The sequence below is a fragment of the Ambystoma mexicanum genome, chromosome 10 (genome assembly GCF_040938575.1).
Source record: "Ambystoma mexicanum isolate Mex_15411 chromosome 10, UKY_AmexF1_1, whole genome shotgun sequence".
NCBI classification, from domain to species: Eukaryota; Metazoa; Chordata; class Amphibia; order Caudata; family Ambystomatidae; genus Ambystoma; species Ambystoma mexicanum.
The window spans coordinates 875,705,809-875,777,897 of NC_090932.1; positions in this window are offsets into that span (position 1 = coordinate 875,705,809).

Genomic DNA, 72,089 nt, shown 5'->3' on the forward strand with positions numbered 1-72,089 from the left:
TAAGGCAGTCTCTCCAGGATAACCTGCTCATTTCTAAATGTCTTCTGATTGCTCACCCAGTTTAGCAGAGAACACGCTGTTTGTCACCTACTGCTAAAGTCAACCTAGCTGTCATTCTCTCCAATTCATGAATCCACTTTCCCGCTCCTGCTGTGAGTGATGGTAGGTTATTAACCAGGTTATTTTTATCTTTCTGTGGCCATGGTATGTATTGTACTACTCCTCCCCTTCTCAATCAGAGGAAATTGGCTCAACCTTGTGTCTCGTTCCAGTGCAGCTTCGCCTCTTGTCTTTGTCACCACATCTGTCATACTAATTCTCTTCTGTCCAGGTAAGATTCTCAATCTATTTAAATACAGCTTACCTTCGTCTGGACTGCCTGAATGCACATTGGGATGCTGTGGATACCCAGCCAGTTCTGGCCTTATTGCTGGCTCTTTCATTTCTACCCACACTACCCCTCTCCCTATCTGGGTACATGTGGATGGGTCGGCTCATGCTACCTCACCCTCACTGTCTTTGTTTCTTTTGTCTTCAAATCTCATATCATCACATTCTGCATCTTCCCTGTCCTCAATGGGATGGTCCTTTACCTTCCACATATCACCACCTCTCTGGTATTCCTGCCTTCCTCTGATTGTCCTGATCTCCATCTTTCTATTCGCCCTATACCCCCCTTTCTGTTCCTGTCTAAACTGTAACTCTTCCTTCCCATAAAGCCGTCTTCCTCCTAGTCCGACCCTGTATTCTTGTGCATGATTGCATCAACTTTTTTGCAGCATTTCTCTAAGCTCCTTTCACGTTCCCTGTCTTTCTCTTGTCGCTTCTCTCTTTCCTTTTTCATCCCGTCTCCTTTCCCTTTCTCTCTCTGGGGTGGCGTGCCTTGTGATAATCTCTTCCTCTGCCTTTTTGCGCCTCTCCCTGCTTCATTCTGCATCTCGCTTTTTCTCCCTTTCTTCCTCTGTTTCTCTTTCTCTTCGCTGTTCTTCCTCAAGTCTCCTCTCCCTCTCTCTCTTCATCATTCAAGTTTTCCTTCTCTCTATGTTCTCTTCTTTGATCCTTTTCTCTTACCTCCTCCATTCTTTTCTCTTCTTCCTACCCCTGCCTGTCTCTAACTTCTTTTGCCTTCTCTTTAGAGTCATCAATGCCCTTGCCATCCAGCTTGACCATGATTTGTCCTCCCACCCATGTGTTTGATACTATTACTAATACTACTATGTGTTGCAGTATTGTCTTCGAATTAGGGCCGTCTTGTGGCCAGGGCATAAACATTTTGCCCATTGTGTCCTGAAACCATTCAGTGTGTAATTTAAGTAATTTGTCCTTATACCCGGGTAATGCCTTACATTGATGAATTATTGTGTTATCCCTTATTTTAATACTTTTACACATAATTTACCAATAATCACCAAACCTTATTTTAATTCTCGTTCGCTATTTTTCTCCTTCTCATGACCTCTCTCCCTGCAATGCTTTTCCACAAATGTAATACTTCCTGCGTCTTTCTCCGAGACCATGCCTCCTGCATCACCCAATCCTGTTGAGCAGTTCCACCTTGCTGCCCTTCAAGCCTTTTAAGTGGCCCCACAATACCACTCAAGCTCCGAGCAGCCCCACCTTGCTGCTTCCACACCGGGCCACAACCTTCTGTCCACACCCCCACTTTAAATCCTCCACAAATACACAAAAATCAGTTTCTACAAAACCTTAGCAATCTTACAACATGGAGCTGGCACCAGCAATCAGTACACAACAAAATACAATGCAAATTGTTGCTGTCTTCTCAACTCCCGGTGAAGTTACATGTCTCTTTTCATTTTTACCCTGTAACGAGGTTTACTAAGTAGTCTTTCCCAGCCCTTGTCAGAAGTTCTCTTTTATCTCTTTCTCAGTTTCTTTATCTCATCACAGTCCCCCCAATATACAAAAATCCCCTCCCCCATTTTGCTGTGCCAATGTTATACTCCCATTGACAGATCTGCTGAAGGTCTTCGGTGTCGGGTCTCACCTATCAGCCTGTGACTCTCCACGCCCTACGGGGCAGCCGTGGGGGAACAGACAGGATTTTCTCCAAGGGGCCTCCTGTCAAACCTTCTCTTTTGTGCATTGTTCTCATTCTCCACAAGTAGACTCCGCAGCCTTGGGAGGATACAGCAGGGACGTTCCCAACACTCCGACATCAATTAGACAAGCCTTTCATCTGCTAACATGCGTTGAGTGGGACCCAGAGTCCCAAGTATGCCACAGGTACTGAAAGTACTCCAAGCCAAACTTAATAATGAAGTAGACAATGTACAAGGCAAAGCTCAGCTTTATTATCATCTAAACAAAGCAGGGACAGCAAACAAGCATTACAATCTTGAATATCGCAGCTCTCTGGATACAAACAATGGATTAAATACTCAAAACGCATCATTAATGACATCGTAATATAATCATAATTACATAAACCTAAGGGGAATGGAGATAGGTTACTGGGGGTGACTGCATATAGATCTTACATGGGTTCAAGATTTGATTGGGTCAACTTTATCTGATGGCTCCATCTGAGACCATCCCAATATTGATACAAGTAAAAGTACATCACTTCTAAGAAAAACAATTGGTTGGCATGCTACATGGTAGGCAGCATGACACTAAGGGATTCGATTGGTGGGCTTCTTACTAACCAACCTTGGACATTTCACAGGTCATCAAGATATGCGCCAGACAGGTAGTAGTGGGAGAGAGGCCCAGGAATTGTCTTCTATTCATTAAAGAAATTGCCATCCCTCCTTCCTTAGGCCATGAGCTAAGCAATCCCTATGGTATTGGCCTTGGGTCCGTCTGTGCTTCTAGGGAGTATCACAGGTGTCCTATCTTCTGCTGGCACCTAATGAATAGCCAGTGTCTTCCGAAGTGGAATGACCTCTTATTTATTGGGATTTTAGTTATTATTAATGTGTGTGCCACATTTTCATCTGCCTCTGGGGACTCTCTTGAGTTATTCGCCATGGGGTCCATTTGGCTCACTGTGCCGTATCCTTCAACTAACAAGGGTCGGTTGTGCTCTTCTATGCTAGAATTATTTGGGGAGTATCCTGCCTATGTCCTAGGAATCACAATCTCATGTCTTTGATCTGCCTTTTCCATTCAACCTATCTCCTTCTGGCCTTGGCAGTAACTGCTAAATGCTTTCTGAGCTCTGCAGAGCTGTGTATTTCTGCGATTCAGTCTTTTAAGTTCTCCGAAGGTCTCAAAGCTTTTTGTCTATTTAAAATCATGCTGCGGTGTCCATTTTCGAGAAGATGGCTGCCCTATTACACTCTGGTTTTGTTTGTTAGTGAGCTATACTCACGTGTCGTCCATTCAGCTTATACATTGGTTCTGTTATGTTCTTCATGTCTTGTAGTTGCTATGTTAATGTTTTCATGTCTAAATGCACATTTGACTTAATATATGTTCTTCATGGAGAGTGTTTATCTACTACGTATCTAGTGTGTACGCCTATTGATGTTACAATGTCAGCTTGCCCGCTTTTGCCATCTTCATCTCAGATTGTCTCTATATGCCTAATTACAAGTTTGGCGGTCCGGTAATAACAATATCAGTAAGGCATTACCGGCATTGTTTACCGGACCGGCCCATCACAACCTGCAATGCCAGTCCTACCGGCATCAATAGGGACCCGCTGTGGCCGTGCACCACTATACCGTCATGCGTGCTGGTGCTGTGCCAGTAACACCGGCATGCCGCAAGGAAGAATTACCAGTCGCACGGACATGCACATACCTGCATCCAGATGCCGGTAAGAAGGGCCGGCAATACCGGCATCGCGAATCACCCGTTAATAGTAAACTGCTGTGTTCCCAACAGCCACAGGTGCACACAATCAGCACAGGTAGAGGCAATGGAGCTTGGCCCTGCACAAAAGGAGCACACCCACACACCACACCCCTGCCAAGACCAAAATGATTCCACTTGCAGTTGCGATACTGGAGCTGGAGGACATGGCTGCACTGCTACTCCTTGAGCAGGCAGTACACTAGGGATTACAGAGGAGCTGCAGGAGGAGAAGGAGGGTGAGACTGCCCCAGCAAATTCCACCAGTGCAGACAGTGGTTCCCCGCAGGCAGCCACCAATCCCTCGCATAAGGGCCAGGCACAGATCCACACCCTGCCCCGACTGGACAAGGACACCATCACCACCATAGTGGTCAACCTGATCAACATCGGCACCGCCATCTCCCCTCTGCTGAAGGTGGCGTCTGTGCTCCACTTCCTGGCCACAGGCACCTACCAGCACACAGTGGGCCAGCTGCAAGGCATCTCGCAACCATGTTTCTCCGGTGTGCTAAACCAAGTGCTGGATGCACTCCTAAAGTACGCAAGGGCCTATATATCCCTATCACGGACAGTACAGGAGGTGAATGACATCAAAATAGCATTTCATGCACTGGCAGGCATGCCCAATGTCATTGGTGCCCTCGACTGCACCGACATGGATTTGGTAGTCCTGCATGCCGTGGAGGAGGTGTATGGCAATCGGAAGCTATACCACTCCATCAATGTGCAGATGGTGTGTGATGCCAGCAAGATGATAAACACATTGCTGTGCCAGATTCCCAGGATCCAGGCTTGATGCAAAGGTGCTGTGGAACTCCTCGCTACCCCGCTACATGGAACGAGATGCTGCCCGACGTGCCTGGCTGCTGGGTGAGTCTGCCCTGTGGGCCATGGGAATGTATTATGGGAGGGGCGGTACATGCATATGCAACCTGTCTGCCCTCTGGGCCATGAGAGTGTATTTTAGGGGGGAGGTACATGCATATGCAACATGTCTGCCCTCTGAGCCATGGGAGTGTATTTTGGGGGTGGGGGGAGTACCTGCATATGCAACCTGTCTGCCCTCTGGGCCATGGGAGTGTCCTCAATGGGGTGTCTGGGCACTGTCCATGCTGGCAAACACTGTGCCCATAATCATTCAAATAATATGCATGACACAGACAATGGAGGCCGCCATACTCTGGCCGCACACCAATGTGTAAATGTCAAACTCACAATCAGCGCACACCCCTGAACTTGTCCACTGGATATCACCTGACCATACCCACAGCACCACAATGCACCATCATGCAGTCACAAAGCTTAATACACATGACCACATTGAAGCACATCCATGAGTGCATAGTATGAATTCCCACTCAGGGAAATTCCCTGTCACTGCCCCTCCCCGACAGTAACACTGCATAACACCATGGCAACATGTGCAGATGAATACAATTGGGAAAGCACATGTGACAAGGATGCCTCAAATTTGACCCATCAAGTAGTGAACAACACCTACATGGGTGCGATTAGTGCGGGAATCACCCACAGCACATGAGTACCAGCATGCAAGTCAACACCCTGCATCATCCAAGGAACACATCCCTAGACTGGCGGACCCTACCAACAATCACATTGTGCCATTGTGAAGACATCGAGGGACACGTGCATGGCGTCAACAATTATCCAAAAGCATGATAGACTAAACAAGCTGTATCATGTTGGGCATCAGCTTAATGCATCAAATAGTGCCCAACATGCATGTGGTCTCATCCCCTGCCACACAACCCTCACATGTGAGTACATCATGGACCTTGTCACTGCATCTGGGTGGTTGGTGATTCCAATGTCAAGGCTCCTAAATTGTGTTCGTCACCCAAGACCAGCACCATGGATTGCCAAGTTGTGTACAGGGCAGATAGTTGCACAGATGTGAAGTCATAGCTGCCATTGACAATATACTGCATATGAACATGAATGATGTACAGGGTGAGCACAAATAGAATTGCAGAAATACCCTTAGACATACCTTATTGTGCTCCCATGGAGGTGATCCTGGCTATCCCCTGAAGCCGTTGCTCCTCAGCCCTGTCAGGAATCCACAGAACAGGCACGAAGAGGACTTCAATCGTGCCCATACATGCACTTTTGTGGTCATAGAGCAGACATTTGGCCTGTTGAAGGCACGGTTTCGCTGCATCACCAGGTCGGGTGGTGCACTCTTTTATGGGCCTGAGAAGGTGGGCAAGATCATCATGGTATGTGCCATGCTGCACAACATGTGCATCCGGCGGAACGTACATCTGCCACCTGACAAGGACCAGCCACCACCAGGTGAACATGAAGATGAGGACGGAGAAGATGTTGCACATCTGCCAGGTCGTGATGCACATGAGGGAGCTGCTGTGCACCAATCAGTGATAGACCATAGTTTCTGATGCACTGGGATGCAGAGAGTGCTATGGATGTGGGACCCTGGGCACTGTGATTCGGGAAATATGGGCACTGGTCTTGGGGAAAAATGGGTACTGTACACTGTCATGCAATAAATTGACACACGCTGAAGAAGCAATGTCCAGTCATGTGAATTTTTTTACACAATCGGTGTATTAAATAGATAGTATTTTCAACATGAATGAACCCTTCACCCCCACACACCCCTCCCCCCAACAGGCCCACACAGCCCCTTTCCCCTCCTCCCACCCCCCAAATACCCCACACAATGCCCCCGACCCCCACACAGTCCCTTACCCTACCCTACACCCCCCTACATCAAGAGCAGAACATGTGTCCAGATGCACCGACAGTCAACACGTGCAGGGTACCCCTGCTACTGCTGCCCCCTTTTTGATGGAGGGGGTTGCATGTCTGTGCGCTGCATGCTGCATGCTGCGCAGGGACCTGTACACAGGGCTTGTCTGTGTTGAGTTGGCAGGCATGGTAGTCAAGGAAGTGGAGGGATGTGGCTCGGATGCCACAAGGCGCCGCTGCTCCATGGTGTCGGCCATTCTATCCAGTATCTGGGTCACAGTTGCAAAGCCCTCATGGACCCGCTTATAATTTTGATTTACAGCCTTGATGATGGCCACAGTGTTCTCTCTCATCACCCGGCGTGTTGCCTCCCCATATGCAACATATTGCTTCACAAGTGCATGCATGGACTCTTGGGGGCCCTCCATCCTTGACAAACGTCCCTCGAGGTCCCGTATTGCGGTGGAAGTGGATGTTTGCATGGCTGGTGTGGACGTGCGCAAGGCGGGCTGCCTCTGGTGGAGACCACTCCTCCAGGCTGCCCTTTCCTTCTGGCTCATGCTGAGGGGTGCCCTGTGGTGTGTCCTGCGGCCTGGACGTATGTCCACCATCCCCCAGCATGCTGCCTCCTTCATTGGTGTCCTCCTCATGCCCCTCGTCCTCATCAGCACTATGTTGGGTGGATGCAGCAACCTCCCTATCTGAACTTGTGACTGCCAACTGCGTGCCGTCATGGTTGCTTGCCACAGATGTGGGCACATCCTGTGAAATGTGTGTCTTCATGGGGGCGGGGCAGGTGTTTGATGGACCTGTTTTGGGGGCTGTGCAGCCGGTTAGGCACTGTGTGTGCCTTGTGAGCCCCTTGGCTCATCCTTGTGCCCCTGGACGTGGATGGCCTGGTGCCATCGTTCTGACCCCTGGACCTCTTGGCAGGTGTCCTGGGCTGTGCCGCTGCATCATCCTTGTCGCTGTCTGCATCCGTGCCTGTGGTGGACAGAGAGGCAGGGCATGAGTAATGGAAGTACTTGCATCATGCATGCATTGGTGTTTGTGCAGTTTGGGCCTTGTGGTTCGTTGCATGCTTGTTGGCATGGAGGACAGGGTGCTTGCAAGATGGGGTGGGGTAGTATTGGCATCCCTCAAGTGTAGACATGTTTTCCATGGTGTCTTCTGCGAGGGCAACAGGTGTGTTGTGGCTTGCGCACTGTGTGACATGTGATTTTTGCTTGTGTATCGGGTGTGTATTGGGTATAGGACCCGCATGCAGCATGCGTTCTGATGTGACAGTGGTGGGACCAGCATCTCAATAGAGATGTGTGTATGTGTGCATGATGGGCCATGTATTTGCTCTCATCAAAATCACATTTGTTGGCCTACATTGTACTTTGGGTGTCAGGTGTTTGTGGTGACTTGTGTGGTGCGCAAAGGGTGATTCACCTTCATCAGCCTATGATGGGACTCCATACTCTGCTCCACCAACTCCTTCAATGGCCTCCATGTCGATGATGGAGCTACAGGTTTCCTCCCACCTCTACAGCTTTATGGGGGAGTTTGGACCACCGCCTGTTATCTGCCCCTGGCTGCGGTTGGCCGATAAGATGTTACAGACTCGCAGACGCAGGTCGTCCCACTGCTTCCTGCAGTCCTTTACGGAGAGTGCAGTGGTTCCAACCGCACTCACCTTTCTGGCAACCTCCTGCCATATTTATTTTTTCTGTAGCTCTGCTGGATGGCACAGGTCTGCACAAAAAACTACATCTGCTCCACTAGCGTATCAGCAAGCATATTCAGCTCATCATCGCATAAACACGGTTTTCGCAAACATACTGCGCCTTTCTTGGTGACTTTTTACATTGTCCACCAGTAGGGATTGGGAAGTTGGGTGCTCTTGTCCCGTCCACGGAGGATCGCAATGGATTGTGTTTTTTAAGATGGCCGCGGTGCATTTCCTGTTCCGGCAAGATGAGGTTACTTCCAGTGCCAGTATTGACGGTACCGGTAATGACAGTACCCTTATTAGCGGGACCATTATTTAGGGTGCCAACAGTGGCGGGGGAGGTTTCAATGCATTCTTTGATGCCGCTATCAGGGGTGTGGGGGACTTCACCGGCAAGACGGTGCATCCGTTACCGGCATGCAGGGACGCGTGTGCATGCAGACTCGTAATCGTACGTTGTTTGTGGAGTGGGTACTGCATGAACAAGTTCATACCGGCATGCTGGTAATGACAGATTTTTACCCCCTACCTCGTAATGAGGCCCTATGTCTTGTTGTACCAGCCTGGGATACGGGTGGCATGGTTGTCTGAGTAAGTTACGTTTCTCACCTTTGCGGTATTGGATTTGGGGCAGGGCAGAAGCTATATATGACATAAAAATATGCCTCCCAACAACTATCATTGTTTAGTCCCTATCCTTAAGATTGCCTCCACAGAACAACTAGTCGGAAATAAAGGACTACACATAAATGAGGAGTTAAATTATGGAAAATGTTGCCAAAAACAAACCAGACGTCAATTGTGCCTCTAAGACACACTCAGGTATTTTAGTAGCTTAGCTTAGTTTCTCATTGCTCGTTTTCTACACACTGCATGCTATATTTTTACATAGATACACTTTAAATGCACACCCCGACACACACACATATGCACAAAAACACCACCAGCAAACGAGTCTCGCACGAGCCATGTCTGAAAATGTTCTATCCAGTCTCTTGAAAATAAGTTTAATGAAACAAAATGTCTACCATCACCAAATTAATTACTCATCTTGAATTTCTTCAAAAAGACCCTTGATCAAAACATATAGAGGTAGCACTCTGCTGGACTGGTTAATACCAGCTGTAACTATGGAAATAATTGTACACAATCCAATCCCTTGTGAACTCAAGGCTCGAGGAGGAAAGAAAGAATTGACCTCCTACCCTGTTTTTGGTGAAAGGGATAGGGAGCTGCTCTATGAGCAACAATTGGGGGAAGGAGCTTGAACGAAGAAAGAAATGAAGATGTGGTAGAAAGTTAAAAATCACTCACAATAGCAATAAGGTACTTGTTACATAAATTAATGAAGCAGCAAATACTGTATGCCACACACAGGGTCGCATTACGAGTTAGGCACATTTCCAGAGTGAAACCTTGGGTGCAGCAATTACTAGAAATCCGCCTAATCATGAGAAACCCACCACGATGGGGGTAACAGATAAGGATGATCCACATTCCTTATTTTTGTATTTATTTCAAATCCATTTCCCCCGATTTTGAGGACAGAAAAGGAATGCATGCAGTAGCAGTTGAAACTGCTAATAAAGTGCATGCACAGAAGGGTCATTCATGAGCGTTTTGCGCATTTCATAACTGGGGTGTCGAGTAGAGGTTCATCAGAGATGCCCCGTTCTCACCGAGACTGCATGTCCCCAATCAGGGTATCTCTTGAAGGGAGGCACATATTCTTCCCTTCACTGCAGGAACAAAACCTAGGAAACTGTCTGTAGAGTTTTTAAAATGTTTACCTCCATTTCTTGGGTGGTGGTAAAAATTGCAGGCATCTTTAGCGGGCATTGAGACCCATAGCAAGGTAATATATATTTAGCATGAGATATTGCAAGGAGTAACATATGGCAAAAATATTCAGTGGTAAATTGTCCAGGGAATATTTAAAAATATTTGCCTTCATTACGAGTTTGGCGGTATTCCAGCAGTAAATCCACAAGAATACGACCAAACTGATTTACCGTTACCACCACTTGGTATCATGGATTTACCACGGGATTACAAGTGGTGGTCAGAGGTGTTACTCCCAATGTGTTGGCGTCCATAAGAATCCCTGGGGTTTTCTGTTTGTTCGTGCCTTGAAACACTTGTGTATAGGTGTGCTATAAATGCCATATCATATATAATACCACTGACAATAATTCTGCCAGCAGTAATTCTTCAGATTTTGATGATTTTTGGGCAGTAAGGTGGCAGATTTCCTTCCACCTTTTTTGCTGTAGGAAAATCCTCCACTTCACAGTCAAACCTGTAGGACGGTGGTGCGGTAATGCAGCGGTACTCAAATTACCGCCCCATTATCAAACTGTTTTACCACACTTGTAATGAGGCTGTCTGTTTTACAATTACTGGCTAAACTGTAATTACCCTCATAGTGCTTACTGTTGGAACCTCAGACTGAAACAGGATATGCATACTCAAGGGCGGCCAATACAATTTGAAATGGCTGCGCATCAAGGATTCCAGGGGACTTGCAATGTAATACTCCAGAAGGTCTCCATTAGCATCCTGCTGCCATGAAGGGAAAAAACACAAAGATGTAGATCATGTTTCAAGTGCCAGAAGGATATCTTCTTTGGCAGCATTTACGACACAACAATCAAATCAATCTATTTGAAGTATTCTGTTCCCATGTGATCATAGTAAGAAAAATGGAAGGCCTTTAAAACCACTGGACTCGGGTTTACTAATATAGCAACTGCAATGAATCGCTGTGCTCTTGGCAATGCCACTGCTTTAAATCTAAAGAAAGATGTCTAATATGGAATTTGCTAGAAATTGCTTTATGAAAAGGAGGCTAGCTGCTGTTCCGACATTGCAAAGCAAAACGCACAATGCACTGGTAGCTGTGCAATAAAGCTTTCAAATGCATCCACGTCGCGTGAGCGGAGAGCTTGCGTCAAGAACATTTTGTTTGTTGTTCGATGTTCTTGGAGTACATGTATCCAAAACATTTAAGACCTTCCGTACACTGCACTGATCAAAACAAACAAGCCTCAAGTGTTGTCATAAAAAGGTGAGTGATTTCTGAGTGCCTTCTTAAAGAGATACAAGCTCAAACATGGGTACTTGGAGAACCCGGAAGTGTTGATCTTCAGGGTGAGCTGGAGAGCTTCCATCTAGAGCAAAGGTCTACAGTGCACAGCATACTCGTGGGTCACATCATGTCAGGGATTCAGTGTAAACAATGTATTTGATTACACACACTCAAATTTACATGCAAATTATCTTATAAATATAAATGTTATGGAACTCCTGAATGCCTGACTAGATCCCAACCCCAACAAGGAAACAAATCATGCACAATCTCACCTGAACACCATATGATGCCTGCCAACCAAAAACACACCTATGCTCAGTGGCCGGTTTCTCCGAACTGAGGCTGCCAACACCATATTTCAGCTCTATGCTCTTCTCTGGCTCAGTCCTACTAACAAATCCCACCACCCTCCTTGCATTGCAGATCTGCCAGACCGCCAAAAGACCACGCAGGTGGCAACAGAGAGCAGTACAAGAACCTTTAACATAACATAGATTACATTTCGGAGGCACCGCCATGCCCTTATATAAGTAGGGGCTGCCTCATGGGCCACGGCGGGCCCTGTTTGATTAGGGAACTTCCAGGGGGACAGTCAGAATGGGCACGGCAAATGAAGTTTAAGGGAGGACCTTACCTGCATCCAGTGGGTCGCCGCCCCACATTAAAGTGGGCAGAGCGGCGGTTCATCCTCATTACCCATCACCCACAACCTGAGGAAGATCATTGTGGATGTTACATAGTCACATGGTGATACGCATGCATGCCGGCAAAGTTAACGGTGCAGTGCTGTCGGGAACCCGTAACAAGCAAACGTGTGTCGGCGTCCTTATTAAGGTACTGGGGGCTGGGCCTGCTTGCCGTGGGGGTCCCGGGGCATATTACGAGTTACAACACTGGCGACGAGGAAGCCGGTGAGTGGGGGACGAAGTGCTCAACAACCATGAAGGGATTTGGGAACATTTCTTTCAGCGCCCACTAGACGCGTCACCCGTGCGGTGCACATGTGACCACCATTTTGTCCATCTAACGGTTGCGGCCTCACAGGGTGCTTGTGCACCGTTTGGAGAAATGTTTGGAGCCTTTCACAGGCTATTTTTTAGAATGAACACAACTGAGGTTATTTTCTCACAGAACATCGTGTTCTGACAATGTCGTGTACACTTAACAGTGTGCAACTCAAAGGGACTGTTTGGGAGACCTGCACCTGTCCTCCATGGCGCATCTGTCCTGTCGGAGGATACATGTGGAGTGTTCCATATCGTGAAACAATCTTTCTGGAACAATGGTACGTGGGACCATTTTTCTTGGGCCTCTCACCCTCATCACGCCGGCGAGCAACATTGTTCATCCTGTTCTGTCTGTAAGCCTGCTGTGGCCCCCCATCTTCTGCTGAGCTACGAGTTTTACACCACAGTGGACTTGCAGCCTCCACACAGTGCGAGGTGCTTGTGCGGTCCGCAGCAATGAGTAGCCCTGGAGATGGCACCCAAGCTGTCGTGCAGCCTCCTGCGCATCCTCCCGTCAGGATGATGCCACGGCGACAAGGTACTCTGCCTCCCATGCTGGAATTCAACATGTCAGGACCCCCATCAAAACTAGGCCCAAAGTGGCTACTGTGGATCAAAAAACTTGAGATGTACTTCAGAGCCACAGGAGAAATGGACGATGACGCGAAAGTGGCAACGCTCCTATATGCTGCTGGCTCCGAGGTTCATCGTATCTTGGAGTCACTAAACTCGACTGCTGTCATGTATCAGGCCTTGAAAGACACCCTGAAAGAACATTTCTGACCCCTAGTCAATCTGGATTTTGACCGCTTTGTGATGACCAGTGAAAAGCAGCAGCAGGATGAGTCACTGGATCATTTCTGTGGGCGGCTGCGTCACTTGGCCAGTACCAGCAAATGGGAGAATGAGGAGGGGATGGTCCGAAACCAACTCATCGAAGGCTGCAGCTCGGGAAAACTGCAGCATCAAGTGCTCCGTGAACCGGGGCTCACGCTGACGCAGATTCGCGATGGGGGCCGGTTATACGAACTGGCTGACAGCCGGGCTGCTCGAATGGAAGCAGTGGCCAAGTCAGGCAAGGATGAGGAAGCCTATGCCATCGGACGGACAGTGAACAGTGGATCCCAATGCCCGAGATGGACCCAAAAGAAGAACGACGTACCACAGCAATGCCAGAAATGCAGGTACGACTTTCCGCACTCCAGTGAGTGTCCTGCAAAAGGGAGGGTGTGAGGGCGCTGTGGGACCGGCCAGCCACTTTGCGAGGATGTGCAGAGTAGCAAGTCCAGTGGTCATACAGCGAGGCCCAAGCAGGCCCAACAGTGGTGGACTACGCAGGCAGAAAAGTGTGGCCGCCATGGAACAAGAGCTACAGGAACTAGACATCGCTGAGGAAGAAGAAGAAGATGAAGTATTCTTCCTATCGAACATTGATTCCATCTCCAAGAGGCACAGGCAACCCACATGTGTGGTAGATATCTGCGAGACACCTAGCCCAGTATTGATTGATACTGGTGCATCCTTATGCATGATGGCATCACAGCACTACGAAGCTCTAGCTGGACTGCCAGCTCTGGAAACTAAACTAAAGTGAAGATATATTTGTTGGGAGGTGACCATCCTCTCCCGCTCCAAGGGGTGTTCACTACATCAATTCCACACGCTGGCCGCCCAATAAAAGTGAAGTTCTTTGTAACCAGTGTCAGCCCACACTCTCTCCTGAGCTGTGCCGCATCCAAAGCGCTGGACATAGTACACCTTGCGCTTTCGGTGTACAAAGTGGACATCCAGGACATTACCATCCGTTTTGCAGATCTTTTCAAAGGAGTGGGGAAACTGAAGGGAGAGCCGATCTAGCTGCACATTGACAAATTGGTGCGACCAACCGCACTGAAGCACAGACGCATACCCTTTCACATCCAAGAGCAGGTTGACCAAGAGCTTCAAAACATTGTAGATCTAGACATTATCGAGACGGTTGAAGGCTCCACATCATGGGTGTCTCCCATTGTTGTCGCGACAAAACCAAATCAACCTGAGTCAGCATGCATTTGTGTAGACATGAGGCTACCCAGCCTAGAGATTAAGAAGGAACGCCATCTCACGCCAACGCTGGATGATGTGGTCGTGAGTTGCAGGGTGCCAAGTTATTCTCGAAACTTGACTTATGCTCGGGATACCACCAGCTGGAATTACATCAAGATTCCAGGTACATCACCACGTTCACCACCCATAACGGCCTATATCAGTACAAAAGGCTAAGCTTTGGAATTTCCTCCACCGCGGAAGTTTTTCAGAATGTCATTAGGGGTGCTCTCGCTGGACTGAAGGATGTAATTAACCTCAGCGACGACATCCTGGTGCATGCCACTTCAGATACAGAGCACATGATCCTGCTTGAGATGGCATTGGAGCTGATCCATGATCTATGTTTGACCCTGCATCCTGATAAATGTGAGTTTCTAAAGGAGAGCATCGAGTTTTTCAGATTTATTTGTCACGCTGGAGGAATCTCACCCAACCCCCAAAAGGTGAAGGACATTCAGGAGACCAGGCCACCTGAGACTCCCTCCGATGTGCGTAGCTTCCTAGGGATGGTGAACTATTGTGGGATATTAGCATGAACCTTTCCTCCCTCTCGGAACACCTTAGAGCCCTCACAAAAAAGGACGCAGCGTGGACATGGTCCACAAAGGCACAGACTGCCTTTGACACCATCAAGGCTGCACTTACAGGGGACGAGACAATCGCTTTTTTTGACCCGAAAAAAGAGTCAGAGTTAGTTGTGGACGCTAACCCTGTTGGACTAGTGGCAGTATTGCTCCAACCAGATCATCAGGGACAATTGCGGCCCATTGCATACGCCAGTAAGGCCCTCACAGACATTGAGAAAAGGTATTCTCAAATTGAATCTACATCCTCGGAAAACCTGTCTCAATTATTACGGACCACAAACCCCTGATCCCCATCTGACAGGGGCATCCTCCAAACCACCACCGAGGATAGAGAGGTGGATGCTCACCCTCATGGAGTACGGCGTGAAGCTGCAGTATAGGCCAGGGATGCACAACCCAGCGGATTATCTATCCCGCCATCCTAGGGGTAGCGATGCACACACAAAAAGTTTGGAAGGGGAGTGCAAGGAAGTAATTCAGTCTGTGGTATAAGCATCCATGCCAATAGCCCTAACACTGGACGAATTGGCCGAAGCATCCAAAGCTGACGGTGCTTTCAGATTATCCAGAAGGCGATGCGAAGTGGAGACTGGAAATCAGCGCTGGCAGACCTGTCCATGAAATGAAATGATACACAGCAGGACATGCAATCACTGTGGCGTGCATGTTACGAACTGTCCACATCCAATCAGGGCCTGTTATTAAGGGGAAGACAGATCGTAATCCTGAAAGCACTAGTGACAGAGTGTTAGAACTTGCACACAGTGGCCATCAAGTCATTGCCAAGACGAAGGCACGGCTTAGAGCAAAAGTCTGGTTCCCAGACCTCAAGGGGAGGATCGAGGACTATATACACTGATGTGTCTGGTGTCAAGCTGCGGCGCCCGTGAGCAAAGAACCATGCATTGAAAGTATGGAACGGAGCGACCAGCCCTGGAGTACCGTACATGCAGACTTTGGATCCACCGGAAGGAGCATGTACTTTCTAGTCCTCATTGATCAATGGTCCCTCTACCCAGAAGTGGAGCTAGTGGAGTCAAGCTCGAGCGACCAGACCATCCAAGTGCTGGCCAAAATGTTTACGACTCATGGTTTTCCCCAAGTACTGTGTTCCGACAACGGACCCCCATTTCAGGGCTGCCAGTTTGCCGCCTTCATGGATGAATGCAGGGTCACGCACAGGAAGGTGACTCCTGGCTGGATGAGAGCCAACGGGGAGGTCGAGCGCTTCATGCGCACCCTCAAAAAGATTTTTCGGATCACTCAGGGCCAACAGGGGACATTAAAAGAAATTTGTAGCAATTCCTCCGCGAATATCGATCCACACCTCACCAGTTCACAGGGTTGGCCCCAGCAGAGGCCCTGTTCAACCAGTGCCCGAGAGCTTTGATACCCGAGGCTGAGGGACGGCCTGCCGGAATCATTGAGGACCAAAAGACCTTAGAAGATTGGAGAGTGCGGAATGAGCGCGTAAACGCCCGAAGACATCTGAAGCCGGCAAGCATTGAAGTAGGAGACACTGTCCTGGTGTGGAACCGGCACAGAGAGAGGAAGCTGTCCCTAAACTCCGAACCCACCCCCATGGATGTGACTCATGTAAATGGGTCTATGGTCACGGCAGGCAACAGCAGGGGGACGATCACGAGGAACACCTGTTTCTTTAAAAACATCGAAGCCCGTGAACCACAAGAAGAACCTATCGAGTGTGGGTCCCCTACTCACCCATGAGGGCGCACCAGAGCGCAAAGAAGACACCAGGGATCCGATGTTAGACGAAATTCCCAAAGATGTGGGCCAGGAGGAGGGACGCTACCCCCGCCGTGAAGAACAACGATATCCGACCAGGTTCAAAGACTATATTTTGGAATCGAGTCCCTGAGCACCAGATTGGACGGTAATGGCCATGTTGGGCCCTGTATTCGTATGGTATAAGATGTACCCTATTATGTGTCACATTGACAACTTAGGTATGTTAATTGATGTCCTTGTTTTGTCTGTTATGAAAAAAGAGGTATGTTACATAGTCACATGGTGTTACGCGTGCGTGGTGGCAAGATTAACGCTGTGCATGCGCATTTAATAAAGGGGCTGCCCGAGGACAGCAGTTGCCGCCGGGAACCCGTAACAAGCGCAGATGTCTGTTGGAATCCTTATTAAGATACTGGGGGCTGGGCCTGCTTGCCGTGGGTGTCCCGGGGCATATTACGAGTTACAACAGTGTCTGTTGTTCTCCGACCCCATGTAGGGCAGGCATACAGTAATACATTGCTTTCTGTGTTACCCGACCCGAGTGCATGTTGTGACAGACTGATTCTTCGCCGTTTTGTAGCGGAGATTATTGGTAAACAACTGCGGGTGAATGTTGAGTGGAGTTCGCTCTGCTTCAAGCGCTGTCACATTTAGGGGTCGGGGGTAATGTCGTGCCCGAGTGTGCAACACATGTGTTTTCACACTACATGCACTTGCGCGAGGGGAAGTGAATTGTTCGACGGTCCCCAGGTTAGGGACCGTCAGTGGCCCTAGGTTCGGCATGTGCACTGATAGTGTTAGGTGCTCTGCAACATCCTGTGTGATGGACTTTTAACATGGACCCCGGAATTGCTTCCTGATCTCGAGAGGGAGGAAGGCTGCATGGGTCACTAAAGAAAGCTTTCAGGAAGTTGCTGGGTGGCGTGACAGAGTAGTCCCCGTACTACGGATCCGGGGGACATGTGTCCGGGTCCCGGTGGTGGAATTAGGTCCCAAAAATATTTCTGTTTTAATAATTTTGTGGTGCCGCCTAAATCATGGTCCATTGTATTTGAGGGCTTGTTCAATTTACATGCATCTTCAATGAACAAGGGCTAAGGCAACATACCTTTAGCATTTTACATTTTACAAGCAAGTTTTTTCCATTAGGGCGGGTACAGGACCCAGGAATATTTTCACCTGCTTTTAATATGTAAGTTCGGCCGTGAAAAGCACAGTCTGTGTGAGGGCTGTTTTACTTTAAAAGCATAATAAGTGAGCACAGTCTGTACATTCGACCGGGCATGGGGCCCAGGAATAATTCCCTGCGCCTCTTAGTATATAATTGGTGCCTCAGAAAAGCACGGTCTGTAGTGTGTGAGGACTGCCTTTATTTTACATTCACGATCAGTGAGTACAGGTTATGCAAGGGCCGACGACAAAAGCCCTGCAAAATGGAGGAGGCACCTGGGCAGTGTCTCCTTGGTGGGTCCCTCGCCCCCCCTTCCCTTCAGCGGAATGGGGGAGGCACGGGGACAAGGCGGCAAAACGGGCAGAAGCCCACGAAAAGGAGAGCGCCAAAAGCGGGAAAGGCCTGCGAATCCAGTAAGCGCGGCAGCTACTCGGGAAAGCCCGCAAAAGGGGAAACAAAAGAAAGGGGAGGGGTTTCCCCCTTTATAGGGAGCGGGGGCTCTCACAGAAGGCAGCATCCAGCTGCAATTGTGGACCCCGCTCGTGGACTACGGAAGATTTCGTTTTGGTTCGAGGACTTCGTTGCTGCCAGGAGAACTGCGTTGGGAAGGTCTACGTTACGCGTGCTACACGAGCGGCTGCAGCTTTCGCAAACCGTCGCGGCGCCAGCAGGAGAGGATTACTGGCTCACTTACCTTAACTTCTTAGTGAGTGCCGGGATCAGCTGCTGGAGCCTTCGCTCGGTCGGTCTGGGATCAGCTGCAGGAAGGCGGTGCTTCATCGCAGAACGGCAGAGGTGACCGGAGCAGCTGTGCCCACTGGAAGCATCAACGTCGGTGAGCGGCTGCTGGAAGGCGGTGCTTCAGCGCAGCGCTGACCCGGAGGTGACCGGATCAGCTGTTTCCACCCGGAAGCATCGTCGGCGGCGAGCGGCTGCAGGAAGGCGGTGCGTCGGCGCAGCGCGGACTCGGAGGTGATCGGATCAGCTGTTTACAACCAGAGGCATCGACGGCGGTGAGCGCGGCCCCCTGGAGGTGACCTGCATACCCGGGGGCATCGACGACGGTGAGCTGCTGCAGGAGGGTCGGCTCCGCCTGAAGGCTGTCCTACGGCGCGCTCTCAGCAAAAACTGCCCAAAAGAAAAACGGAACAAAGATCCTGAGAGCGGAACTATAAACTTGGGGAGACTTCAGGGGGGGTATAGGAATTGAAGAAGCTACACGTGTCCCAGCCAAGTCTTGTGAGCGGGTAACCAGGGCAAGCATGGACATGGAGGCGTTCCTGGCTATGGCCAAGGTGGTCGTGGCTAAGCATGGCAGTGACTGGATGCACTCCCTGGTGAGCCAGCCAAGGGGAAATCACCGTAGCGCCAGCAGCAGGCCGGAATCGCCATTGATGTTCGCGGAGGATGAAGAATTACAGGAGCAGGAGGTGGAAAGTTTGCTGGAGGAAGAGGAAGAACCTACAAGGAAGAGAAAGAGGGTGATGACTCAGAGGGCGAAGGCAAGCAGGGAGCAAGCAGCGGGCAGCAGAAAGGGAAGGCGGCGCCCGCTAGAAGCAAGGTGCAGGTACAAGAGGTTGAAGCCGTACCAGCACCTACATTTATGCCAGCCTCCACGTCCCAGGTAGCACCCAGCACGCTTGAAGCCAGAACGGCGGCAGTGATGGAGAATGGAGCACCTTGCATGGAGGTGGTGAAAGGTATGGTGCTACAGTGTATGCAAGCATGGGGGAAGGGGGGCAATGGCACAATGCTAAGTGGGAATGTTAATGCTTTTAATCAAGTGGGCAATGGGGCAAATGTAATTCAACAGAAGGAAGTGACACCTGTCCCGGCGACGGGGGCCACGGGGACTGGTCAAATAGGGGGTGGCTTCCCGGCGGGTGTGCTGCCAGGTCCAGGGGTACAATGGCCAGGAGGTTGGCCGAATGCCCCTACTTTTGGAGTGGGAAGTCAACAAGTCATGGGCCAAAGTGTGGGTACTGGGGTCATGGCTAATCTAGCCGCAATTCAGGCTCCTCTTGAACAGCCTCCTTTACCTACAAGTGCTGGGACCCTAGTAGGAGGGAACAGCACAGGGAATCAATGGGATGCAGCAGCCGGCGGCGCAACACAGCCAGCCGCTTGGTGGGGCCAGGGTGTAGCTAACCTGGGGCTACCTCAAACTGGCGTCATTGGTCAGGGGGGAACAGGGGGCATTATGACACAGTATGGGAGAACTATGCCTGGGTTTGCACCAGCCAGGGTGTCAGTGAACTCTTTGTCATGGCATATTCCAATGTCAATAAAGGAGCGGGTATGGAGGAAAGAAATCCTGGAGTTAGTGGAGATGGATCCTCTGGGTAACGGGTTAAAAGAATTATCCGAGAAAGAGAAGGAGAAGAGGGAGAAGGAGACACCCAAAACTGAGGCGTCCATTCATAATTGGATTAGAGCATTTTTGATTTATACCTCTATAATGATTGAAAAGCACCCCCAGGATGCTTCAGCTATGTTAGCCTACTGTCATTACATTCAGAATATTTATTTAAAGAAGGGAGGTGAAGGCTGGCTTAAGTATGATAGGGCCTTTCGGTTAAAAATGCAAATGTGGCCTGCCTTGGCTTGGGATGAAATGGATGTTGGGGGTGTGGTGGACAAACTGGTACTCTCAAGCGAAGGGGGGGAGAAGCCAGCAGTTGAAAAAACTCAGGTATGGAGGGGCAGAGGTGGCTATTCTAGGCGTGGAAGGGCATCCTTTCGCGGGCACTCCTCCTAGAACAATAGGACCAGCTACCAGGGGGAGCAGGCTGAGTGCTGGAGGGTCAACTCAGAGGAAGGTTGTCCATTTGGCAAAACTTGCAGATTGAAACACCCAAGAGGAAATAGCAACAAGGAGCATGGTTCCTCTAGTGGAGAAGGCAGACGCAAGGGCACCCCCAAGGGCAAAAGCAAGGCCAAGAGTGAATAAAGTCAATGTCATACTGTCAAGAGCAGCCCCTCGCAAAATATGTAATGAATTGATTAAAGGCGGGCTACCCACCCCGGTTAAATTACAAGCGATGACTCCGTCGTTGAATGCATATCATAATATTGAAGATGAAAAGTTGTTATGGGAGGGCTTCAGGTGGGGGTTCAAGATCCCATGTGCAGACAGGTTGGAGGGGGGCGAGGTAAGGAACCTGAAGGCAGCTTTAGCAATGCCAGAGGTTGTATTACGGAAAGTATCCAAGGAGGTGGACTTGGGCCGGGTGACGGGCCCCTTCAAACATCCCCCCCTAGCTAATTTGGTAATATCACTGCTGGGGCTGGTACCGAAAAAGGAGAAGGGTCAGTACCGCTTAATACATCACTTGTCATTTCCAGAGGGTGGTTCAGTGAATGACGGGATTGTGGAAAAGAAATGCAGGGTGCACTACGCCTCCCTGGATGATGCCGTTGAATTGGTCAGGACAGCGGGGAAAGGTGCCCTCATGGGGAAATCAGACATTGAATCAGCATTCAGGTTGTTAGCCATACATGAAGAAAGCCAGCACTTGTTGGGTTTTAAGGTTAAGGATATGTACTATTTTGATAAATGTCTGCCTGTGGGGTGCGCCATTTCATGTGCTTACTTTGAAGCATTTGGCTCATTCCTTGAGTTCACGGTAAAACAGGAATGCGATTCGGGGACATTCCTGCACTACTTAGATGACTTCTTATTCATTGAGAAAAAAGGTACGGTAGGATGTCAGGAGATCATGCAAGTGTTTCAAAATCTGATGGGAGTGATGGGGGTTCCTCTAGCTGAAGGGAAAACTGTGGGCCCGGTGACGTGCTTAACCTTTCCGGGGATTGAAATTGACTCTGTGGAGGGGGTGTGTAGGCTACCTCAGGACAAAGTCACCAAACTGAAGGCATGCATCAAGGAGTTAAGGTCAAAGAAGAAGGCTACTCTAAAGGAGCTGCAAGTCATGGCGGGTAATCTTAATTTTGCAGCCAAGGTTATCCCAGTAGGTAAAACCTTCGCGAGGAGTATTGAACTGAAAATGGTGGGCCTAAAGCATTCAGGGCAACATGCCAGGTTGGGGGCTGAAGTGAAGGAGGACTTGGCTTTGTGGGATGAATTTTTGGACGGTTTTAACGGGGTCCGGGTGTGGAGAACCTTGACCAACAGCGATGAGAGGCGCAAGTTGTTTACAGATGCATCTGGGGCTCTAGGGTTTGGGGCAATCCTGGATAGCCAGTGGTGCGGAGCAGCCTTGCCCGAAGAGTAGCATGCTGGGGGGGTTCACCAAGGATATTACACTGTTAGAGCTCTTCCCCATTGTGGTGGCATTTAAGCTATGGGGGAGCAGTTGAAGGACAGGAAAGTCATGTTGTGGTCAGATAACCTAGCAGTGGTCCAGATAATTAACCAGGGATCCGCCGGAACCTCTAGGGTACTGCGGTTACTGGGAGAGCTCTACAAATGCATGCTGAAATGGAACATTGAAGTAAGAGCGAGGCATATCCCAGGGGTGCAAAACACAGCAGCTGATGCTCTCTCTCGTTTACAGTGGGGGAAATTTTGAGAGAGTTGCCCGGGAGCAGAAAAAGGGATGACGCCATTCAATCCAAAGTGGTGGGACATGATTGGGGCAATCTGAGTTCCCTGATTCAGACGGCGCTGTCACCAGACACAAACAGAAGGTATCTGGCTTGCTGGGAACGGTACCAAAAATTCAAGCAGGAACTGGTGGTAAACAGCCAGGATAGGCCAATAAGGGCCTTTGTGGGATGGGGATGGCAAGGTGGAAAATCCAGGTCATGGATGGCACACCACTTGGCTGCCATCACCCATTTCTCTAAATTACAAGGGTTGCCTGACCCCACAAAAGAACACTATTTTGTATGGCCATGAGAGGTTGGGCCAGGCAGGCAAAACCACAAGCAGATGCTAGGCGACCCATTGATTATGTCAAGTTACAGAAGGTTGTGGCCTGTTTGAATGAAATCTGTCATGGGGAGTTTGAAGTTGCACTGTTTAAGACGGCGTTTTCATTAGCATTTTTTGGGGCATTCAGGGTAAGCGAACTGATCCCAGAGAATAAAAAAGCGAAAGGCACAGGGTATCTGCAGATTCAGGACGTACAATATTCAGAAGGACAGGTAACGCTATGGTTAAAAAGGTCAAAAACAGATCAGAAGGGGAAAGGATGTACAGTCTCCCTGCAACACATTGCGGGGAGTACAGTCTGCCCCGTCGCGGCGGTAGCAGGGTTCCTCAGGGTGAGACCTGTATCAGGGACCAAGGCGCTGTTTCTTATTCACGAAGACGGCTCCTCGCTAAGTCGCTTTCAATTCAGGAGGGTGATGGAACTGGCTCTAGAAAGAATTGGGGAAACTGAGGGGGTTTTTGGGACGCATTCATTCCGGATCAGGGCAGCGACATCCGCAGCAGCCATGGGTATGGGGGATGTTGCAATCAAGCAGATTAGCAGATGGAAATCTGGTTGCTTTAAGAGATACATTAGGCCAGAAAAAATGTAAGGGTGACATGCCTTCTTCTTTTCCTCCCTTAGCACCAGCCCGGAAGAAGAAGATATCGGTTTGGGTAGTAGGGCACTCCTTTGTGTCTAGGGCGGGGCGTGCTGGACAGCGGAGCAAGAAAAGCAGACGGCAGGCAATTTCAGTATCAGGTGGCATGGGGTGCCGGGCATGAAATGGGCACAACTGCAGGGCCAGGTGCGCAAGCTCCTAGCCAGCAGAGGTAAGCCTGAAATACTGATCATTCACCTGGGGGGTAATGACTTAACTAGCCTAGGGAGAGGGGCTCTCATGCGCGAGATGATGTATTCATTACAGGAGCTTGCGGGACAGTTAGGGGAAACAGAGGTAGTTTGGTCGGAAATCATCCCTAGATTGGAATGGAGGGTTGCAGATAACCACCCGGCAGTGGAGAAATCCAGGCGCAAGCTTAATTGTGCAATGGCGAAATTCTGTAGGGGCAGGGGTTTTGGTCAGGTCAGGCATGGCCTAATCAATTTGAAATCGCCAGAATATTTTTTGAAGGATGGGGTACACCTATCGCCGGTAGGGATGGACTTGTTTTTGTGGAATATCTGTACAAAAATCTTGGAAATGTAAGGAGAGGAGCAAACGGGGGAGCCACGGTGGGCGGAAAACCCACTCGTGGCGTGGCGGTGTTTGGCCAGACAAACACAGGAGACAGACTCCAGAGGAGCCAGGAGAAAGCAGGAAGGGTCTTCGCCCTTCTTGGACCCAGCGCCCCTTGGGAGCCTAAGCGGCAGGGGCGTCGGGGAGGAACAATTACGGCTCAGCTTCCTCCAAAGGAAACGGCACTCTCCCCGCCCAGGGGCACCTGCATGGGCAGGTGAGGCTCGGACAGCAAGGTGGGGAGAGTTGGGCCTACTTACGGACTCTCAGGAAAGAAAGGGGGAAGCATGTTCTGGGAACACGGAGCAGTCGCCGCATCTTGCGAACAATTTTTCCACAAATGTGTGCAGTGTGGTTTTTTGTTATTGTGGAATAAATTCTGCGGCCTTTTATGCCAACAAACTACCAGGTCTCATTCTACACTTTTCTGGGGGAAAAGGGGAATGAGTTATGGGTATATATTGGCTACAGTTATGAATGGACAGATGCCGGGGTTATAGTGTGAACTGCCTTGTGCGTTTATAGTCATTAAACTTAAAACAGTCTGAATTAGCTCGAGCAGCTGGTGGTGACAATGAAGTGGCCTGACAATGGCGGCTTGCTACAAAGGTGAGCCTGGTCCATGCGTGAGAATAAATTTGATGTTGACACATAGCACTCTGCGTCAATGCAAGGAATTGGTTTTAGATGCTCGTGTAATGGATTGCAAGATAGTTAGCTCAGCGTCAATGCGTTGCTGTGTAAGCACCGCAATGCAGAGCATCTCATGTCCAAATCCTGTTTATAGGCTGGTCTCTGATATTAAGGACCTGATTTATGGAAGGAGGTAGGAGTGTCTGGAGTTTGGAGGAACGATGGGGCCCGCGCTATCAATTTGTTTGGTCAGTTGTCTCCTGCAGCCTGATACATGATTTGCTTGGGAAACAAAGCTCCAAATTCTCCTATGCTATTATACATTAATAGGTTTGCCTATTGAACCAATGCCTGATTTATAGAATTATTTGCATGGGAAATCCAGACTTTGCAGGCCATTGTGCATGCAAAACCCATTCGTCTATGCATGGAATCGACTTTGCAGGACTTTTCCGGGACTTGCGGGGGACTTCACAGAGGTCTGGCCCGCCTCTGCAAGCAATCAAGGCATTGCGGGTTGGGCCTATGCAGAGTCCGAAATAGTGGGCGGAATATGCAAAATGAGGAAGAAGAAGGGAAAATGTGGACATGTCGAGGGATGACCTGCCTCAAGCAGATTGCATGTCTCCACCTGCACACAATCAAGTGTATTCACAGAACAGACCGTGCAACACCAAGTCAGGGGATTCAGCACGCAAAACCCTGGATCAATCCGCAACGTGAAAGCAGATGTAAGGTCAGAATCGCATAGGAATGACTGCGCAAAGGTAAGGTCCGATTGGGAATATAGGGTTGGGTACATGCAGTTGGGGTGCCGATTGCTGGTAGGGGTGCACGTATGCAGAGTGGTGGGGTGCAGGCATGGTTTACAGGGGTTCGCACACAGCTTGACAGTGAAATTACTCAAGTTACGGAACATGGTGCGCATGTTGTTGGGGTGCTGTTGGCCAAGTCGCTGGATCCATTTAAGGCTAACATAGTAGGGCAGTGATCTTTTAGGAGTCGGTGGATTTTCTGCACATCCTAGCGTGCCTTCCCTATTAGGACTGATGCTGTGATCTCCTGGTGCGCCCCTTTTGATAGTGCATCTTGACGAAGAATTGTTCATATTTCATTACAGGCATGCCTCTTGAAGAACGGTTAGGATGTGCTGCATTGGTATAGGTCCAGTCTTAGTGAGACCCAGTGTTGCGCAAGAAGGGTCACCATGCGCAGTGCACGAAAAAGGATTGTGTATTAGAAAGCACCTTGGACAGTCTAACAGGCCAAGCCCGCGGGGACGGTGTCCCCTCGGGTGCCCATTGGGTAAAACCAGGCTCGGGCATAGGACTTTCCGGCTGGACATTTGGATTCTGCAATTACCCAGGAGCAGCTCAGACAGCTAGTAGGTCAAACTGGCAGCTGGTGGGTAGGCTGCGCTGCTAGGATATAATGGTTAATTGAGAGGCTACCCTCAACACAGGGAGTTCCTTCGTTCCCCAACCTACGTTTCACACAATAAACTGTTAATGTTAGTTCTTTTATTCAGCCCTATCTCCAATTCATCTAATACCCCTTGGATCCCTCGCCCTGAGCTACCAATGAGCCAAGAACCAGGCTGGTGTACAGGAAATATATTTATATTTATTTAAATTAGAAGTAATAGAAATCTCAATAACCTACAAACGCCACCTTCTTTGTGGCTCAGAATTAACTTCTTGTCAAACAAATAAATCACAGAAATTACAATACCTTTCTTTTTTTACAGATTACACTTCAAGAAATAATCAAACTGGTCAATGAACAAAAGTCATTTACATGTGTAATGCTGTTCAATTTCGATTTTTGTGCTTGCTTAAAAGGCGAGCAGTTGGGATTATAGGTTGGTACAAATGCATATGGCAATAATGATTTCATCCACACTTTTGGTTTAAATCCCCCCGTGGTGTACTGCCAAGGGGAATTAATTAAATTAAATTAATATTTTTTAGTTAAATAGGCTAAGGATCTACACAGTTTTGCCAACCCTCCCCACCACTCTGCCCACTGTAAAGAGAAAGGATTCAAGGTAAGCAGATTCCCCCAACATTTGGTCTCCCTGGGCTCAATTGGAAAACCTCTGTTTAAAGTCAGGTAAGCCAGCTGCATGTCAGGACCTTCTGGAAGGACAGGGCAGGGATCTGGTCACTCCACTCTCAAGGATGGTCCCCAACTTTCCACCATAGGACCCAGTCAGCTTTTAGGCCTTCCCAAAAATAAACAGTCTCCTTTTGGTGTTTCCTGGCAGTTGTCAGATGGTAATTTTCAGCAGCTCTTCCCGGTGGTAAATTTCAGCAGCTCTGGCTGATGGTAATATTTAGCAGCTCTCTCCCTTGCTCATAGTGCATCCACTTAAAATACTAGTGATGACACTGTTAAGTTTACAATCTTGGGGAGTAGCCTGCATGAGTTCTCGCAAATAGGATTGGACAGTAACCTTTCTCCTCCCAAAACCATCCCCTCTATAAGGATTGGATTAGGAGTCTGGAGCAGACATATGGCACTTCCCATTGGAAATCCTCATCTGTTATCATGTCAAATGTATGGCAAAAACTAGTTATGTGTCAAAACTTCATAATTTTTGCTAGCACCTGCCATAACATATATTTTCCGATTCAGCTAATCAGGGGGAATTTTAAAAAATAACAGCTGGGTCCGCCCCATGTTGTACAGCTGTTTTGCAATTTTCTGCCATTGTTACAAAAAGAATAACAGCTAAGGACATGTCATTTATTTCCCATATTCCTAATTTCCCCATCCACCAGCACGCCAACTCTCACATTCGGGACATGTTAAAAGCAGCCAGGAACACATGTTAGCTTGCCCTTACAATTCCCTAAATCGCAGATGGAGGAATTTTATCTCACCAAAATCGCCTTGAAATTATATACAAAATAAAACATACATGTATGTGGTGTGATTTGTATTTTGTGATTAAAAGCCACAATTGTGTCAGTCCATTTAAACAAAGGGAATCTTCATATGTGCAAATATGAGGTTTGCTTCCTTCAGGCCATTTGTCTCTCTGGGCCAGCCTGTTTGATTTGTCTATGTGAGAAACCAAAAGGTGTCTCACCCGCTAGTCCTCGGGCACTTGTCATCCAGGTGGCCAAGACATGGCCATCACTTTTGGATCCAGTTCCTGTGGGTGGACCAGTGCGGGAGGATCACCTGAGTGAGGGGTCTTCTGGGAGTGGGGGTGAGGCAGCTGATGGTGAGACGTGGTATTCCCCCCTTTTTTGTACATCCAACCCCTCCTATTTTTTAGGATCTGAGGTCCCAACTCCCACCTTTTCTGCACAAACACTAGGATGAAGAAGAGGGTGACTGACAGTAACAAGACTAACTCTACTGGACATATCCCGCTAATTGGGTTAGGCAATGTTAGGCACTTGACTTCAAGTGCATACACCTGATACCAATTAGCTCTCCTCACACAAATAAAAGACAGAACCTAGAGACATACTCTGAGCAAGGTGGAACATGAGTATGAACAGAACTCCCCGGGCAATGGCGAACCTACTGGAGCTGAGCGAAGGACCAAGGGACGAGAGCAGCAGGTCGAAAACCCCAATAATTCCCAACATGAGGTTATTGCCTCCACAAGGCTGTGAAAGACATGTGGAGAAGGCCAACTCCCAATATCAAAGACTGCATTATGTTTCAAGGATGCCAAAGACCATCCCGGGTGAACGGCAGAGTTGGGTAGGTGAGGCCAGGCCTGTGGTACTAAACTTGACTCTTGAAAGGAGAATCGAAAAAGAAAGAAAGAACCTCAAACAGACTCTGAGTGGGCAAGCGACCTGAGAGACCGGTGTGTGCTAAGAAAGATTGTGGTTTGCAACAATATATCGCAACTGAAGGCTGCACATGTGTGGCTGAGACACAAGGAAAGACAGACCTGTGAATGAACTTTAAGATAAAGACATCTGTGGAATCAGCGATACTGAGTAACGCAGTGAGTGGTCCGGTGAAAAGGAGTAGCCCATCCTAAAGTCTCAGTGAAAGGTGCATTGTCTGAGGTGATAAAAGTGAATACATTGTAAAAGCAAAAGTGAACAAAGTTATTCCTGAGAGAAGGCAAGAGGAAAAGCTGAACATTGAATTTGCAGTGGTTCTGCGGGGGTCTGTAAAGGAATCCTGAATATCCGAAGGTCTTTGGCATCCTAAAAGCGGTCTGAGCCCGACTGAGGGAGACCCAAAATGTAAAAGGCTTGGGGAAGGGAGCCCTGGCAAGTGTTGTTGAACTGCGAAAGGTCTGAACCCGGAAGAGGGGGACCAACGTTGAACTGTGAAAGGTCTGGGCCCGGCAAAGGGGGACCAACGTTGAAGTGTGAAAGGTCTGAGCCCGGCAGAGGGAAACTGATGTGAACTTTTTGTTTCATTATTTGGGAAAGACTGGAACCAGAGATTTTAATGTGGAAGGCTAGGCGAGCCTCAATCCACGTTCCAAACTGTTTCAGTGTTAAACCCCAAGCCAGAGTGTCTGCCTATAAACACTCGCCTTATTCCATGCTGTCTAAACGTGGGAAGGAGAGCTGATTCTGTCAAATGTTTTTGTTGGTGAACACTGATTTTCCTTTTATATACAGACCTCCTTTGCACACTGTTTTGTACAAGAGATAGGGCAGGCATAAGATGTTATTAGCATAGGCCATTTTGAGTTGACATACATGACTAAGACTATTTTCTTTATTATTTGATGGTTGAGACGATGCCCATCCTAGTTAAAGGGCAAGTAAGAGTTTTTCCAAACCCCAGGAAGTTAGTAAAGGTTTTACAAATTGTATCTTTTGTGTCAGTGTTATACTTGTGATAACCATGCCTCCCCTACATATGGTGTCAGAGTGGCTACTGACTCAATTGATAAAAGTTGAGAACCCATGTGAATGTCATCCCACCGAACGGGAAAACAGAATTATTGAAGGACTTGATTCTGACTGAATGGCTACCATTAATGAGATCTTATTCTCCCAACTTCAAATCCCAGTTAGTCACAGGATCTGCTTTTCAAAACCCAGATGCTAATAGACACCATCCCGATAACACATTATCAAATACAACAATGGGACCGAATCGTCTTAAAAATAAGACCCTCCCATATATTCATTAGACCTAGCGCCTTGAACCCACCTTTTCCCGAACCTTTCTTTTTTTTGGTACCAAACCCCCTTGGTCCAAATCCAGTTTGGAAGGATCAGACGACTTCGAAACCCTCTTTGAAGAGGTTGAAACCCTTTCTTTCTCCGAGTCAGAAAATCCTACAGAGGGAACCCTTTCCCCTCCTGAAAATATGGCAAATATTGAAGAAGTCGTAGCTCAACTGGCTGCCCATCAGATTCAGGTCGAGGCTTGCTTCCAAGAAAACTTTACAAAGCTGATCTAGTTACAAGCAAATTAAGAACACTGTCTCCCCTTTGACTGGTAATAAAACTCCAGAGGAGCTGGTAGAAATTATCATCTTAGAACAGTTTACTAACTCCTACCTCCTTTTCTACAAAAGGCTTTGTTACAATTAAATCGGCCCACCCTTGGCATGGCTATTGAGACTGCCCAAAATCATTCAGATGCAGTAAAACATTTCCATTCCCTACATAAGAATGATGACAGAAAAGATCAAAGCCAAACCTATCACTCTCCAAAGCAGACATTAGAACAAGTAGGACTCTCTAAAACCTGAGAGTGGACCCCGAAAGAGCGGGTAGACATTTAAAAAAAAGGACATTAAGAGTAAGGAAGACTTATGGATAGAAGACCCTGGAGGGATTAAACCATCACCATCCATCTGCTTCTCGTGTAGGGAGACAGGTAGTTTAGCACAGCATCGTCCCAAAAATCAAAAGAAAGAGCCTATGGAAATATGGTGCCTAAAAGGAGAAGAATGGGAAGTACAAGAGTAAGATTTAAAAACCTTTAGCATATGTGAATGCGATCCCCAGCTGATTTTACATATGAAAGTGCTCTGGTCAATGGGAGAATAGTAAAATATTGATTGATTTGGGCAGTAAACAAACAGCCATAAGAGCCAAGTTAGTCATTCCAACAGATCTAGAACATGCAACTATGGTCAGAGTCACCTGTCTACACGGAGATAACAAAATATATCCCTGAGTACCAGTGTACATTAATATCAGAGGGGAAATCTGGCTAGTGTCATCGACCATTATCCATGGACTTCTGGAAGAGGTTATTATAGGAAGAGATTCTTCGGAATGTTCCACCTTTCTTCAAGAACATTCTTTTCTGCCCAAAGAATGTTTGTTTGTTTGTTTGTTTATTTATTTGTATAGCGTTCCAGACCCGGGGGTAGAACGGCGCTTAAAGAAGAAGGTTACATTTTGAGGTATACAATTGCAAAATAAAACAATGTAAGAAATTCAGGATACAGCAGTTACATATTGTGATATATACAATTGTGAAGTAAACAAAACGCAGAGCAAATTTGCGGACATGGTTAGGTAATTACTTTTCAAATGAATCCTGGAAGCATTCCACACAGAATAATAATGTAACACCAACCCCACATATCTTGTCCCGTCTTGGATTTCTCTTGTCTTGTCTACTTGTGAGCGCTCTGATGCCCGCGGGCTTTTAGCGCTATATAAACAAATAAATAAAAAATAAAGGGGATGTGTGCCTTCCTAACTGGGTGTAACTCTTTGTACATGTACACCACAAGATAGGTGGTAGTCTGATTTCTGTTCCAAGACCTCCCTGCTATGGGAATGGATGGGAATAGACCCCCATTGAGATATTATTTGAAAAAAAAATTCAAAGCCAGTTCATGGGCTACTCACAAGGGTCTAATGTCAATATCCAGCCCCTGCCAGCACAACCGAAAGTAAATTACGTGAATATGCGAGAGTCCCTGGATAACCTTTCCACTTGTCCTCTCTGGATCCATCAAACTAGAGACTACAGAAAAGAACAAATGTATCCACCTCGAATAGGGGAAGGATATGTGAGAAATCAAAAGGTGTCTTGCCCGCTATTCCTTGGGGACTTGTCATCCAGGTGGCCAGGACATGGCCATCGCTTTTGGATCCAGTTCCTGTGGGTGGACCAGTGCGGGAGGATCACCTGGGTGAGGGGTCTTCTGGTAGTGGGTGATGCCCCCAATGGTGAGAGGCGGTGTTCCCCCCGTTTTTGTACATCCAACCCCTCTTATTTTTTAGGATCTGAGGTCCCAACTCCGCCCCCCCCCTTTCTGCACAAACACTAGTCTGAGGAAGAGGGAGACTGAGAGTAACAAGACTAACTCTAAAACATCGTGCTGGACATATCCCGCTAATTGGGTTAGACAAAGTCAGGCAATTGATTTCAAGTGCATACACCTGATTCTAATTAGCTCTCCTCACACAAATAAAAGACAGAACCTACAGACACATTCTGAGCAAGGTGGAACACGAGTATGAGCAGAACTCCCCGGGCAACGGTGAACCTACTGGAGCAGAGGGAAGGATCAAGGGACGAGAGCAGCTGGTCAAAAACCCCATAAATTCCCAACAGGAGGTTGTTGCTTCCACAACGCTGTGAAATAAATGTGGAGAAGGCCAGATCCCAATATCAACGACTGCATTGTGTTTCAAGGACGCCAGCCACCGTCCCGGGTGAACGGCAGAGTTGGGGAAGTGAGGCCAGGCCTGTGGTACTAACCTTGACTTGTGAATGGAGAATCAAAAAAGAAAGAAAGAATCGCAAATAGCTGGTGAGTTGGCAAGCGACCTGAGAGACTGGTGTGCTAAGAAAGATTCTGGTTTGCAACAATATATCGCAACTGAAGGCTGCACGTGTGTGGATGAGCCGTGAGGAAAGGCAGTCCTGTGAATGAACATTAAGATAAAGACAGCTGTGGAATCAGCGATACTGAGTAACAAAGTGGTCCGGTGAAAGGGAGTACCCAATTCTAAAGTCTCAGTGAAAGGTGCATTGTCTGAGGTGATAAAAGTGAATGAATTGTAAAAGGAAAAGTGAACAAAGTTAACCCTGAGAGAAGGGGAGAGGAAAAGCTGAACATTGAATTCTGAGTTGCAGTGGTTCTGCAGTGGTCTGTAAAGGAAGACCGCACATCCGAAAGTCTTTGGCATCCGAAAAATGGTCTGAGTCCGACTGAGGGAGACCCAAAGTTTAAAAGGCTTGGGGAAGTGAGCCCTGACAAGTGTTGTTGAACTGTGAAAGGTCTGAGCCCGGCAGAGGTTGACCAACGTTGAACTGTGAAAGGTCTGAGCCCGGCAGAGGGGGACCCACGTTGAAGTAGGAAAGGTCTGAGCCCGGCAGAGGTGCACCAACATTGAACTTTTGGTTTTTTTTTAAGAGATCCGAGCCCGACAGAGGGGAACTGGTGTGAACTTTTTGGTTCATTACTTGGAAAAGACTGGAACCAGAGCCTTTAACGTGGAAGGCCAGGTGGGCCTCAATCCATGTTCTGAACTGTTTCAGTGTTAAAGCCGAAGCCAGAGTGTGTCATCCTACCTATAGAGACTTGCCTTATTCCATGCTGTCTAAACGTGGGGGGGAGAGCTGATTCAGTCAAATTTTTTCTTTGTCTAACACTGATTTTTCTTTTATATACATACCTCCTTTGCACGCTGTTTTGTACAAGAGATAGGGCAGGCATTAGGATTTGTTGGCATAGGCCATTTTAATTTGACAGACATGACTAAGACTATTTTCTTTATTATTTGATGGTTGAGACGACTCCCATCCTATTTATAGGGCAAAGTAGGAGTTTTTGCCAAACCCCGCAAAGTTAATAAAGGTTTTACAAATGGTATCTTTTGTGTCAGTGTCATACTTGTGATACCATGCCTCCCCTAAATCTCTTTGTTGTTTGAGGTGTAGGGCGCAGATCGTAAATGGGGGATACATTTGCTACACAGAGATCTTCCTCTGCAGACATCTGGCATCCTGTCCTCACATCTGAAAAGTTTCTATTTTCTTGTATTTTATTTCTCTAGAGTTCAGCCTTAATTAAACCCCCTGTGTTCACACCTCCCCCCTACTTTGCTCATGCACCAGCCCGAATATTTGGCCTGCTCAGAACTGCCCTCAGAGACAGTAGGTCTAGGGAAAGTCTGTTCTCAACACCTCTTAGCATGACACATTGTATTGCAGCTGCAAACAGTTTGGATGCCAGCCAGGCTTTCAGTGTGGGAGTCCTTTGTGAATTTTGCCCAGAGCTCCACCATTTGTCCTGGGCTGAAATGGACTCACATTTTCTAACATCAGCCATGATTCCTTGACATACAGAGTGTGTATCCAGGGTCCACTCTGCTTTTTCACTGAAAGTCCAGGGCTGTTTCTTTCAGTCATTCATACAATACACTTTTACTTATCTACTGTTCGTTTTCCTGCTGAAAAGTGAGTCTGAATTGTTACAGTGCACCACCTTTGGATGGGTGGCAGTTTCAGTGAAAATGCTGCATTTTATTTCTCAGCCAGTAATGTGATGTGCTTTTCCAATCTTGTTTTAGCCTTCTCTGGATTTCCCTTGCAGCAAGACACCCGCATAACCTGCCTAAATAGGCCCCCAGAAACTTTTCATGCCAACCAAGCAGGCTTTTCTTTTCAAATGTTTTGCCGGTATTTTGCATATAAAGCATAATCTACCTTACCCTTTGTCAACAAACACACTATATCTTTAACAGATCCCTTTATGTGTTCTCCACTCCCAGATCTTCCCACTCCCTCCTCACCTGATTCACTGGAGTCAGAGCTGCTCTGGGTCAGTTGGCATCTTGAGAGATAGTCCTTTTCTTTTTTTTGTAGAGTGGTCCTTCCCAAAGAGGAAGCCACAGTGGCTACCTGTGAGCTGCAGCCCTGTGGCCCTCCTCCCAAGCGAGGCTGTTAAATGGGGAAAAAGCCTTGGCGGCACAAAAAAACCAACAGGATGTAAGGATCCAGAAAAAGTAATGTCCTTCTTGTAGAAGAGCCAGCAAAGCCAAATTCATAGATGTGGAATGGTATGGAATGGGGCAAACAGCGGGAGATCCGATAAAGACCTTACTGCAATGACAGCAGTGATGGCAGCAGTAAATCCGCAGAAGAATAGCAGTGTCAAAGACACGGTAGGGCGGAGAGGGAGAGCTGCCGAGTCTGAACTGAAGAAGAGCCAGGATGAAAAGGTGCAGTGAAAGTCAATCAGTAGAAACAAAAGTATAGAGAGGAGCGAAGGACAGGCTCCGAGAGGAAACAGGAGGGGAACACAGCAACTAGACAGAAGCGGATAAAGAAACACTGCAGTGGCTAGGAGACAGCCCTCCAGAAGCTGGAGGAAGAAGAGAGATAAAAAGAGAGGGCTGCAGATAAGAGCACTTGCAAAGGAGCAAGGAGCCGGACCGAAGCCAGCCAAGAACAAAGGATAACCGTTCCGTGAGAGGAACCACAAAGAGGAAAACTCACGAGCGTGCAGCCGCAACAAAGAAACTGCCAAAAGCGGTTGCAACGTGAAGTCTGCAGGGAGTGTTTATGCTAAGAACCTCCCTGCAGCGGCCATTTGCAAAAAGACTAGAGCGTCACCCTGAACAGCGGAAAGAGCGTGACGGACTAGTCAATGGTGGCCTAACCGCCACTGATTCCATAAGCGCCAGTGATCTGGACGCGGGAGCATTACAGTCTTTGCCTTACATCTTCATATTGGCAGGAGGACATTTTTTTCATGACTTGCTTTAACTTGTGTCAATGTACAAAAATCCAGTTTTTCATGTGAAAGGGACCTTTGAATTTCTTCTTCCTTTGTGAATGAAATTGATGTTTTTCCTTTGGCAATGACAGGTAGGCCTTTTTCAGATGGCCCTTCAGTTCAATTGAATTGGGGGCCTTTGATTACACCCCAAATCGGTCAAGGTCATACTGATTATGGTTGGCGTGAAATCATGTGGGATCCCCGTCATGCTCTATCTCTGAGAATTTCTAATGGTTGCCATACAATTTTGTATAATATAATGTGCGTTACATGAAGACATGGGCATTACGAGTGCACCCCTACATGTGTATCTAACTGGGAGTTCTTTGCATAATCTGGGTTATTCCGAAAACAAGGTTTGGCAGTGGCCCCCGTTAGCCAGAGGTTCCTGAGTCACAGCATTAGTTTTACGTAACATGCATTTATATGGGGTTCCCTTAACCTTATGGTCTTTCGATAGCACGAGGCAGGAGCCCTTTAGTCAGAAATAGTATTTGCTATGCAAAAACAAGAAGCTCTCAACAAAGCACCCAACCAATAAGAGTCCAATATTAATTTATTCCGCACTGGCAAATGCTAACTCTTATCCTCTTACAATAATAGTCCACGTTTGAAAAAAAGAGTCTGCATATGTCACAAATACAACACATTCATCTTCACATTTAACCACAATAACCTATACACCCATTGCTCGCTGACCAACCAATTAGTATTGCTGAATACCATCTCCAATACTCCAACAATTTCGGGAGCCAAAAATGTCCAACAACAGTGTGGCAACCTGCAGCAGTGCATGTGGTACTAAACATTAAACATATATATATGCTCAGACACTGGGGCGCACATGCTGGCATATGGAGACCAGCCTTGAACGTTCGGAACCAAGTGAAGGAATCAGGATGTTTGGTACTCGCTGTAGTCGATCACCTCATTCTCATGTGTATTGAAGGCAATTCTAAACTAACTGTAATTAGGGTAATATTGCAATGTTTCCACATTTAGGTAATGAGCAAAAACATATATTTTCTACGAATACAATTGTTTTGCTGTCACGGCTTATTACACAGCACATATCAGCCAGGGAACTCCTTCCCCTACACTGAACGTGGCGCACAATAAAACGCATTTTAAAATGTTTAATATACTACAGATTCTTTTGAGTAGCTTCCAACCCGTCTCGCACCCAACCTCCACAAACACCCCGTGTCACAATGAACTAGGAACCAGGCCAGTGTGTATCAACAAGATATGTATTCATTCATCGTTTAATGAAAAAGGAAAATCAACCAGCTGCAAAGCCACTAATGTTGTGGCAACACAAAATGCAATAATCTCTACAAAGCCAACAGGTTAAGATATACTATTACAGTCAATTCTGTTTTTTCAATGGCAGAACAGAAAAAGAATAATTTGCCACAAAGTGATAGCACCACCAGTTAAGCACTCCCCCCCTGCAACGATGGACAAATGGGTATTCAATGATTCAATACTACTGCTCACAAGCACAGCGCACAAGGGTATTTTGGGCTGCTTACACTAGAGGACAAATCAAACTTCAAAACAGACTAGCTAGCACAATTGGGAAATCCAATTTTAACACAGAGAAATAAAAGTAAAAAATAAAAGGGAATATAATTCGAATCCGTGATCAAGGTATCATAGAGGAAGAAAGATAGAATAGGAAAAACAATTTTTTCAAAGGTGAGAAGAAATATTTAGAAAAACAAAATTGCAAATCGCACGTATTTTTGCTGGAGCTGGAAATGACGGGCCAACTCAAAACCATGAAAAACGAAGAAAATGTAATACCAAATCCGAGCTCAAAGCATGATAGAGAAAGGGATATACCCTAGGAAAAACACTTTTTGAAGGATGAAATGAAAGTTTTAGAAAAACGAAAAGGAGAATCACCTTAATTTTACTAGAGCTTGAAAATGACACACATGCTTTCAACAATGAGAAAGGCACATAGGAAAATTGTTTTTTGTTAAAAGGATAGGGGCAACTAACTGGTAGTCTTTGGGCAAATCGATTACTCACAATGTGAACAGCGGTTTGGGTTTAATAGGACAGAAGCAAATACGAATGACACTGGCAAATGAAAATTCGCTTAGCAGGGCATATTTTTTATACACAGGGATTAATTCTCTTGGACAAAACTTTAATAACAGTAACAATTAAATAAAAACACTAGACAAGGATGGTTGGTTTCAAATTTCAACCATCCTGATGCGTGAAAGGCAATGGGGGAATTACTTGATTTACTTACAAAAATACTAACAGGCCGATTCATGTAATTCCTCACAAAAGTGTTGCACGTGGCTGGCGCACAGCGTGCCCGTGCGAATGTCTGCGCCAGCCGCGTGCGATAAAATCAATTTCCGCGCACAGCGTATTCATGGATTCTCGCCTCCAAAAGCAGACGTGGCGCAGAGTGGCGCAGCGACCCTGCAGCAGCGCCAGTTACGCCCCCAAGAACGCCCTCGCGCAAGGAAAAGCCATCAAGATCGCAAAACCATCGCAAAGGGCTGCACCAACACTGTACCAGTTTACAAACGCAAAGCGGGGAACGCGTATTACGGGTGTCGGGAACATGCGTGCGTGAGAAGATTCACACGCGATCGGGCCTGGGGGAGCGTGTGCGTGTATTTCAGGGGTGCGCGAGAAGTTCTACACGCGAATGGCCTGGGTGCGTGTATTTCAGGGGTGCGCGAGAAGTTCCACATGCGATTGGCCTTGGCGCGCGTATTTCAGGGGTGCGTGAGAAGTTCCACATGCGATTGGCCTGGGGGAGCGTGTGCGTGTATTTCAGAGGTGCGCGAGAAGTTTCACACGCGATTGGCCTGGGCGCGTGTATCTCAGGGGTGCGTGAGAAGTTCCACACGCGATTGGCCTGGGCGCGTGTATTTCCGAGGTGCACGAGAAGTTCCACACGCGATTGGCCTGGGGGAGCGTGTGCATGTATTTCAGAGGTGCGCGAGAAGTTCCACACGCGATTGGCCTGGGCGCGTGTATTTCAGGGGTGCGCGAGAAGTTCCACACGCGATTGGCCTGGGCGCGTGTATTTCAGGGGTGCGCGAGAAGTTCCACACGCAATTGGCCTGGGCGCGTGTATTTCAGAGGTGCGCGAGAAGTTCCACACGCGATTGGCCTGGGCGCGTGTATTTCAGGGGTGCGCGAGATGTTCCACACGCGATTGCCTGGGCGCGTGTATTTCAGAGGTGCGCGAGAAGTTCCACACTCGATTGGCCTGGGCGCGTGTATTTCAGAGGTGCGCGAGAAGTTCCACACGCGATTGCCCTGGGCGTGTGTATTTCAGGGGTGTGCGGGAAGTTTCACACGCGATTGGCCTGGGCGCGTGTATTTCAGGGGTGCGCGAGAAGTTCCACACGCGATTGCCCTGGGTGCGTGTATTTCAGAGGTGCGCGAGAAGTTCCACACCCGATTGGGCCGGGGGAGCGGGGTACGTGTATTTCAGGGGCTCACGGGTGGTTTTACACGCGATCGGGCCTGGGGGAGTGGGGTACAGAAGTTCCACACGCGATTGGCCTGGGCGCGTGTAGTTCAGAGGTGCGCGAGAAGTTCCACATGCGATCGGGCCTGGGGGAGCATGTGCGTGTATTTCAGGGGTGCGCGAGAAGTTCCACACGCGATTGGCCTGGGCACGTGTAGTTCAGAGGTGCGCGAGAAGTTCCACGCGCGATTGGCCTGGGCGCGTGTAGTTCAGAGGTGCGCGAGAAGTTCCACACGCGATCGGGCCTGGGGGAGCGTGTGCGTGTATTTCAGGGGTGCGCGAGAAGTTCCACACGCGATCGGACCTGGGGGAGCGGGGTACGTGTATTTCAGGGGCTTGCGGGTGGTTCTACACGCGATCGGGCCTGGGGGAGCGGGGTACGTGTATTTCAGGGGTGCGCGAGAAGTTCCACATGCGATCGGGCCTGGGGGAGCGTGTGCGTGTATTTCAGGGGTGCGCGAGAAGTTCCACACGCGATTGGCCTGGGCGCGTGTAGTTCAGAGGTGCGCGAGAAGTTCCACGCGCGATTGGCCTGGGCGCGTGTAGTTCAGAGGTGCGCGAGAAGTTCCACACGCGATCGGGCCTGGGGGAGCGTGTGCGTGTATTTCAGGGGTGCGCGAGAAGTTCCACACGCGATCGGACCTGGGGGAGCGGGGTACGTGTATTTCAGGGGCTTGCGGGTGGTTCTACACGCGATCGGGCCTGGGGGAGCGGGGTACGTGTATTTCAGGGGTGCGCGAGAAGTTCCACATGCGATCGGGCCTGGGGGAGCGTGTGCGTGTATTTCAGGGGTGCGCGAGAAGTTCCACACGCGATTGGCCTGGGCGCGTGTAGTTCAGAGGTGCGTGAGAAGTTCCACACGCGATTGGCCTGGGCGCGTTTAGTTCAGAGGTGCGCGAGAAGTTCCACACACGATCGGGCCTGGGGGAGCGTGTGCGTGTATTTCAGGGGTGCGCAAGAAGTTCCACACGCGATTGGCCTGGGCGCGTGTAGTTCAGATGTGCGCGAGAAGTTCCACACGCGATTGGCCTGGGCGCGTGTAGTTCAGAGGTGCGCGAGAAGTTCCACACGCGATCGGGCCTGGGGGAGCATGTGCGTGTATTTCAGGGGTGCGCGAGAAGTTCCACACGCGATCGGGCCTGGGGGAGCGGGGTATGTGTATTTCAGGGGCTCGCGGGTGGTTTTACACGCGATTGGGCCTGGGGAGCGGGTTATGTGTATTTCAGGGGTGCGCGAGAAGTTCCACACGCGATCGGGCCTGGGGGAGCGTGTGCGTGTATTTCAGGGGTGTGCAAGAAGTTCCACATGCGATCGGGCCTGGGGGAGCGGGGTACGTGTATTTCAGGGGCTTGCGGCTGGTTTTACACGCGATCGGGCCTGGGGGAGCGGGGTACGTGTATTTCAGGGGTGCGTGAGAAGTTCCACACGCGATTGGGCTGGGTGCGGGTATTCCAGGGCTGCGCTGGAAGTTTTACACGCTCGCCTACAACACGTATTCATGGAAACGAACGTGGCCAATCCGGAAACACGTACGCCAGCAGGAAGTAGGCGTACGTCCACCCGCACAGCATAAAAGTGCACGCAAACAACAAACAAGCTCAGACGCCAGGATGAACATACCGTTCCTAGCAGCAGTGGCCGTGGGATACCGCAGGAGGAGGAGGAGGATAGTCCGGGCCAGAATTTTTACACCCAGAACCAGCCTTTTTGGGATGCCTGATGACCATGTGTATGGGAGGTACAGGTTTCCACCTCACATAATACTCGACCTGGTCAGTGAGTGGGAGGATGACCTCACATCAACCACCCTGTGCTCCCAAGCACTCAGCCCCCTGGAGAAGGTCCTCAATGTACTGCACTTCCTGGCCACTGGATCATTTCAGCGGACAAGTGCCATAGTGGGGGGGGTTTCACAGGCCACGCAGTCACGCTGCCTACACCAGGTCTTGGCCATCATCACTGCACGCCCATCAGTCCGCAGGCACATATACCTGCCCAGAACACCTGCAGATAAGGCAGGCTGTTGCCCAGGATTTCTACAGGGTGGCACAATTCCCCAAAGTGCTAGGTGCCATTGATTGCACCCATGTGGCTCTACGTCCCCCCAGGGCAACTGAGCACATCTATAGAAACCGCAAGCACTGGCATTCCATCAACGCCCAGGTAGTATGTGATGCCAAGGGAATCATCACCTCAGTATACGCCAACTATCCAGGCTCCACCCACGACAGTTTCATCTACAGAATGTCTACCCTAAACCGGGACATAGAAGCTGGGCGGCATGGCGATACATGGCTGCTCGGTGAGTATAAATGCCACTGCACATGCATGCATGTCAGATACTGAGTAATGTCACAACCCCACTGATGATACCCATCACCACCTCCCCAGGGGACAGTGCCTACCCTCTCAGCACCCACATGATGACGCCAATTCGGAACCCCACCACGCCACCCCAGGTAAGATACAACACAGCCCACATTGCAACCCGGGGCATCGTGGAGCGCACATTCGGAGTGCTCAAGTCACACTTCCGCTCCCTTGACCGTTCTGGCGGGCAGCTGTTATACGCTCCCCCAGTAGTGTGCAGGATCATAGTGGCAGCATGTGTCCTGCACAACGTTGCAACATTTCGGGGCCTGGCCGTGGACATGGTGGTGCCCCCACATCCCCAACCACATGCATGCCCACTGCGCATGGGAGGGGAAAGGGCATGGGGTGAGGCAGCCCGTACGCAGCTTGTGGCTAATTACTTCACATAAAATCACACCCCTGTGGAGTGCACACAGCCCTGGCACATACCAGCTGACAATCAATGATGATTGTAACTGACAATTATGATGTGTCAATGGACAGTCAACTGTCACAACCATACCAGCCTGAGATTGTACATCTGGAAGTGTTCCATTGTGTGCTTCCCTACCTACACAAACACCACCAATGCTGTGTTCAAAAGACACACTTCTATGCTGCTAAAATCATTACCACTTTGCAAGACACAACATGGCAACAGTGCCATGTCACCCAACCCCTCCCCAGCACCGCCACCCAACACACCATGGCATGACATGCCATGTGAGAGCAAACAAAGTCATCCCCCAAACATGACACGTGTCACAAAGTACAGTGTCCCTAATGGAAACTGGCCACACACAATATGCCGACATAAATGTAGAAACAACAACACACATGACCAAATACTTACCACAATACAATCGACATAGCATAAACATGACAGTACTAAGGCAAAGGATACGTAGTCTTACAACATGAGAATGCCAGCACATCCACCACCTCCAACTGTACAGTGTTGTTGCCACGCACATCTGGAAGTCCACTGCTCACAACATGAGCTCCATCTCCAAAGTGGACGGCCTTGTGAAGACATGAGGAATGAACCTGCAAATTAGGAGGGAGACATGGATGCACAAGCACACATCAATACACCATGCAGTGCACAATACAACAACAATATGCACTAGGAATGTATACACAGTATTGACTACAGACTGCCCACACAGCTCATGGGAGTCCAACGTCACTGTGTAATTCACTGTCACTTGGGCACACCCTTTGCAAGCCCATGGAAACGTGAAGCAGGAGGGGTGTGTGTCTCACGAACCCAAGCATCTAACCCAAACTCAGGACAAGCCTGCATGTGCCCAGCCGGAATACAGTGGATGCCCACGGGAGCCACACAAGGCAACACACTGCAACAAAAAATCAAAAATCAAAAATTAAAAATGGCCATGTGTGGGCCAGGGAGGCTGGGGGAGGCCACCCAGGAGGTCCGAGGACAGGGTGCCCACCAACAGCCACCTGCGTGAATGTTGCGGAAAAAAAACACCTCCATGGGCTCATGGCCTGCACGGCTACTAAATAGTGGGAGATTCACTGCTGGATTCGCTCTCCTCAACCTCTGCTGCTGCTGCCACAGGAGGTGGTGGTGCTATGGGAGGCAGCCCACGCAAAGCCCTAGTTTGGTCCTATATGGCAGCAAGCATGCGGGTCTGGAAGGCCTCGTTCTGGAGGGATATGGTGCGGAGATCCCCATGCAACACCCGACGTGTTGCCCGGACCTCCGCCCGAGTTGCCTGCATCTCTGCTGAGAGCGTACGGGTGACGCGCTCCAGCAGCTGTTCCGTCCTGGTGACAGTGGAAGCCTCAAGGTCCACAAGAGTCTGCCTGAGGTGCCGGACCTCTCCCCTCAGGGCTTCCCTCTGTCCCTGGGCATCTATAGAAATTGATTCCCTCAGATTGTCCAGGACCGCCTGTCTGTCCCTGTTGGACGCCAAGATGTCCTCCCTGACTGATTGGCAAATGGAGTCTGTTGCCTGCTGTAGTAGCTCCATCTGCCTTTCTGGGGGGACAATGGAAGTGGCCACCCTCTCCATGGGTTGAGCAATCATTTCTGATGATGCTGCCTGTTGGTTGGCCAGCTCCATCTGCCTTTCTGGGGGGACAATGGAAGTGGCCACCCTCTCCATGGCTTGAGCAATCATTTCTGATGATGCTGCCTGTTGGTTGGCCATACCGTAAATGGATTGCTCCCATGCGGTATTGCCTGGTGGCGGACGGCCACCGCGTTGGCGGGCACCACACCTGTCTGGGGCAAGGCGAACTGCGCCTTGCTGTGTCGGCACTGCCTGAGGCTGCAGGACTGCATTTCCCCTCTGAACTGCTGGCCCAGGAACAGGATCAGATGTTGCGGAGTCTGGCCCTGCATCCGTAACCACCACAGGCGCACCTACCAACACTGACATCCCCATAGTGGGCTCTACCCCTGGTGCAGGTGGGTCAGACAGAACAGTATCCCTTCCATGAGCACATACCTGCGAATCCACATAGGCCTCATCCGAATCAACACCTGAAAAGAGTTCTGGGGAGGTGCAGCCAGGGACACCCCTGGACAGTATGGCCTGCAGCAAGAGAGGGTTCTCCCCCACCACCAAACCACGTACCCCACTGGTGCCTGGTCGTGCTTCAGATCCCTCCTGGGCCTGCACCATCTCCTCTCCCTCAACAGCATCAGGTGCGTCATCCTCTGCAAAAACATGAAAGACAAAAAATGGAAACAGGCATTAGCACCTTGGCACGCTATTAGGCCAGACAAGCTACAGTACCAGTACTTGATTTACACATGTCCCACATGACTATAACCCTCCCATGCATGCACTGTCCATGAGTTGGAAGGGGAGGAAAATGTCAGACACTGATGACACCAAGATGGGAGAGCAACACATCAGCTGCATGCTGGCTAGCAGTGCCATCACACATTGGCCTGTGAGTGGCATGTCCAATACACATACATGACACATGCCATCACACAGATGGCATGTACCATAGGCATGTCATATATGTGACAATAGGGCAGAGTGATGGCAGTAGAACCAGGTGAATTCCTACAATCAGCCTGAATGAACACAGCTAAATACGGAACAATGTTGTAGCAAGATGCCACTTCAAGGGCAACTGGCGCAATGTAGTGCAAAACGCCTACTGTGGCCAGAAGGTATACTGTAATACCCAAATCCCGGGGCCTCGAATGCATTGGATGAAGCACATGGGTGGGCCAAAACACTCAGGCACACACACCCTGACCTGGCACTCAACCAGAACCCCTCCCACAAACAACATACACATGGATCACACACACATGCATGTGCACTCACCAGACAATGCCTCGTAATCTGGCAGTCCTCCCACACCTTGGATCTGCTCCTCTGTGACGTAGGTCCCAGCAACATGCTCATGTAGAGTGAGTTCTATGTCCTCTTGTGGAGACCTACCTCCAGTAACCAGAGTTGCGGCATGACTTGAGGCCAGCTTTTTCTTTGCCCTACACTTAAGGTCGTTCCAGCGCTTGTAGTACTCAACAGCTGTGCGCCTCATGAACCCAAGGGCAATTATGCTGTCCGCGATGGACTGCCAAAGTGCCTGACGTCGAGCAGGTGTAATCCTACACCCTGAAGTGACCAACATTTCGGCATCATGTTCGGACACATACTGCACAATTGCATCCAGTTCGGCATCATTGAAGCTAGGCTTCCTTGGCGTGCCGGACCGTGTAGCCGTGTCGGGGTCATCAGCCTGTACTGGACGAGCACTCTTCCTCTTTCTTTTTGTGGGTGGTGGGGATCCGGAGTGCCCTACGCCGCTCTGGACACTAGAGGCAGGAGCACCGGTGGACTGTGTAGTAGTAGTGTGCGATGGCACACTGACCACATGACTTTCTGCAGGCATTAGCTGAAGTGTGATTATGGCATGGAGAACCTCAGTCTGATGTACCGGGACCAACACTGTCCTTGCTGGGAGAGTCAGAGCTGGGGTGGACGGAGCTGCAGCTGCCCCTGCAGCCTCCCTACCCCGCCTACTCGGGGCAGCAGATGACATGGCTGCCCCTGTACCACGTGGCCTGGTGACACTGGCTTGCGCCGCCACCCTTGGCCTAGACTTGGCGACCTGGAAGTCAGCCTGGGAGTCACCCTGTGCTAGGTCAGGTGCCACAACGGGCCGGTCCAACAAGGGCTGAGCAGGGATGGTGTCAGCCACGTTTCCCTCAACCATGGGGGGGGGGATGTGTGTCCCTGACTGGTCCTCCACACGTGGGGGGCTAGGAGGAGTCTGCAAATCCTGGCCACGTCCCCTACCGCGCCCACCACGCCCACCTCTTGAGGCTCGGCCACCTTTGCCACCCTTACCACTTGCTCGCCTCCCAGCCATGGTACTGATGGAGTTGTGCGTATGGGAGTTGCAGTGGACAATTGTCCTGGGCAATTGGGGGTCAAAGGGGTAGGGTACTAGATGGAATTCGTACCCAAGTGCTCTAGCAAGGCTGTATGGAACCCCTGGGGAAAGATGACGGGTCACGCAACGCACAGGCACCCCTAAAATAGAAAATGACGTGCACGGGACCCCTCGTAGACCACGTGCGTGGGAAAAGGAACCTGCACTACGCTGTGGCATCCAGAAACACAAAAATGAACGTATGCGTGTCACACGCAGCCTACAATGACCTCTGAAGGGGTACGCTACACACGGGGCTAGCACAGTTGGTAAATACGTGCGCGACTCACCGTCTGCCTGGGAAAAGAGCGTGAAAAATATGCGCGTGTCCGCGTTGGCAACACCCCCGCCAAAAGAAGAATTGTACACTGTCTGAGGAGACAGGACAAAAGGAGAAGTCAACGCTGTTTGAGGAAACAAGTCGAAGAGAAAATCAGAAAAATACTGACAGAGGTAACAGGGAGTACGAACTAGAAACGATGTGAAGTAAATCGCGTGTGAACCGACAAGAAGTACAGATTTCACCCACTCGCTCTCCACGGGAAGCACGTACAAGGAAATGACGTACTACACGCACCTTTTAAACCGCACCACACGTCCAACGTCACTTCCGCGTATACGCACTGAGGCACTATCCTCCAATTACGCGGGCTGACACTCAGGCGTGCAGTTTTTGGTCTTGTAACATTCCCCCGGGTACAGGGACACGCCCGCGCGTGTCACGTCACAGACGCGCCTGCGCTGTCAGGGCCTTTGGTCCAATGGAATCGCGTACACAGGCCAATCGCGTGTGAAACTTCTTGCGCACCTCTGAGATACACGCACACGCTCCCCCAGGCACAATCGCGTGTGTAAACACCCGCGAGCCCCTGAAATACACGCGCCCAGGCCATTCGCGTGTGAAACTTCTCGCGCACCTCTGAAATGCACGCGCCCAGGCCAATCGCGTGTGGTACTTCTCGCGCACCCCTGAAATACACGCGCCCAGGCCAATCGCGTGTGAGAAACTTCTTGCGCACCTCTGGAATACACGCACACGCTCCCCCAGGCCCGATCGCGTGTGAGACTTCTCGCGCACCTCTGAAATACACGCACACGCTCCCCCAGGCCCGATCGCATGTGGGCCTTCTCTGGCGCACATTTTTTCTCCTGCGCAGGGACGATACCGCCTGCTTTCATGTGGCGGACATGTATGGGCCTGTGCGCGTCTTTGGCCGTGCGCTGTTTTTCCCTATTCGATTCCATGAATACGTGTTGCAGGCGAGCGTGTGGGCATTCTGCGCACTTGCCTCCTGTACTTCCCCCATGACGCCCACATTTTCACGAGTTGTTCCCCATTCTGCGTGTGATGCCCCGTGTTACGCCTACTTTTGTTATGTGCGCCGCGCTATGTGCGAATTCGCTGTGGCCTTATCGCACGGCGTTCGATGACCTGTGCGCCAGCGTGCGCCGTGCACTTTTTCAGCGCACATCCCACATTTTGCGCGTGCACGGGCTTCCATGAATTGATGTGCGATGTTTTCTGTGCGATAATCGCCCTTGCGCTGCGATTTTTGCTATTTCACTGCGAATCGCACGTTTTCTCACGTGTGCGCCGTTTTTGCGGCGCACATTAATTCCATGAATCGGCCTGTAAGGATTTACACAGTAAAATGAGTGGTTTTTCAAAGGACATATGCTTACATACACAGGCAAACCAGAGATTCTTCTATGGGGAGATGGCTGAACTTCACTGGCAATTTGGGGTTTTCAAATGGGGAATATTGGATGCGCTATTACAAAAAGGAAGAGCTTATGCAATTTAGAGCTGGGTTTTAGCTACTTACATAGCAAGTCTTTGTTTAAGATTCAGGAAAGCCAGCTGCATCTCAGGACACTCTGGAAAGAAAGGGCAGGGGTCTGGTCACTGCACTCTCAAAGATAGTAAGGTTCAGCAGCCTTCTTTCCGTCCTCCTTTTTCTGTCTTCCCAGGTTGTTGTGTGTTAGTAGTCCCCCTTATATAGCAGAAATGACATCACTAATTTTACAATCTAGTGGAAGTACCGTTAAATTATCCCGGCTGCCAGGTTTGGACAGTTTCTCTCTCTCTCTCTGCCCCCAGTCAGGATTGGATTAGGGATTTTGGAGCACCATCTTTCTTTCCCCTTTATTACCATCTATTGTTCTCATTACAACTTTTTGGCAAAAACTAGTTATGATACATAACTTCATAATTGTACTATCCACTGCCATATGAAACATATATTCGGTTTGAGCTGACCCTGGTGAATTAGATGAGCCAATCACCAAATATGTACGATGTAGCATGGCCATGTGCCACATTTTTGTTGTTTTCATAAAATGTACAACAGTTATGAATATGTAAATCATCAAGCATATTGACTATTTATTTGTCCATCTTTTCACCCACTTTTACATTTGTCACATGTCCAGATGAGCCAGAAACCTAGTCTTAACTGGCCATTACAGTACCAGAGTCCCAGGTAAATGCAATTTATATCCCCAAAACCACCTGGAAATTACATGAACAATCGCATGCAATTGAGATCAATCCACAGTCTGATGGCTGCATAAAATGCCTAAAATGAAACAGTCTTTTAATATCAATTGGGAGTGTCTGTTCAACATGTGGGAGGGGTGTTTCAACCCCAAAGCCATCTGTCTTCCTGGGCTCAGCCTGTGACCAGAGTTTTTTTTATAAGTCTCTTTGAAGTGGTGTGGGCTCTTTTGAAGTGGGTGCAACAAGGGCTCACACCTTTTTGTCATGCCTTTGCCAAGGATTGCCTTCTTTTGAAATCTCTGCTCTCCTGCTGGCCAGTCTGCAGAATAGGGAAGTTTGACGCCTCCAACAGCATCAAATTGTATTGCAGGGTTCTTAGCTGGGAGGTGCAACATCCAGCTGGAATCCGGGCATTTCATTGTGAAGTTTAGAACTCAGCCAGAACAGGTTTTTCCTGAAGTAAGTGTCTCTTCACATGTTGACAGGAGTTTTGTGGTTGAAACATAATATACATTTGCTTTGGTCACACCCACACATTTGCTTTCCTGACATGTATTCCTGTGAGCAGTGGTATCTTTTCCCATTGTGGCTTTTTAAAGCCATTTTTATTTGCAAACACACATGTAGGCTGTTTTTGCTTTTAATGTTTAAAAATCCTATTTTCAATGTTACAGGATTCTTCAATTCCTCCTTCTTGGGTGAATTACATTGCTGCTGGTCCATTGATAATGACAGGTTCTTTAATTTTACATGAACAAAAAGAAAAATCCAGGCCGTTTTTGGTTGCAGTGTTTAACTTCTTGCCATTCATGTGACCGGGAAAGCAAAGTGATGTATCTTGGAGTGGCATCAACTTCAGGCAGAACACACAGGAACCACGCCAGAGCCATGTATGTAGAAAAGGTAAGTTACTTTATTGTTAGAGTTAAAGTAGGAAGGTAAGAACGGAGAGCAGGTAATTTGCTTCTACCTCCTCTGGCTCTCTCTCTGCCTGTCCCCAACCGTCATCTCTAGAACTCCCATGTCCCCAGGTTCCAGGCCTCACACCAACACTCCAAGCCCCACTTACTCAAACACACACACAGCTCATCCTGCCAGGTGCAAAGCTAGGTGCTACGCCACAACACATCTCCTTCCTCAAAAGAAGAAAACAGAAAACTCTCCACATGTGCACAAGGAAACTAACATACTGAGGAACAATACTCCTTCTGTCCTGGTCTGCCCCCCCCCCCCCAGGACCTCAGGGCTGCCACCCCGAGCACAGCCTGCTCCCTATGTGCAATAGACTTCACTAACTCACATCAACCACCTATAAAGAACCTTGCTCCTTCCATAAGGGCTTGCCACACCCAAATCCTAGACCTGCCACGTCCAGGCACAACCTCACCCACAGTACAGAGCACCCTAGTCTCTGTAGTCCGAGCAACCACTATATTGTCCATATTCCATAATGTTTCTTCTCAAAGAATTCAATACAACACATGGAGGTTAAGATTGAGGTCTAAATATATCTAACCCCTCAGGTAAGACCACTAGCACCAACCCTTCTCGCCACTAACAACATCTCGCCACTAACAACACCACCTCTCTCCAACACAGAACAGTAATGAAAATGTATAAGAAGGTGACTCACTAAACAAAGAGCACAGAAAAACACAATGGCCCAACCACAAAAGGCATAGTGTGTAAGGTATGCACAGACAAATCCTGTGCAAAGACTGCACGCAAGCACCAAAGATGGAAAAATGAGTGCTCGCTAAAAATGTAATTTAAGAATTTCTAAATAAATATATAATCCACAATTTCACTTGCCAGTGTCTGAAGGTTCAACTTGTCACAACATGATCACAACGTAACATAAGACAACTCTAATAAAGACACTCAACTACACTGGCATTATTCTATGTGCCCAAAACTTGCATCAATTGAGGTGTGGCCAGGAAACTATTATCCCACCACTCAAAATGCACAACCCTGCAACACAGACCTCAAGTAGGAGTTAGAACCATCACTCCTACAACAACACTATATTCAACAACTAAAACTGAGGACAGATACGGGCACCTACCACACATCTTTCCTACTGCACAGGGCCCAATCCCCACACATGACGCGTCAAAAATGCCTGATCAGTCTCCTTTTAAAATCTCAGGGGGAACCTTGCCCTAGTGTCTCAGAACTACTACCCTACCATCCTAGGGTTCATCTCATAAGAATGCTAAAACTCTACTTGCGTTAGAACCTCACCATAACTCGGGTTTTTAACAATAGGTTTAACCATGGCACCACACCTGGCCAGCATGTGAGCCACTACATCTCACACACACCCTCTTCATCACGTATGTCACTACAGACATTCACTTGCATTAACACAACGCAACCTCAACATTTTATGCAAGTATCGCCATACTTGCCCTTAAACATCAACACATGCACTCAATATACATCCACTCGGTACATTCACCTGTACATTTACAGAAAAAAAATCCCATACTTGCATTTAAACATCAATACATGCACTCAAAATACATCCGCTCAGTACACACACCTGTACATTGAACAAATAATCTAGGGATGTACTACACTATGCCCAAATGGTGGTGATCGGGCACCATTCTGAAAGTGTGCATGAATGAAATTGAAATTGCATTTCTAAGCATCCCCTTAGTACTCAATAATTCCCTCTACAGGAAAACATAATTTAAGAAAGCAGTACTAATTTCATAATTCAAGAAAACATCATATAAAAACATTCTGCGCAAATATTCACTCCAAGCTCCACTTACTCACAGACACACACACACACACAGCTCATCATCCCAGGTGCAAAGCTAGGTGCTAGGCCACAACACAAAGCATAGCCGTTTTTGGTTGCAGTGTTTAAATGCTGCTGTAAAAGTGAAATGGATGTAATGACTTGGGAATGATAATATGCCAGATTGCACCATGGTACAGGGTGGCTGTGTGTGATGTCATCCTGTTTGGAGTGAGGTTGTAGTGTGGAACGTTGGTGCGTGAGGTTCTGTAGAGGACCGTTGAAGTGAGCTGATGATGGTAGCTGGTGGATGTTCCTACGCTCTGTCATGAACTGTAATACCGTAACTGCAATCAGCACTAAGATCAAATAAACGTGCTTTAATTACACGAGGCTACAGACATCTTATGTACCTGGTCTACTTCGTTTCAATGGACTTCTGTTTGGGGCCTTTTAAATGCACCCCATATTGCCTGCAGGGCAGGATTAGAAGGATGTACCAGGGACTTTTGTCAAAGGATTAGAGTTAATAGGGAACCAAAAAACAGAAAAGAGTGTTAGGCTGCTTACAAATGTAGTGCCATAAAGGCCTATGCTTTTATAGCATGTTGCCTACCCAGAAGCAATGCACAGACTAAATCATCAGCTCTTCATCTATTTATAGTAGGGAACAAAGCTTTATTTAGAGAAATAAATTGCGAAAACAGTCACCAGTCCCCGATCACCATTGTCACATAGTTAGTGACAGTGTGAGGAGAGAGGGAGAGAGAGAGAGAGACTCTCTCTACCCGGGCCCATAGAGAGATAGAGACTCTCTCTATCCTGACCCTGCAAGGGGCCCAGCAGGGCTAAGCAAGAGTCTGCAATACAAAGCTGCAAGTTTGCCGTGGTCTGAGAAGATGGTTTCAGAGACCAGGCTGAAAGAGAAGGGAAGCTACAAGCTGGCTGGGGGTGTACATTGAAGACGAGGGAGAGAAAGGAGAGGAACAGATTTCAAAAGGATGGACTATAGTTTAGCCAGAGATGGAGAGCAGATCGGAAGGAACAAGGAAAGTTAAAAGCTTCGTTAAGCCTATATTTCAGACTCTTGCAGGAGCCAGGAACCAGCAATGAGACAGTCTGTGCCTACTGAGTATGAACGCCCATGAAGGCAGCGCTGGGCTGTTGGGGACCAATAAGTTAAGAGATGACATGTCTGTACTGTACTGCCATTGCAGTGCTGGTCTTTACTCCATGGTGATAGCAGGGCATGTCTTGACTATGCAGCAGTGTCAGAAACAGAAAGGAGTCAAAGAGGGTCGGCCGAGGGGCGGAAGCCGGAAGCCAGGCCAGTGATGGAGAGCAGATCGGAAGGAACAAGGAAAGTTAAAAGCTTCGTTAAGCCTATATTTCAGACTCTTGCAGGAGCCAGGAACCAGCAATGAGACAGTCTGTGCCTACTGAGTATGAACGCCCATGAAGGCAGCGCTGGGCTGTTGGGGACCAATAAGTTAAGAGATGACATGTCTGTACTGTACTGCCATTGCAGTGCTGGTCTTTACTCCATGGTGATAGCAGGGCATGTCTTGACTATGCAGCAGTGTCAGAAACAGAAAGGAGTCAAAGAGGGTCGGCCGAGGGGCGGAAGCCGGAAGCCAGGCCAGTGATAGAGAGCAGATCGGAAGGAACAAGGAAAGTTAAAAGCTTCGTTAAGCCTATATTTCAGACTCTTGCAGGAGCCAGGAACCAGCAATGAGACAGTCTGTGCCTACTGAGTATGAACGCCCATGAAGGCAGCGCTGGGCTGTTGGGGACCAATAAGTTAAGAGATGACATGTCTGTACTGTACTGCCATTGCAGTGCTGGTCTTTACTCCATGGTGATAGCAGGGCATGTCTTGACTATGCAGCAGTGTCAGAAACAGAAAGGAGTCAAAGAGGGTCGGCCGAGGGGCGGAAGCCGGAAGCCAGGCCAGTGATGGAGAGCAGATCGGAAGGAACAAGGAAAGTTAAAAGCTTCGTTAAGCCTTTATTTCAGACTCTTGCAGGAGCCAGGAACCAGCAATGAGACAGTCTGTGCCTACTGAGTATGAACGCCCATGAAGGCAGCGCTGGGCTGTTGGGGACCAATAAGTTAAGAGATGACATGTCTATACTGTACTGCCATTGCAGTGCTGGTCTTTACTCCATGGTGATAGCAGGGCATGTCTTGACTATGCAGCAGTGTCAGAAACAGAAAGGAGTCAAAGAGGGTCGGCCGAGGGGCGGAAGCCGGAAGCCAGGCCAGTGATGGAGAGCAGATCGGAAGGAACAAGGAAAGTTAAAAGCTTCGTTAAGCCTATATTTCAGACTCTTGCAGGAGCCAGGAACCAGCAATGAGACAGTCTGTGCCTACTGAGTATGAACGCCCATGAAGGCAGCGCTGGGCTGTTGGGGACCAATAAGTTAAGAGATGACATGTCTGTACTGTACTGCCATTGCAGTGCTGGTCTTTACTCCATGGTGATAGCAGGGCATGTCTTGACTATGCAGCAGTGTCAGAAACAGAAAGGAGTCAAAGAGGGTCGGCCGAGGGGCGGAAGCCGGAAGCCAGGCAAACATAGAAGTGGACGATAACCAGAGAAGGTAAGTAAGGGAGCTAGCGGGGAGACTAGGCCTTAGTGAGGTTGTGAGATGGACGTAGGCAGCAGAGTAACAGCAGGTAGGCTCGGGTGGACGAGGAGCATGGGCCAGGGAGGGGAAAGTTAATTGGGCAGGAAGTTAAGGGGAGGGTGAGGTATTGATCGGAGGAATGGCGAAAAATATACCAGCACACTTAAGACAATTGAACGGTTACCAGACATTTCATCGAAAAAAATTGGTCGACTGGACAAATGGTCGAACCAATTTCGTTGAAAACCAAATGGTTGAATATTTTTTTTTTTTTACCCTTTTTCTTTGGGGGGGGTCCCCCCTCAACCCCCTTTTTTTCTAAAAAACCTTTTTTTCCCCTAAACTACAACCTTAAAAATAAATATATAAATGTAAAAAAAATCGACCATTTGGTTTTCGACGAAATTACGTCGACCAAATGTCCTGTCGACCAATTGTTGTCGATGAAATGTCCGGACACCCAATTGAACCACTTCAGCCTCAGCACTACCCAGGTAAAAGAGAATACATGCTTGCCTTTAAGGGAAAGGCAATATCCTGTCATGGGGAAAAGCCTTCTTGTTGGTAAGGTGAGCCCTGGCATGGGGGAAATATTTTCTCATAAGGTGTCACCTACAGCAGGGGTGTCAAACTCAATTGGACACTGGGCCAGTTTGGATTTAAATGCACCTCTAATGGACTGCACCAATTTGTATATGAAAATGTAAAGGGTAATAATAAAGAGTGGCGGTTGTTGGATTTTTAAAGTGGTCCATAGTAAATGTGTCAACCTAAATTAGTGCAGTCACACAAAGTGAGTGCGCCTGAAACCACTTTGGAGAGTTGTTGGGGGGGGGGGTTCCCTTAAAATATTGATTTTTAAGTAATATTTTATGGTGCATTTTACAGCACAACTTTGAGGAGAAACTGTATAGAACGCTTCAGGATTTACGAACAGTCCAGTTGAGAATAACATTAAATATTGTAATACTTCAGATGCCAGATCGCCAATAGTACAAAGGAATATTTCCTTGTAGTAAACAATGGATGAGATCAGCAGAGAATTGTGATGCCTGTTAATAAAGTGTATGCACAATGCGCAAATACACATGTCTGCCACTCATCTCTGAAGCAGCACCTAAGACACTGGGGGAGATGTGATTTGGTGAATGTCATACTATTAGAAATGACAACAATTTAAAGTACCAAAGGGTCTGGAAGAGATGTAACTCAGGCTGCAGCTTTCATTTATTGTTTTGATGGAAGTTTAAGATTTGAGTTTCTTATGCAAGGTGACCATCTTAAGCACTTTTATGAAGCAGGAGGGAGCAAATACTCTGCACAGCAATGTTGAGGCACACTCCTTCAGGAATTAATCATTGTAGATTAATTTTTGTTGCAGATAAGGAACTAGTTTCAAGTGTGGTGTCCCTGTAATTGCATGTCCCGTGCACCAATGATTAGTTATAGTCCATTTTTATGGAATCGCTTTGCCACCATTTAAAAACGGCAAAAAATGGCAAGTATTTTGGGGTGGCTGTGGAAAATAATTATATTTCAAATATTTCTTAAAATAACAAAGCTTTTTAATGAGAAGGTGATTTTACATTCTGGGCCTGACTATAAGTTGGGTGGTGTGGTAAAAATGCAGCGGTAATAGCGTTACCCCACCGTTACCTCACCACCCAATCACGAGTTTGGGGTAGTTGGAGGATTCACCTCCAGCTCTCAGCCAGAGGTGAATGCACTGACTTTCTACCCATTTTTGATGCAATTACCGCAGCTCAATTACTGCCATGGAATTCGAGCTGAAAATGCCCCATTGAGTCCAAGGGACTAAAAAAAATAGATACTTACACCACCACCACCACTTGTAATCTGGCAGTAATACTGCCGGACCAAGTGGCGGTAATGGTGATTGCATTGGACGGTATTCCGGCAAATTTACCGGTGGCATACTACACAACTTGTGATGAGGCCTTAAATGTTTAAATTGTTGGCTACATTTTCGCTTGTCATCACATGATTTACCTTTTTTTATTTTATTATTTAAAGCGTGGGCATAGGTCGAGAACAGCAGAGTGGTATACAGAGTGTGGGTAGCCAGCGTTTGGGCTGGCACCTTTTAACAGTAGCACAGTGCTGTGATTTGGGGTCTGTACTTCGGTATGTGCATCCATTGGAATGTCCTTGGTCAGGTGTTGTTGAAAAGGCCATGTTTTGAGAGATTTGAATAATTGGAGAATTGTGGGGGCATTCCGAGCCATCACTGTGATCGCCTTCCAGAGGGTGGGTGCATGACAAGAGGAGGATTGTTTGTGGGTCTTCACTTTGCGGACAAGTTAGGGTTCAAGCCGGTTGATTGATTTTCTGCACGAGGAGCGTGTACCACCAGATATGTGGAACTTAGCTGCCACGTATGCCGGTGTGCTACTCGTGACTTCTTTGTAGATGATACATGCAGTCTTGACCAGTATCCTGACCTGGAGAGGAAGCCAATGTAGTTTGCTAGGGACGTAGAAGACACAAACAATCTGGGGGGGACAGGGGACACCTTGGGGACTTTGCTGCAGAGTGATGCGCTCTACTCAGCTAATGTGCATTGTGCCTGAAAATTAACGACGGGTGTAGTATTCATTTTTTTGAAGCACCGTGCAGGCTCAAGAAAACGGTGCTCATTGATCTTCCACAATTCTAATGTATTACTGGAGAATATGTGCATACGTTCATTTTGAGAACACAACATAAAGGACCCTTCAACAACAAAAAGTTCTTCAACTTCTGCCATGTTATACTGAGGGTGTCTGTGCATCACAACTTGTAATCCACCCATCATTCATCATTCACAGCTCTTATGAGGCATGCCGTAGGGCAGGCGTCCGTAACCTTTGTCTACCCTGATGTTATAGACTACAACTCCCATCAGCCCTGGCCAGTATATTGAGTGGTGAGGGATCATGGGAGTTGTAGTCTAAAACATCTGGAGAGCCACAGGTTGCAGATCCTTGCCGTAGGGGAACATAGTCAGTTTAAAATAAGTCACTGGTGTATTCTGCAATCTTATATTGATTGCTTATTTGCTTCCCATTTTAAATGGTCTGCTGAAATAAAGTCAAGAGTTAAAAGTAAACTTGATATATTGCTGTGCCACCCTATTTCTTTGATGTGCTGAAATGCAAAAAAAAGAAGAAAACCTGGAGCAAAGCTCTTTGGGGCTCAGATGTCAATCTCTGAATGCCTGATGGTTGATAACAGTGGGTGCCACTTGGGCATGGGCTGTTATTGCCCCCCCACAAACAGGATCCATGGAGACAGTTATTGCTGCTTTCTGGTTCTAGGCCCAAGGAGTACAACGTTATGTTTGGAGTTTTGCCTAAGAGCAATGGGCAATTTCGTCAATGGGTTTACAAAGAGGCAGAACAGAGGAAGTAGGAATATAAATGCAGCTCTGGGTGGTAATTGCCCGCAGCCCAAGTTACCACCCAGTAAGGTCTGGGGAACTTGGCAGTATGGGTGTTAGCACCTGAGGGCAAATGCCCAGAGTTTTAATGGTGAGGTAAAAGTGGGGAAAAACTGATCGAGACCAGCATGTGACCCGTGGATTCTGATTATGTGAATTGAAAGAATTGAACATAACTGCTATGGAAAGTGGAGCCTGGGGCCCCCTCTTCATTTCAATGGCATGCGCATCAAGGTGCCGCAGAGGACCATGGGGCAGACATTGAAGAATAGATAAGTGTTTGCGGTTTGGGATGGGGCAGGGGTAGGACCAGGAAAGGGACTGCAAGATCTAAGGCAGGCCTGCAAAATGGGCCCACCAGCAGCTTCAAACATGCGCTTGCAACTGTGACAAAAGACTGCATGTGTTAGAAACTGAATGGCTGGCTTTGATGATTCCGCGGGCACACTTCCATTTTGGTGATTTACACCACTGCCTAGGCCCCACCAAAAATGTGTGAAGTTGCCCCCCTTGCCCCGATCTCCCTGTGAATGACCCATGCTCGCAGAGTAAAACTGCTTGGCAAGCAACCAATCAGGATTATAAAAGCTGGGTTTCCCCTCTCCAACACTGACAGTACCCTAACTCAACTCACGTAGAATCATTCCAGTACACCATTTTTGATCATCACTTTTAGTCATCCGGTTTCCCTCATTTATTAGCAACTATACAAAGAGTATGCCCCACATCCACCATCCTCCTAGAAAGGCATGCCCCACACAGTTTGAAGACCAATGGGGTAAAGGATGATAGAGTGCAGGCAGGGGCGAAAGTATATTTTGAACTGGTGTGAGAATGAGTTTAATGATGTGAAGGGTGAAAGTGTCTGTAGTGAAGGAAGGGGCAGGGCGGGAGGATAAGTGCAGCAGAATCAGTACCACATGCAAAGTTTTCCTGTGGAGGAGCAGGATGAACTTCAGTTTCCATGACTTCTTAGATGCGCTATCAGCTTGCCTTGCGTTGCCCTTTGTCCAGGAGTTCCATATAGTGGCGTTGTTAAAGGTGTACACGAAAGAGGTGCCACAGAGCACTGCGGTCATTCTTCATTTTGATAAACTTAAAGTTTGAACACTGTGTTCTTTTGTGTTCAATGATTCTGGCCTTAGGTCTGTTTTCCTCCTTGTCTTTACCATGCGGCTCTGTTCCTTTCTGCTATCCATCATTTCCCCTTTCTTTCCCCTCACCCTCTCCCAACACTTTGCAGTTCTTCACTCGGTACTCATTCCTCTAACTCCATCTCCTAATATATTCTCTCCTCCCTTTCTCTAATGCCTCCAGCTCTGCATCCACACTTTCTTCATTGTTGTACTAACACATACCCCATCGCCTCCCTCGCCACTTGATGAACACCTAGGGACTCCATATATCACGTTCCCATTCTCCCTTCCCATGTTTCGCATCCTCTACTACCCTAATATCTCAACTTCCTCCCACCCCTCTACCAACAATGCACAATGGTACACTAAGTCATACCCTTATCCCCTCATTCATCAATTCATGCATGTGGTGACGGCACATACTTCACATCTCTCTCGTAATTACTATATGTAACTACTTTCCATCATCCCGGCCTCAATTGTGGAAACCCCTCTTTCACACGCTATCTGAACATATGGCAAATCTCTTTCTATCTACAGGGTGTTGGAGGCTGGGGTGGGCACAAGTTGGGAGGGCGCCTATCAAACAGTTCACCTAGTGCAACAAAATACCTTGCACCGGCCCTGCATATAAATAGCGGATGTTTTTGGTTACACAAAGAGTAGCTTCAACAGTGGCGAGCTGAGGATACAGACAAAGGCACGTGCCATGGACCGCAGTAGCAAAGCCACAGAGACTTTGGGGCTGCAGAGGATCTTCTACACAGCTAAAATCGAATGTCAGGAGCCCCTTAAAGCACACGTGCAAGGTGAGTAAAGGCAGGACCCCCTGGTGGAAGAGCACTGGGATGGGCAAATGACATGAATAAGAGAAAGAGCTCAGGGTAGGGTGCAGAGAGAAAGGGGGAGTGGGTGGGATGAGAAAGGGGGAAGGATAGAGTGAGGCTGTGCACAATTGGTGGCCCAGCTGGATCCCTTTCACCCAGATTCGTGCATATGAGCCGCAAGTGAGAGGAGAGAAAGATTAATGGAATTCATCTTTCTCTCCTCTCACTCGCTGCCTTCCCACTCTGTCCCCCCTCGTCCTCACACATCACACTACTTACCTTAAGGGGTTAGCTCGAGTACTGCTGCTCTTGTGTCTGTCACAGAGAGCAGACTCTCACTAATCAGACAAACGCTGTCGCAGAGACCAGCCCAGCCTGCCGTGAGTCTCTCAGCACATGTTGCTGCCTCCTGCCTGCTAGTGCTCCACTTCACTTCGACGACGATGACGAGTCACTCTGACTGGACTCATGCAGTCTGCGCAGCAGTGCACTGTGCAGGGGCACGTGCAGTTTCTTCCCTTGCCCGTACATGCGCAGGCGCATAGTGTGCTGCAAGCAGAAGTATTTTTACATGCTGCAATGCATGCAACGCTCTGTCTACACTCTCCTCCAGCCAAGAATGTGCAACATTGTGCACAACAAATCAAGAGAGATTCTGGGGGGGATAAATGTAATTATATCCCCCCTGCTTCAAATTGTAGGGGGGGTTTGTCCCCCATGTCCTACGCCCATGCAGTGCGCGTAGGAAGGGGGGATTCGGTCAGATTTCCGTGCACCCGTAATGAGATGTGCTGCATTTTATCCCTCAATGTGTGAGACCACAAGGACCTGCACAATAGTCCAGAAATCCTGTCCTATGGTCCAGAAGTCCTGCAGCGGGATGAAGGGTTTTATTTAGCGAAGGGTGGAGATTCAGAGTCAAGCTGTTTGGGACTTCTTAGCAATGTGTTTCTGGAAGGACAAACTGCTGTCAATGGTGATGCCTAAGGATTTTGCTGAGTCCAAGATTTGTGGATCAAATCCTTCTAGGAGCATATCATTGAGCCGTTGTTGGACAAGTTGTTGCTGAGCAGGCGGCCTGATGAGGACTAATTCAGTCTTGGATGGGTTTAGTTTGAGGTAGGCAGTCGACATCCAGGACTGGATGATGGCTAGGTTATTGCAGAGAAAAGTGATGTCCTGCACACTTTGTGTTCTCATGTACCGTCCGCGTATTGGTGGATGGCTACATTGGGATCTTTGAGGAGACTGCCCAGAGGCTCCATGTAAGGGTTAAAAGGGATTTGTTAGAGGATGGGTGGACTCCTTAGGAGACCTGGAGTTGGTTTGAATGCAACAAGTTCATCTGGACGGCCTTGTGTCTGCCCAAGAGGGAGGAGATAAACTAATTCAGGACAGTGCTAGAGAATCCCATCCTACCGGCAATAAGAGAGAGGAGGTTGCAATGGTTGAATGTGTTGAATGCAGCCGAGTGGTCAAGGAAGTTGAGGAGGCATGAGTACTCTTATCCATGATTTGGAGGGCATCATCCACCACCTCGATGGCACCGTCTACTAATTTTCTATTTGTTTTGTATGTTTTGCTTTAAAGATAGTGATGCTTTGCACCCTGTCCACCCTGCAGAGAATCAAATACTCATGACTGTGCCTTTTTCTCCGATTAATACATTGAATCCTCTGGAGCTGAAGAGCCTCGTCTTTGATCTCCTCTGTCAGAGCACATCTCTGTAATATTAACTGTTTTTGGAGGGCCTAGGAAGTGACTTCTGGGGCCTATCTGGCCCACTGGCCTTACGTTTGACACACCGGACCAAAGGCGAGGTGGGGTAAGTAGTACTTGCTGGTAGGCATTGGTGATACAAATGAGCCTAGAAAGGTTTCCAAAGATAAAGGGGATGACAGTTTGTAGAACAAGAAGGAACCCAAGCGAAACCAAGAAGCCTAACGGTTGATACATCCCTGAAACTGTAAGTGGACCAAGAAACCTGCTGGCCTCACTAACCCTGAGACTGTGATTGAACCAATGAGGTCAGAAGGGCACTCTATCCCTGAGACTTCATACCTTAAAGTCAAGAATACTGACAAAGACACCAGGTGCCTTATTTCGAGTTCAGTAGTGCAGTAAAAAAAGATTGGCCATTTCGTTACTGCTGTTTTTGGCTACTTTTATCCCACCACTGAATTGCAGGTGTAGAGGTAAAGCAGAGGATCCACATCCAGGAAAAAACTGGAGATAAATATTCCATATTACCTCCAATATCCTGCAGATTTACAGTGCAGAATTACAGCTCAAAGTAGACCCACTAAACATCCCAATGGAGTCCTATGGACTCCAAAAGTGGGGATTGACACTCCCATACCACCACTCGTAATCCCATGGTAATGCCATGGGACCAAGTGGCAGCAGTGGTAAACGATTTTGGCCAAACGCATAATGAGGCCTTATGTCCTTTCAACTAAGCCCCACACCTTGTTTTGGTTCTCCATCGAGACACCTTCAATACATCTATCCCCTTTTGTGTTATATAGTCATGGGGAATCCCTAGGCTCTGAAGGCATTCTGCCCCCCACCTGTACCCATAAGAGGTTGGGGCAAAAGCTGAATGTGGACTTGCTCAGGAGTTTACATTTTTGTCCCTGAGTGATGGGAGAAACCCAGGAGAAAATGGTAAAACCTCCCCTTTTTGTTTAGTCCCATCTTATTAACTGTTGGCTCAGTCTATACCAGGTAGGCCACCCTGTCTTGTTTTGTGTACCGTCCCCCAGGGTAAAAGCTATCCCCTATGTCAATAGCCATATTTTGCATTCTGAATCTAACCTGTTTTGCATGAGCACATTATGAATAACTATAATGTCTGTGATCCGGGTGTTTGGTTGATCTCACAGCATCACAAAAGAAACAAGAAAGGAACACATATGATGCATTTCCAGATTGAAAAAGATTTGATTTTAATTTTAGCAGCTGTGACTTGTCGGAGATTTTGGAAAGTGATGTTAAATAATCTTAAATAATTTGGCATAGTATAAATTGGTAATTATGCTGAGTTCATTTGCTAGAAAAACACCAATGCAGGCATAAGGTAGACAGGTAAAAAGGCACACGCTAGGTTCAACAATAAACGCATAACAAAGTGGAGAGAATACCATTAATTCATCAATATATTGAGCATCTTATAGTGGCATTGTGACTTTGATTTTTTTTTAACTAATGGCTATCGTGAGCAGTCTTTTTACCTGTGTGAGTGGGATTTTGGAGTGGAGAAATGGAGGATCTAGTCGGTTAGCTCCAGTATATCCCCTCGTGCTTTTTTAATCTAGGGTGACCAGATTCAAAAAGAAAAAACTGGGACAGAGCAACTAACATAAAGGTAGGACTAACTCTTGAAAGGGGCTGTCAAGTCACTACACTTCAGTAGCGTTTGGAGAAGGCGGTTTAAGTGTTACTGTTCAAAGAAACACATATTATATTTAATTTATCATAAACTAGCACCATCTTAAATTGGAAAAAGCAGCATTTCTTCTGTGCAAGAATGCGCATTCCTGCCTGCCAGCTATGAAGACCTACTACAAAAACCCGGAACCATTGCAGTTTCCAATGGGGACATCATTTTGAGAAAGGGGGACAGAGCACCAAATGCTGGGACAGTCCCGGCAAAACTGGGATGCCCTGTGACCCTATTTTAATCTCTACCCCACAAGTGTACAGCGAGTAGAGTCCAAGGGCCTCGTTGCGAGTATGGAGGTGCAGTTAAAAAGTAGCCATATTGGAATTACAGCTACTTTTACAGCACTGCCATATTCCGAGACAGGAGGTAATGTCGAGGATAAACCTGGCGTGACATTGGTGTTAATCCGCATTTATGGATTCCGTGGGACTCCATGGGCATCTTGGAAGGATTACCGCACGAGGTAATTCTGCCCACAGTAATCCCTCCAGTTTTTGGATGTACACTGGAGAATATCCCCACAGCTATGTGCTGGAGGTAACTCCCCCACTATACCGCCAAACTTAGAATTTGGCAGTAGTGTTAGTAAAGCTGTTACCACCAAAAAAGGCATGAATGTATTTACTGCCACTCTTTTGCCACGCCACCGAACTTGTAATGTGGCCCAAGGATTAACTAAAATGTAACATTTTGTTATTGCACATTGTGATATGAAGGTGATGAACGGGGACCTCAAGGGAATGGAGGAGGCACCCCGATAACCGGTGCAGGGGCCTTCCTCCTTCAGCTCTCTCGTCCCTCCCCCCACAGGGGCAGGGGAGAGGGCGGCAAGATGAACAAAGGAAAGGGCACCAAAAGCCCGCAAAAGCCCGCTAAGGGTAACAAAAGAAGAAGGAGGAGCTTGGGCTACATAAGCGGCGGGCGCCCGGCACAGGAGCACTTGCAGCTCTTCCAGCAGCCGGGTGCCCGGGGAACACCATGGTGGGGTGCACAGGCCCCTCCTCAGTTGCAGGGGCAAGAGCCGGCTAACAATACCACAATATATGGGAGGCCCATGCCAGGGTTTGCGCTAGCCAGAGTGGCGATTAACGCGCTGGCTTGGCACATCCCACTGGCATACAAAGAGCGGGTATGGAGGAGGGAGTTCATGGATATTCTGGAATTGGTGGGGATGGTCCCCTCGGGACAGGGTTTCAGTGAGCCAACGGAAAGGGAAAAGGAGAAGAAGGAGAGGGAGAGGCCTAAAATTGAGATCAATATTCATACCCGGTTGAGGGCATTTCGGGTGTATGCTACCATCATGTTAGAGAAGTTCCCACAAGATGGCGTGGCGTTGATGGTGTACGAGCAGTATATTCATGAACAGTATTTAAAGCATGGGGGAGATGCATGGATCAACTATGACAGGGGTTTTAGACTCAAAATGCAGGTATGGCCAGCAATGACCTGGGATGAAGTGGACGTGGGAGGATACATAAACAAAATGGCTCCACCCAGGCCAGTGGATGAGACTGTTCCAAGCGAAAGACTGCCACAGGGCAGGGGCAGGGGGTCCTACTCAAGGGGCAGGGGGTCCTTTCGAGGGAACTCTTCCTGGAATAACCGTTCCAACTACCAGGGGGAGTTACCAGAATGTTGGTTGTTTGCAGAAGGGAAGTGCACCTATGGAAATGCATGCAGGTTCAAGCACTCAAAGGGCCCAAGGGCAAGGAGGCACAGCTCCTCCAGCAGAGAGAGTAAGGCAAAGGGCAGCACAAAAGGCAAAGAAAAAAGCAAGCATGATTAAAACGCAACTACCAACGGCAATACGTTTACAGGCCATGATTCCTTTTCTGAATGCATATTGTGACAAGGGTGATGCAAAGTTGTTGTGGGAAGGTTTCAGATGGGGTTTTAAGATTCCTTTCAACGGGCAAATGGGACCAAGGGAGGCTTGTAATTTAAAATCCGCTTTGGCAATGCCTGAGGTCTTGGCACTTAAAGTGGGAAAAGAAGTGCAGTTGGGGAGGGTGGGGGGTCCCTTCACCACACCTCCTCTAGAAAACCTGGTAGTGTCACCCCTGGGCCTGGTACCAAAAAAGGAAGTGGAGCAGTACAGATTGATACAGCACCTGTCTTTTCCGGAAAGGGAGTCAGTTAATGATGGCATTTCAGAAGATCAATGCGGTTCATTACGCGTCATTTGAAGATGCGGTGGAATTGGTAAAAGCCTTAGGTGAGGGGGCCCTCATGGGGAAGGCCGACATAGAATCGGCGTTCCGCTTGCTGCCGATTCACAAGGACAGCCACAATTTGCTGGGGTTCAAGGTGCTACAGGAATACTTCTATGACAAATGTTTACCGATGGGTTGTGCAATTTCATGTGCTTATTTTGAGAAGTTCAGCCGATTCCTTGAATTTTCAGTAAGGCAAAGAGCCAAGGTCGGGGGGATACTACATTACCTCGATGATTTCCTTTTTATTGGGAGAAAAGGAACACAGGATTGCAAGAAGCTCATGGGGGTATTTCAAGGGTTGATGGAGGAGTTTGGGGTTCCACTGGCAAAAGGTAAAACTGTGGGTCCAGTCACGACACTGGTATTTTTGGGAATTGAAATTGACTCGGTGGCGGGAGAATGCAGGCTGCCAAGAGACAAAGTAGGGAAGTTGAAGGAGGTAATTGCAAGGATGTTGGGCAAGGAAAAAGCCACGTTGAGGGAGCTTCAGTCCCTAGCAGGCGACCTGAATTTTGCAGGCAAAGTGATTCCGGCAGGTAAAGTGTTCGCTAGAAGTATAGAGCTGAAAACGGTGGGCTTGCAGCATGCAGGCCAGCATGTGCGCCTAGGAAAAGAGGTTAAAGAGGATCTTAAAATGTGGAATACTTTTTTGGACTGCTTTAACGGGGTGTTGATGTGGAGAGAAAACTTGGGGAATGGCAGTAGCCGGAAGCTGGTTACTGACTCATCAGGGGCACTAGGGTTTGGTGCCATCTTGGGTAAGAGATGGTGCGGGCAGGCATGGCCGGCGCAATGGCAGGCAGAGGGGATTACCAGGGACATTACGGTACTGGAGTTGTTCCCAATAGTGGTGGCATTCAAGCTCTGGCCAGAACAGCTGCAAGACAAAAAGGTGATGGTTTGGTCAGACAACCTAGCTGTAGTTCAGATTATCAACCAGGGAACGAGCAAGAATGGCAGGGCTCTGGGGTTACTCATGGAGCTAACAAGGTGCTTGTTGCAGCTGAATGCAGAGGTCAGGGCACGACATATCCCGGGGGTTAAGAATATTGCAGCTGATTCTCTTTCTCGTTGTTTACAGTGGGGAAGTTTCCGGGAAAATCACCCAGAGGCGAGCACAAGGATGGCACCCTTCCAGACACAATGGTGGGGATTGGTTGGGAAGATCTGAGCTCACTGATCGACATGGCACTTGCGCCAGGCACAATGCAAAGATATAGAGGGTGCTGGGATCGATTCATAGCCTTTCAAAACAACATCTTGCCTGAGAACGAGAAGGAAAAGCCAGTGCGGGCCTTTGTGGGATGGTGTTGGCAACAAGGAAGGTCCAGATCTTGGGTGCTCTATCACCTGGCGGCGGTTGCGCATTTCTAGAAATTGGGGGGCAGGCCCGATCCCACCAAAGAACATCACATTGTCATGGCAATGAAGGGCTGGGCCAAACAGGTGACAACGAAACCCGACGAGAGGCGGCCCATAGATGTGGGGAAATTGCACAAAATGATCAGGAGCTTGACGGTGGTGTGTAGGGATGAAAGAGCATTGTTTGCGGCAGCCTTCTCACTGGCATTCTTTGGGGCTTTAAGGGTAAGCAAGTTGGTGCCAGCCAACAAGAAGGGTAAAGGTTTAAGTTTCCTCAGGAGCTGTGACATAGAGGTACAAGGGGATCGGTTATACATATTTCTGAGGAGATCCAAGACCGATCAAACAGGGAAAGGCAGAAGCATTATGTTAGGGGGTAGCCAGGACTGCCCGGTTTGTCCAGTAGGATGCGTAAACAGGTATTTGAGTTGGAGGATTCACACAGGGGAGGAGGATCCTTTTCTGGTGCATAACGATGGGGCAGCGTGAAGCCTTTTTCAGTTTAAAAAGGTGATGGACATGGCACTGGTGGAGGCAGGGTTCTCGAAGGGGGTCTACGGGATGCATTCCTTCAGGATAGGGGCAGCCACGTCAGCGGCAGGGATGGGCCTGGGTGCAGAGGCAATCAAACAGATTGGGGGCTGGAGGTCCGGTTGTTTTAAGCGATACGTCAGGCCTGAAAAAATGTAAGACTAACGGTTCCTCCCTCCTATCTCCTCTCAGTAGCATCGATGAAGGGAAGGCGACGTTTGCTTGGGTGGTGGGCCATTCGTTTGTGTCAAGGGCCAGGGCAAGCTGGACAGCCAAACAGGAGGAGTTGACCGCTGGGGAATACCGGGTGCAATGGCATGGAGTGCCGGGTATGAAGTGGGCACAGCTGCGGGGGCACATGCGCAGACTCCTGAGGGAGCATCAGAGGCCCGATGTGTTGGTGGTGCATCTCGGTGGCAACGACTTGGCTGGTCTGGGGAGGGGGATCTTGCTCAGGGAAATGATGTCTTCTTTACAGGAACTATCGGCAGAAATGGGGGAGACCAAAATCGTGTGGTCAGAAATCATTTCGAGGCACGAATGGAGGGGCGCTGAGAATCAGGCGGCCGTGGAGAATTCAAGGAGGAAGTTGAATTGGGCTATGGCTAAGTTTTGCAGAGGAAGGGGCTTTCAGCATATCAGACATGGTTCGATCAATCTCAAAAACACGGAGTACTACTTGAAGAACGGAGTTCATTTGTCGGAGCAGGGAATGGATTTATTTTTCTGGAATATTTGCACAAAATTGCTCGAATTATAAGCAGGGAAAGGAGGGAGCCACGGTGGGCAGTAACCCACCTTTGGCATGGCGGGTTGTGGCAACCTATGATAAGACAAAGACTCCGAATGAGCCATTGCTAAACCGGAAGGGGCTTCGCCCATTCTAGACAGCGCCTCCTGGGAGCCTAAACGGCGGGGGTGTCTGGCGGTAGCAATTGGGGCTCAGCTTCCCCCCAACAAACGGCGCTCCCCCAGTCCGCAAAGACCTGCAGGGGCAGGCGGTTCTCAGACTCGAAGGCCTTGGGGGAGTTGTGCCTGCAATGGACATGGAGGTAAAGGAGGAAGCAGGACGAGGAGCAGTCGCCACACTTTTGGAACTATTTTCAATATTTGTTTGCAGTGGTTGTATATGTAAAAATAAACCTGCGGCCTTGTTATGCCAAACTAAAGTAAAATGTCTCATGCAGCACCTTACTGGAGGGGAAAAGGAATGGGGCTTGCAGAATGAGAAATGTGTGATACAAATGGCATGCTAATGGACAAATGCCCAGGTTATTCCCGTGGACCACCTTAACCCCAGAAGCCTGCTACGCTTCCCTTTCTCACACAGAGAGGCGGAGGCAGGAGGTGGGGTACACGCGTCTTTATTCTCGTAGCTACAAACAGGAACTAATTTTATTTTTCCGTCGCCCCTCCTCTTCCTGCTTCCGTTGTCCTTCATACTCACACCCCGTTCGTCCACCTTCCCAACGGTGGGGAATTTTCCTACTGCCCATCTAGTGACCGCAGCAGTGAGTGACCATGTAGCTCAGGTGGCGTCTCCTCGCGCTGTTTTGAGCGCGGCTGCACCATCAATGAATGCAGCGTGTTGAGTTCTAGAACACGCCTCGTCACCAGTGTGATATTCCCGTGGACCACCTTACCCCCAGAGGCCTGCTATGCTTCCCTTTCGCACACAGAGAGGCGGAGGTGGGGTACACACGTCTTTATTCTCGTAACTACAAACAGGAACTAACTTGACTTTCCCTCGCCTCTCCTCTTCCCGCTTCCCGTTAGCCTTCTCCACGTGACAGTGACAACACCACACACATGACTTTAGACCTTTAAAATAAGGGGCGCCGAAGCATTCCAGAAAGTGACCTGTGAGGTTTTCTGACTCACACCCCCAGTAAATTCAGGCAACCTTATAATATTTGCGGATCATTTTGGATTGCTAAATCTCATCATGAGCTTATTTTAGATTTAATGAACCCACCCAATAAATTGACCCCCTACTATACATAGTATTATTTCTATGTCTAGTGTGGGTTGGAATGGGTTAAAAAAAAAAAAATCATACATACTGTACATGACGGCCAATGATACGCAGGCACTTTGCGTACTCTGCGATATGGAAAGTTTGAATAAGTAACGGGGGGGGGGACATGTGTAAGTAGCTAGCGAGAGAAATGTTCTCAGCGAAAGCAATTTTCAGTCGCAATGTAAAATTTGGGACTGCTCCTAATGCCCGAGGCTTTGGTGTACAAGTGCAACGAAAATCAAAAGAATTGAATTTCAGGTACGTCATGTCCTTTGCTAGTGCCGGATGCAGGGCGCGAACTGCGCAGACTAATTGCCTGCTCCGGGCTAATGTTTCCAGTGTGAAAGAATGGAGACAGGTAAGAATAACTGCACAGTTCTTACCTCTTTCATGTGAGATTAATGACAATATTGGTAATTCTTTTATAAAATTGTATCCAAACTCGATTCAACCAAGTGAAACTCGAGCAGCGAATTGGCATGTTACAAACAGTGCAGGTTGAGTCCCAAGTACTGTACATTAGACCTATGTGTCGCACATTGCACACAAAGTGATTCAAGCAAATGGAATCTGGAGAATCTAGGGGTCTGGGAGTATTATGGGCTCATGGGACAGCAGGGGCCAGATTACAGAAACTTTGCACTGGTGCAAATGCATAGTTGCACGGTACTAGCACTAGGGCAAAGTTTGCCCTATTTTTAAATACACTGGGACACATTAGAAAACTATTGCACCATGACAAGTGCAGTTTTACATATTAAAAGCACCAGGGCAAAAATTGCCCTGGTGATAAAAATACGCATTTTTGATGCATTTTTGCATCAGGGCAAAGTTTGCTCTAGCACTAATACCATTCCGTATTAGCACTAGGGCAAACTTTGCTCTGGTGCAAACATGCAGTAGAAATGCATCTTTTTTGCACTAGGGCAATTTTTGCCCTGGTGCTTTTAATATGCCAAACTGCCTTTATCATGGTGCAGTAGTTTTCTAGTGTGTGCCACTGTTTTTAAAAATAGGGCAAAACTTTGCCCTAGTGCTAATACCGTGGAATTTTGCCCTTGCCTTGGCACACATTTTCTGTAATCTGGCCCCAGGTTGGTTGTCAAATGTCTACAATATTTACAGTTCTGCCCGCTCTTCAGCTTAGCACACCCCTAGGTTGGCAAACAAGTTGGCCTTGTGCAGGCGATCAAACATATGGGAATGACCTTTAAAGGAAAGGGTAATAATAGGTAATTAGTTCCCGGGGCGGGGTAGCCAACGAATAAAGGGGCCAGATTACAGAAACTTTGCACTGGTGCAAATGCATAGTTGCACGGTATTAGCACTAGGGAAAGTTTGCCCTATTTTTAAATACAGTAGGACCTATTAGAAAACTATTGCACCATGACAAGTGCAGTTTGACATATTAAAAGCACCAGGGCAAAAATTGCCCTAGTGCAAAAAGATACATTTTTTATGCATTTTTGCATCAGGGCAAAGTTTGCCTTAGTGCTAATACCATTCTGTATTAGCACTAGGGCAAACGTTGCCCTGGTGCAGAAATGCAGTAGAAATGCATCCTTTTTGCACCAGGGCAACTTTTGCCATGGTGCTTTTAATATGCCAAACTGCCCTTCTCATGGTGCAGTAGTTTTCTAGTGTGTGCCAGCGTTTTAAAAAATTGGGCAAACTGTGCCCTAGTGCTAATATCGTGCAACTTTGCCCTTGCATTGGTGCAACGGTTTGTAATCTGGCCCCAGGTTACTCGGATCGCAAGTTGAATCCCACCATCCAAGTCTGTGTTCCGAGCAGCCTGAAGGCTGCTTCCCCGCCATCGTCGCCACACCCTTCCCTCTGGTCATCGTTTCCCGCCCAACCCCCTCATCTTATTCTTTTGAAGGCAGCGCAATTGCTGCCACCGCTCCAGGCTCTGTCCTGGGCCACCGTGGAAATGGAAGAGGGGATCTGCATGGAGTCAAAGCTTCAGTCTCCACAGCAGCCGTTAAGTCCGTATTTTGTTTGAATGAATGGGATGCAACGAGGCGTCTCATTCATTCAAACAAAATACATTGCTATCGGTACCGTGGGTTCCGGATTGGAAACCTGGGTTGCTAATGGCAATAACACGCCAGATCGGGTGTTATTCCCATTGTAGCAATCGCTATCAGAAATATATCCCGTCACCATCTCAATTCAACACACAGATTTAATTTTTCAAACATGCTAACGTTATGACATATGTTCCATTCATTCATGAGTTTTGAAGATTGAACAAATGTATTTCAAAAGACAAGTATATTGTTATTTTTTTCCATATTTAATTGTAGATGCCAAAATATCTACAACCACATCACAGTGTAATTTCCAGAGTACACACAACCAACATCATTTTCAATGAAATTAAAGTGAACAATCTAAGGAACTCCTCCTTTGTCTAATTCAGCGCTAATTTACATGTGTGTTTTTCTTTATGGCAACTCGCATCACTGACAAGCTTTTATGTGCGTGTGCGTAATCCATCCAATCTTAAAAAACTCCACGAAAAATCTAAAAAATAGTTAATATTATTAACAGCTATGCTGGTAAAAATGGTGTTGCATCTTGTCTACAAAATGGCCAATTCAACAAACATAAGTAGGCAATTATAGATTCAGAGTGCTGATTGATTCCTGTTAGCTCTGCTGAATCTTTCACCATTTGCTGTTTGTTCCCCTCACTCCGACCCTGTTGAGTGTTACACTTTCCTGTCACATAAAACACCAGAGGCGGCGCGGAGCGCCATGGAGTGCTAATTGAGTGCTGTTAGCACAGCTGAATATTTCACCATTGGCTGTTTGTCGCACCCCCCGACCCTGTCGAGTGTTGCACTTTTCTGTCACATAAAACACCAGAGGTAACATGAAGTACCCGTAGTGTGCTGATTGAGTGCTGTTAGCACTGCTGTTGGCAGTGCTGATGGCAGGTCCCGAGCATGATAACACAGAAAGGAGCCCCGAAGTTAATGCCTGGGTGAGTGTTGCTCCTAAAGGATTAAACTACGTACACATTAAGAAGCGTATCCCAACATTCACACAAAACTATAGCAGAAGAAATGTTTGAAATGGCGAGAGAGTTGCCTTTGCCGGACTCACCAGGTGAGGGAATGAGTGGTCTAAATAATTCTGCCAAACTTAAGGAGCAGGCATCTTTACCAAAGGAAAAGATACACATTCTAAAATTACATATTTCTTCAAACAGCAAATAAGAATGAAGGAGAGCGCCCTGAGAAGAGTGATCCAGTCTTGGGTGTCCAGTGCATACTTGAAGCTCAACCTCTCCAAGGCTGAATTCCTGCTCCTCACCAACAACACTGAACACCCAGAAAAACAGACCTGGCTAGACCTGGCTATCAACCATGAACCCTGATGAATTCACACCCGAGCTCACCTCCTGCACCAAGTCCCTTGGGTTCCACATCGACAAACACCTCTCCTTCAAGACACACACAGCTAAGAAAACCCAGACAGCTTGGTATTAGCTCTCCCTC